The sequence below is a fragment of the Cygnus olor genome, chromosome 1, assembly GCF_009769625.2.
Source record: "Cygnus olor isolate bCygOlo1 chromosome 1, bCygOlo1.pri.v2, whole genome shotgun sequence".
In the NCBI taxonomy this organism is placed as follows: domain Eukaryota; kingdom Metazoa; phylum Chordata; class Aves; order Anseriformes; family Anatidae; genus Cygnus; species Cygnus olor.
In genome coordinates, this window is record NC_049169.1 from 198,514,114 (window position 1) to 198,586,202 (window position 72,089).

Below are 72,089 nucleotides of genomic sequence, written 5' to 3' on the forward strand. Positions count from 1 at the left end.
GAGTCCTATCCTCTGTCCCTCGGGGACTGTCCCTCAGAGGGTCCATGCTGGGACAACTACTATTTAATATAGAATCGTAGAATGGTTTGGGCTGAAAGGGACCTTAAAGACCATCCAGTTCCAGCCCCCTGCCATGGGCAGGGACACCTCCCACCAGACCAGGGTGCTTAAAGCCCCATCCAGCCTGGCCTTGAACACCTCCAGGGATGGGGCATCCACAGCTTCTCTGGGCAGCCTGTGCCAGGGCCTCACCACCCTCTGAGTAAAGAATTTCCTCCTTGTATCCAAATTAGATTTCCCCCTTAGCCATTCCCCCTTGTCCTATCACTGCACCCCCCTGAAAAAGAGTCCCTCCCCAGCTTTCCTGTAGCCCCCTTTAGGTACTAGCAGGCTGCTGTAAGGTCTTCCCGGAGCCTTCTCTTCTCCAGGCTGAACAACCCCAACCCTTTCTTCCTGCATTCATAGGAGAGGTGCTCCATCCCTTTGATCATCCTTGTGGCCCTACTCTGGACCTGCTCTAACAGGTCCATATCATCACGTTGGGGGCCCCAGAGATGAACACAGTACTCTAGGTGGAGTCTCATGAGAGCAGAGCAGAGGGGGAGACTCACCTCCCTCAACTGATTAGCTGTACTTCTTTTCATGCAGCCCAAGATACGCTTGGCTTTCAGGGCTGCAAGGATACATTGCCAGTATGTTCAGCCACCACCATCCCCAGGTCCTTATCTGCAGGTCTGTTCTCCATCCACTCATCCCCCAGACTGTATTCATGTTTGGGATTGCCCAAGTCCAGGTGCAGGACCTTGCACTTGGCCTTGTTGAACCTCATGAGGTTCGCACAGGCCCACCTCTCAGACCTGCCCAGGTCCCTCTGGATGGCATCCCTTTCCTCCAGTGTATCGACCGCACCACACAGCTTGGTGTCATCGTCAAACTTGCTGAGGATGCACTCAATTTCACTTTCTGTGTCACCATCAAAGATGTTACACAGTGCTGGTCCCAGTACTGACCCCTGAGGAACACCACTCATCACTGGTCTCCACCTGGACATGGAGCCTTTGACTGCATCTATTTGAATGTGACCATCCAGCCAATTTCTTACCCACCAAGTGGTCCATGCATTAAATCCATGTCTCTCCACTGTGTTTAAATCATAAGTGTATGCAAGGGAGGCTGACTAATATTAAATAAAAGGTTAACGAAAATAGTACCTTTACAGGACATTTCCAACAGCTTTTCTAGAAAATGAAAGAGTAAAAATTACATGAGAAGGATCTTCTTTATGTACATGTGAGTGTGTGTTTAATTTTTAAAGTCCCTTATTCTGTCACCTCAAAACTAAATAAGCATCTTGTGGCTTTAATACATATAATAAAGAAGAAATAAGTTATCCTTGGAGATCAAAGTATATTCTAACTCAACCTCAAACATATATTTTGTGTTATTTCTGCACCCAGAAATGGAAAGACCCTCTCTTTTTCCCAGGTGCTGTGTAGTGTTTCTGCAGCAGATGAGTACGCAAATCTGTTGTATCTTTCTTCTACCCAGAAGAGTGTGGGGAAGCTGTCCTGGCTTTGCAGCACAGTGAGAGCAGCCTGTGGGCAGGAGCTGCTGGCAGCAGCAAGAAGGGGGCCAAACTCTTCCTGGACAAGCTTTTCAGAAAGAGGCATCACGGTGGCTTGACGGTCTCAGCTGTATTCCTACGTATTCTTGAAAATGAAATATTACTTGACTCAGTCAATCTGTGAGGGCATCATCTAAGTGCTGGGGAGTCTTTGGGACTACAGAACACCTTACTGCTCTCCTGTGGGAAAAAGGAAAGTGCAACAACTAAAGAAACACAACCCCATCTGTATTCATGGGTTTCACAAGTGACCACGTCATACCAGTGGCCAGTCCTGTTGTGCCCTGTTCCCAAAGTGTGAAACTTGATGCCCCCCACTGGATTATTTGTAGGGCATGGAAATAATCCTTTAAGCCAGAAACATCACTTTTAGCTAGTGCAATAGCTTCTAAGAATGGAAATAATAGCCAACAGAGCACAGAGATTTGTCTCAAATTATAATTCCTGTGCCATGAGTTTGTGTGGATCTGCCTTTCCTTCTGAACAGCATGCAGAGTTCAGTCTCACTCTTCTAGTTCTGTGTCTTCACTATTCATAAAGCAGCTGTAAATATCTGCCTGCTGGATACTGCTAAGCAGTGACTGGAAGAATTATAGTAGAATAATCAGGCATCTCAAGTATTGCAGTATCCCCTTACTTTTGTTGAAAGATTATCACTCTTGATCTTGATGACAGAGATGTTGAGTAGACAGCGTGTAGATGTTGGAAAGCTGCTGTTAGCCCCCCCCCCCCCCCCCCCCCCAAGCTGTGTCTGCTTCAGGCTGAACAAACTAAAGTGCCTCAGCCTCTCCCTGCAAGGCAACTGTTCCAGCCCTGGTCATCTTGGTGGCCCTCTGCTGACCTTGCTCCTGTTTATTCATGTGTTTCCTGTACTGGTGTGGCCATCATAGGATGCAGGATCTAGAAGCGGTCTAATGAATCATCTCTTTACAAATTGCTCTCTTGAGGACTGAAGTGCTCTCTTGTATGTCTAATACTTAGTAACTGAGCTCAGCTCATACATCAGATATAGGAAATCTGTGAAAAAGTTGTAAATTTCACAGATAATCCCATTCTGATTACAGGCAATGTCATGGTGCCAGCAATCAGCTCCCACTCTACTTTTCAGGGTCCTGGTGACTGATCTTTCAGATGCTCTTTTTAGATTGAAAAAAAAAAAAAGGAACAGGAAGCTGCTGAGCTATGTGATATCACAGCTATGTGATATCTGGTATTTGAAAGTGGATGTAGTTTTTACTGTTATATCAAGTACAAAAACTACTTCTTATTACTTAGTAACAGAGGACCTAACTAAAAGACAGTGCCTTGCTTTTCAAATTTTATATTCACCTTGACAAGAGAGGGTGGATCCAGCTTTCAGGTAGTATCCTACAGCTTAGGAAATCCATGTTCAATTCCTAGTTTTTCAACAACTTTGCACAACTTTAGGCAAAACCCTTGTACCTTCCCAAACCCTGGTTCCCATTTATGAAAGGGGGTTTATAATCTTGTTTACCTTCCACCTGCTGTCAGCCTTTAGATGCTTGTTTTGCAGGTCACACAGTGCTGTGTGTGGATAGCATCTGAGCACAATGGGGGTCCAAGCTCCCTTGCAGTCACTAACCTCCAGTAACACAGGCTGTGAGTGAATTAAAAATGAAAAGCTCTATATCTCTGTAAATGCACAACACTCACAATATGGCTTTGGCTAATCCGAAAGCACTGGGAATGCTTTCCCCTGTACAGAAGAATCAAAAATCTTCTGTTTTTTTTTTCCTGTCTGACTTTCATAAAGTACTTACCTTGCCTTGGTTTTCAGAAGTGGATGTAGTATTTTCTGGCAGAACTGTTCAAAAGGGTTAACCCCTCTCTCTCCTTCCTTCCCCCCCCAAAAAAAAAAAAAAAAAAAACCACAACATTTTATGATTTCATGAATTGAAGTACTGGTTGCTGAAAGATCTGGGTTGCATTTTATTCTGAACCCAAGATTCTAGTGTTTAATTAATATCCATAAGTTCTTTTCTTCTGCACTGGTTTAGGGGACAGGTTGATGGTTTATTCTTCACAGAACCCCACCCAGAAGGATGCACACTTAGAATCATAGAGTGATTAAAGTTGGAAAAGACCTCCAAGATCATCTGGTCCAACCATCCCCTTACCACCAGTATCACCCACTAAACCATGTCCATAAGCACCAGGCTCAACCTTTCCTTGAACACCCCCAGGGACGGTGACTCCACCACCTCCCTGGGCAACACGTTCCAATGCCTGACTGCTCTTTCTGAGAAGAAATGTTTCCTCATTTCCAACCTAATCCTCCCCTGGCACAACTTGAGGCCATTTCCTCTAGTCCTATCACCTGTGAGAAGAGGCCGACCCCCCAGCTCCCCACAGCTTCCTTTCAGGTAGTTGTAGAGAGCCATAAGGTCTCCCCTGAGCCTCCTCTTCTCCAGATTAAACAACCCCAGTTCCCTCAGCTGCTCCTCACAGGACTTGTGTTCCAGTACAGTTCCACTTACAACCTGTGATGTGGTTATGTGGCTGTCCCTGTCTCCTCAGGTCGGTCAAGACAACACTGACAGCTGATTTAAAAAGGCTTTAGCTTCTTTCTATCACAAACCTTGTTCCCTCCATCCAGGCTTATACAAGCAAATCCTTGGTGTTCATCTCATGATCTTAGCAGATCACTTTCCTCCTTTACATGGATCATGAGTTGCATGCCTGGAAAGTTATACACTCAATACTTTTATTGGCTAGTTCATGAGCTTCTCTCTGCTATGTTACCTCTATGACCTGCTGGGGAGGTATAAAAGGTGTAAGAGTGGGCTTTTAAACCAAGTTTTTTGGGAACTTACATTTTTTGAAAATGTAAGACAGGCCTTGAGAAGATGTGGGAACTGCTCAGTGACTAGTTAAGGAAGAAGACAGGGAGAGCAGAATAAGGGAAAGAGAATCAAAGATAAGGGAAGTATACAGAGGATGTGGAAACTTCCCTTGTATTTCCCATTTAAAAAATAAAAAATGGTAACGGATTTCACAAATCCAAGAGGATGCTATGGAACTTGTATTCAAGTAAGTAAGAAGGCTGACATGGTTTGCTTTTCATTCCTTCACACAGAATCAGAGTAGAAGTGGTCTCAACTGAGAAAGATATAAACATGTAATTAGAAGCACCCTGTGTATTGCTAAATACTGTTTATTTTCAGAATTGGCATAACCAGTATATTTAAATACAACATTCACACCTTCTTCCAAAGGTTTGGTCTTTTAGTAACATTAATTTCTGGGGGAGGATAAACTACTACTTCACATTTTCCCTTTGAATTTATATTTTGTCCCTCTAAAGCTTTTTCTACAACAACAAATTCTTATCTTCTTCTGAATGTCTCCTTCGTATAGTTAAGTCTCTCTCATTCCCTTGGAGAGCAATTCCAACTCCATTTGGTTTGCGGGAAGGGGAGCTGGTGTCAATGGCTTGCAGGAGCTGTTTCAAGAAATGTAGGTCCCAGACTGAGAAATATTTAGTGTATATAAAATGGAGGATCAGAGACCCAGGCATAAGGTCTTCCTCCAAATTGGCTCGTAGATCACTTACTCTGCATAAGTCAGAATTTCCCCCCTATGCTCAATTTGTACTGCTCAGTCTTCTGCCAATGTCAAGAAGACCCAAGAAAGCAGATGGTCCTTCTGTCATAACTAAAAAATCAACAGCCACAGATCTTTTCAAATTCAGGGAAAAAGAATGAAAGTGGAGTAGAGGGGAGAGAGAACGAGAGGGAGAATTAAATTCGTATATAAAAAAGAAGTCTATTTAAAAGATACTGCTGTTTATTCTATTCCATATTTTTTTTTTCTGTTTTGTTTTGAAAGAAAAACAGAAAAAGAGAAGAAACAAAGTCTGTATGGATTTTAACTTTTCAGCACAATGCTATTACTGAGGAATAAATGTGCAAGATAGAGCAGAACAACTCCTGCTCCATAACTAACAGGCAAAGAACAATTACAGTGTGAAATTGAGCTTAAACAATCAGGAAACATCCGTAACAGATGTACCTAAGGAAATGAAGGTTATTAAGTTTTCCTAATAGTTTGCTAGATGATTTTACCACTTCGGTGTAGTCAGACTGTCATAAACTTGCAGACAGATTTTTAAAGTTGGAGACTGGGATTTTCAAAGAGACTTCCTTAACCCACTGGCTTCAGCTGGAGTAAGAGGAGTTATCCATTGGCTTCATCCAAATCAGAAATAGACTAAGACATCTGAGAATTTTCAAAAACCATAATGGTCTGCAAACTCTTTTTTCCAAATCTGCTGCTGATGCTACCAAAAAAAAAAGGTTAGAGATACTGAGTGTCATAGGGTCAGTATGGAAGGGCTTACCACCACCAGTGAAGCCAAGTTCTACAAAAGCCTCCAAATATGAGTCTTAGGGACAAACTTCCAAATCATTTTAAGACCACATATGTCTCTTTGAAATGTGTATGAGGAAGCATTTGGGATAATGAGGGACCACGTTGGTCCAGGCATGTCTTTTAGACATATATTCCCTAAGTCCTTTGAAAGATTACTGAATTAAGCCCCCAAGAATCTGATGTACATACTAGACAGTTTAATCTGGTTATTTAAATTTTACTTCCATATTTAGGCTCCTAAATAAATGTTTTGGTTATGAGACACAATGAACAACATTTATTCCCTTTGTGCTTAAATATCGAGATGCCTAAATTGCAGAGTCTGAAAAAAAATCCCTTTTTCTTGATACCTGAACAGTCATTCAGATTGGGACAGGAAATATTGTTTTTAGCAGTACAGTGCATGCAAAATACTTTAAGAGAGGAAGATGCTCTTATGCTAATTCACCCTGATTTCTGCAGCTGGAAATTTCATGAAAAGAATTATTCTCCAAATTTCAATCATTTCTCTCATTTTTTTGAATAGTTAGAAGTGAAAAGAGCATTCTTTGGATGTTCATAAGTATTTTTGTAGACATAAATGCAAGATAAAGGAACTGCTCTGAAATCAGACCTGTAAACAAGTACTGGAATTGCAATGTGAGAACAGTGAGCAATTTATAATGCTACCTACCCTCAGTACCTCATTTCTGTTGCTTACCAAGTGATAACAGAAGAGAAGCTTATGTTTCTAAAATTGAACTGGCATTTTATTGAACAGTGAGATGTTTATCAAGATAACGTGGCAGTTTCTTGTGTTCCCAGCTGTTCTTTGCATGTCTCTGGGTTCTACTCTAATTGTTACCTCCTTTTCCAGTATGGGTTCTGTTGCTTTGTGGAAGGGTTTTTTACCCAATCGTCGTAGACTTTTAGGTTAATTTCAAATTAATGCATTTCTCTGATAAATAGCTAATAAGAATAAAGCCACTGTCCCATTTTAATGACTTAAAAGCTCAAAGAGTAAAAAATGTAAGCATAATAAGTGGTTATTTGTTCACTTTCTCAAAACTTATGTTGACAGGGAGCTCTGTAGGACAAGACTCTCTTTTACTCTGTATTTGTACTACAGCACCTCACTCTCTTCTAGATGTGACTAGACCTCTTGACTGCTGCAACTGAAGAACAAATCCTTGTAAAGGCCAAGCAGTCACAAAAATAAGACAAGTTTCAAAGCTTGTCAGGGTGGTCATAACAGAAGGATGTAAATGCTGGACTAGAAATGCCATTTATTTTTGTGCTTTTTTTTTTTTTCCCCTCTGTAAAAACTCACAGCTTCTTCAATGTTGCTTCTATTTGAGATTCACCTATGAAACAATGATTTAGCAAGACCTTGTCCAAGAATCCCTGTGTGCATTTAATCATCATTTAATATACAGCCACCACTAATATCTTAAAAGAGAGACAGGCAAATAGCAGGACTCTCCCTCTGTTCTGGCATTTGAGTGGACAGGCTGAACTCTAAGAGTGCACATTTCAGTCCTCAGACTTTGATGTAGTATCACCACCTTTTCAGATCTGAGATTGTGGCTGGGCTTTAGAAACTGTTACTATTAGATTTCTGAAGTTATACTACTTCAAATGTTCAAAGGTTTTGGTTTAATCTGACAGAAAATATATGGCACTTACTGTGTACCAACAGCAGAGCTAGTTATTGATTAGACCTCTCAGAAGTGAAGGAGAAGAACAGTACATGTTCTGGTCCCTCCTAATTTTTCTAAGTAAACAGCAGAGAAATTCTGAAGAAGAATAAGTTATATCAGAGCTGTGGGCTGCACCCTAAGCTGTGTTTTTCTAAACTTGCATTAACCATTTTATTCAGCAGCACTTAGTGATATATTTTGTTCAGTTGCCTCTGCACCTCCTACCCTCAGGCAGGGATGCCTGGTTGGAAGACAGGTTGCCACCAAGCCCAAGCACTGTAACCTGCCTGGAAGGCACCAGGAAGGACATCAGTTCTTCCTGCTGCAATTTCAAACTCCAGTTTTCTCTTTTCAGGTTCCTCCTCTTGAAATAGGAGACTAAAAGCAGACTGTCCTGTGTAATGTCACACCACATCAGTTACCTGAATATAAAAAAAAGATTCTCCCATGTTGTCTGCCGTCTGAGGTCAGATGTCTCCAGAGCTTAGAAGAGCTTTGCTTGCATCATTCTTCAGTGAGCTACTGATGCTGAATTTAAACTTCAGTAAACACTCCTTAATAATTTCTAGTCTCAGTTTTCAAACAAGGCATGCCCTGTATATGCTGGAAACAAAATTTAGCTCATCTAGCCTTCATCAATGCTGACTTTTAATCCATTTCTGAAAATCTTCTGTGTGAGCTCGTCAGAGTAAAATACTTCCTTCACCTCTTATGGTTGCTTAGATTCACTCATCCAGGTGTGGCCACTGCTGAACTAAATAGAAGTGTTAACACCCTATAGCCTGCACTTACCTGCCCTTCACTATTCTCCATCTAAGATGATCATGTCTCAGATATACCACCATAAGTGTTTGTGAAATTGCTGTCTAATCCAATTCATTAGACGTGATCTAGCTTCTCTTATACTGTTTAAAGTAGGTCTCTGGTAACCCTAATTGTAGTGACTAAATTCTCTTAGGAAGAGATTATACATCCCAATGGATGGGAAGAGCAGTGACCAGCTGTTGGGCACAGGCCAGAGACAGAAAATCTTTCATCAAGGTCAGCCACATCCAAGGACAGGATTTGTGACATCAATCTCAGGATATTTTGCACACAGGTAATATATGTGGGTCATCAGGGAACAGGTCCTGCTATTGAATACACATCAAGGTGTCAAATTAACTTTGAGATACAAATTACCGAGAAATTAGCATTGAGTGGTTGTTGGGATTTAATCTAGCCTAACAGGTAGTTTAAATGGAGAGCAAGAACAATAGAAACCTCAGGCCCAACCTTAAGATAGTTCCCTTCCTGAAAAAGAGTGGAAGTATTTCACCTGGTTATTTTAGGAGCCATTCTTTCTTCCTTCTCAGAGAGCTGATAGTTTGCAGAATGATGTGTCAAGTCCTCCACAGATCAGCTCTATCCCCCACTGACAGGTGAGTTTAAATTTATTAAGCTTTCAGCCTATGCTGTGTTTCTTAACCCTAGGAATTGCTTTTGTTTTAGATGTGAGTTTTCAGCCTGAGGTCTCTGCACCGCTGGGGACTACAGATCTGTGGTCTGCAAAAGCAAGCCAGTTCTCAGGTAGCTTATTTGGTTTTGTAGGGATTCATGGAAAACTTCCTAGAGGTTTGGGGTTCTTTCATAAGAAAATGATTGAAAGCCCACTGACTTAGAGACTCAGAGGAATGCTTTGCTCTGCTTTTTTACATTAGACATAATTATTACTGTCAATTAGTTTTGATTGACTTTAATACATTAATTTATTTAATCATTTTAAGTCAATCTCTTGTTAAAAGTAGTTTCTGTACTGCTAGACATTAGTATTAAAGTTGTTTGTATGAAATGAAGCTGACAAATTACTCATTATTTGAGCTGTATTCTCTAGGAAAATTGGTGATTTAGGAATGTGGAGAAATTTGAAAATATCATGTGTTACCTGAGTCATGCAGAGTTTTTGTGGATGTGGATGCCATGCTCAGAACTGGTATGTTGTCCATCACTTTCCAAATTTCCCAAGCCCTACAAGACAGAAGTGTAAATTCAAGGTGCTCTTTGGTATCAGTTTTTCATCATTAACGTTGAAAGTTTTAAAATCTGAAAGATTTCCTTTTTTTTTGTTTGTTTGTTTGTTTGGTTGGTTGGTTTATTTTGTTTGCTATGTCAACTGCCTGCCTGATACCTTGCAAGATTCCCTGGTGAAAACCTTCCTTGCTCTGGGGGTGAGAAGCCCCCCCTGCCCCGAGGCAGCCAGGGAGAGGCAGCAGGGAGAGCTGCTGCCCACCTCCCTGCCCACACTGTGACTCAGACCTGTGTGGGAGAGTCTCTAAATGCTGTATGGAAGGCTCTTGCCTCCACCCTGCTGTCGTAATATGGGGTTTTAACTCACCTACTGTGGATGTGCTGTATTTGTTTCCAAATGAATAATGAACAAACTGCAGGTACTATAAATATTCTGTGTAGTTTAATAAAATACAAATGACTGTCAATAAAAAGGACCTTTCGGAATTAGTGAACTACTTGCCCCTCAATTACAACCACACAGGATGTCAAAAAACGTTTAATTACCTTCTCAAGGGCTCTGTAATTCTGCTTTTAATGACTACTCCTCCCTATTAGTCCTGTGCAAAAAATGCCCCTCTGATGAGTTTTTGTTTTGTTTGTGTTGCTGTTTTTGAATAAAGGAAACAAACAGCTCAAGAAGGGGTCTTGCTGCCTGCCCATCAGTCCCTCTTGCTCACCAGAAAATTTGCTGTCACTTGGGCACAACCTCTTGTTTTCAGGGCTGGGTATGGTGCTGACACTTTGGTGTGATCAGATCTGACAGCAACTGAAGTCACTAGCAATGAGACTCAATTCTAAACTACGACATCAAAATGAAAATTATTATGTGTGAGCCAAGTGTCTAAGCTCACATCTGAAGTCAGTGGAGATCCACTCATAAAATGTGTGGAGCACTGAAAGCAAATGGCTGACCAACTCTTAGGGGCTCAATTCACCTTCATATGCAGAGACATCTTAGGTGATTTGAAATGCCCTAGGGTTTCTGACATCTTAAGTGATTTGAAATGCCCTAGGGTTTCTCCAGAACGGTTCATGAGTCCCATAGGTCCTTCACCATAAATGCCTTAAGTGTAGCCTCAGATATCGCAGCTTACTGGAAACAGCATTAAATACCTTTTTTTTATTATTATTTTTTTATTTTTTTGGCAACCATAGAGTCACAGAATATCTTGAGTTGGAAGCAACCCTCAAGAATCAAGTTTAGTGGCTGCATGGGGGATTGCAATGGTCTTTTCCAAATGCTTTTCATGAGTGCTAAATGCAACCTGAGAGCTGCTGGCCTGTATTCTAAGTGTATCTTCTCAGTTAACAACTCAGCTGCAACCACAAGTATATTTTCTTCTGCTGAAGGGCATCTGAAAAATGTCTATGGTTTAGTTTACTCATCCTTTCAAAATAAGCTAGTTTAATACATGGGTGACCAGAGGATCCTCAATCATATCTGCAGCACTCATCTCTGAATGAAGAGAGAGATAGCCATTATCCTTCCTGTAGCTAATATCTCTGAAAAAACATAGGCAATGATTCAGCCCTTATTACTGTCACATCTCATACAGTAGAGAAGAAATATGAATGTTATGAAAAAAATTGATCCTGTGTTCCTAAAGATAACGTGGGGGTCTGCTTCTTCTCCTTTCCTGGTGCTTTGCACTGCAGATGAAGAGGTCTATCAGCAGATCTAGTACAGGCAAAAGGAAACACATAGTAGGTGTGAGGTAATAAAAAACTTGCTTCCCAAGCATTTTCTTTTAAGACATTTGCAAAAATAATTTTCTTTCATTTTTAAATGCTCTGTTACAATTTATCCAATTACCAATCTGAAGAAACTGCCTAAATGCAACAGCCATGTCAGCTGTCAGCCACTCGGAAACAAAGACTGCGTTAACTATTTACGACCTAATGAGTAAGGATTGCTCTTACACTCCAGGAGCATTCATCTCTTGTATAAAACAGAACTAAAGAATTAACTGATTTCTTAATACGTAAAGGTTTGTAAAATTTAAGGTCTGCATTGTTAAAACCTATACTTATTTTTTTTTTTTAATTTTAGTAGTCAGTGATGTATGAGGGGAAGAATGAAAGAAATTTCTTTTTTATACTGTTATAACTACAAAAGTACTTTGGTGTCTTGGTGTTTCCAGTGGGAAAAAAATATTTCCACATGCTTCTGTTGAAAAGTATCATTTGCATTGCAGAACTGTTTATCTTTTTATCCCATTTTTACCAGTCTAAGAGGTCACTTTACCATAAAATGGAGAAAACAGGGTAACAAGATGGAGCGTGAAATTTTAAGTGAGATTTCCACACACTGTAGGAAGAGTGGAAGACCTAAGATTAGACCTTTCAACAGCTAGTATGTCTTTATTTCCTAATTTCATCCCCCCTTTACCCCCAAAGGCTTATGGTGGCTTTGTAGATAGATAAATAAGAGTATTTTATGGCATAACAACACTAAGGATCTTGTATATATTTTATGGTATTATATGTTGACATATATCTGTAGTTAATTGTAAACTATGAAGTGTTTGCTGCCAAAATACCAAACTCTCAGAGCAGCTCTGCACACTGAATCTTCCTTCAAGCACAGGCAGCGCAGGGCTGGTGGGGAGGACAGCTCCCAAAAAGATTCAAGTGCCTTTGAGTCATGAGGAGTGACAAACTGCACATTGCAAAGCAAAGGTCCTCTCTTCAGCCTCATCAGTGCTGCCCAAAAGTGCCTGAGGTTGTGGAGTGCCCGTAGGGTTTGTGTGGGAACAGAGCCCAGGACCTCAGTGGAGCAAATCTGAGAAGCCAGAACTGAACGCTGGTGGAAGTGCTGGCTCTTTTCCTTACCACGGTCACAAGGAGGCCTTGTCTAAGCTGGGAAAGTAATACTTGTAAGTCGTTGAACCAATACCCCCTGCTTCAAGTTTTCCATGGAATCAAGAAAAATACAGAATGATTTAGCCTTGTGTCATTAACCTTTAAAGCATTCCACTCAAACTAATAAGAAATATTATCTGGGAAAAAAAAAAAAAAAAAAGACAAAACAAAAACAAACAAAACCCCCAAATCTTTTTTTTTCTTTTTTTTTCTTTTTTTTTTTTTTTTTTTTTTTTTCCTGTCTGTTTCTAACACTTCTGGTTGGTTTCATCTCTACAGTAATAACAGTTGTTTTCTTTACCATCTAGTCTCATGATACAAATGTTAGTGGCAGCACTGAGGCAGGAGGACAGTAAATTTTGCATCCATAGTCAATGAGGTCCCCTGGGACGCTGCGACCGTTTTCTGAGCAATCTGCCATGGTCTGTAAAATGTTTTTTGCAAGCATTAACCCATCTCCCATGGGAGGGTATGAGAAGTTCAGCAGAGTGTGAGGTGCTGTTATTTGTAAATGTGATGAGAACAGAGGCATTTTCCAGAATGGGAGTCTCATCACTCTGAGAACCAGAAACATGCTGTTTGCTTGATCATTTATCTCACGGCAGCTCACAATAAATTTGTCCTCATAAGCAGTAAAATTTGACCTCTTACTCAGCATTCTGCTCTCTACAGCAGTATGATTTGTAGTGCCAGCAGATTTATAGAGAGCAGTGAAAAGAGAAAAAAAAGGCAGAAAATCGTCTTACCTGGGTTTCATTTTCAGCCTGCCATGTAGGGATAGTTTCAGTAAGAGATTTCTACCGCTCTGGAGTGTATTCAGTATGTGTAAGTAATAGCATGTGCATGGTGCGTAAGGTCTAGGAGGTTCCCATGCCATGGAGATGCCTTTATGATTTTTTAGGAAGCCATGAATAAAAATTTTGAGACATTTCTTTCCATTAAAGACTGCTTTCCCAGAAGGGATCTGAGTACCAGAGATGTAGTATTTAACAGGAACAAAAAAGATAAATTCCCCGTCTTTTGTATAGTGTCCTGTTTGCTGCGTACTGACTAAAGACAGACAGGATGGATTGAATCACAGAAGTGATTACTGCACAACTATGGGGATTCTGAGGTATTATTGAGATCGAGAGGGAAAATTTACAGCTATTCATATACTGATTACCACAGAGATGTTAATGTTTCAAGCCAGAGGTAGTCTTTATTTTAAAGTCTCTTATTTTTTTTTCTTTTAATAATAACTGTCCAAAATATAGAAAAATTGCTAACACTAAAAGCAAGAGGCTGAGAGAGAGGTTGTCCTTCCTAGAAAGCTGCTTGTATCAGGCGTAGAGACAGCTTTTAAGGCCCCTCAGCCGTGTAAACAATGTGTCCTCCTCAAGGCTGAGGAAGCCAGGCTGGACCAAGTTATTCCTGACATGAAGAATGGAGCAGCATGAGAAAAAGGTATAAGTGCAGGGAAGAGCCCTGGAAAAGAGCCCTGCAGGATAAAGCCCTGGAAAATTGCTGCCAGTAGAGGATCCTCATCCTCATCTTTTGTGTTCACAGTAATCAGGCAAGCTCTCTTTTGAGGAGAAAATAAAAAGCAGTGAAATTCTCCATATCTCCATGGAGACTGTTGTGCGTCCTTGGGCAATCGTTCACATTTTGGTCTCATGTTAATTTCATGCATGTCTTCAGTGTTTTATGGGGACTTCTGAAGGTTAAAAATTCCAAAGTGCGGGTGTCTACGGTAGAGTACCTTCTGTCTTTCAGAAGGATTACATTATCTTATTGTCTGGACTTTTGCAAAACCTTTTGGATTTTTTTTCCGTGCTGAAATGGTTATGTTTACACTAAACGCATACAAACAGGTGATTTGCCACAGGATTTCTTTGTAAAGCAATTTAAAATTATGGTCACATGGCTTGTTTTCACATGCTTGGGTTTTGTTTTGTTTTGTTTTGTTCTGTATTTTATTTTTTGTAGGGGAAAAACACCAACGTTCACTAGTTTGTAATTAAAAAACACAGCTGGCATCAATGGATCTCACTTGTCACTACCTATAATTTCAGTTGTCATGCATTTAGTTAATTTTATCACGACTGTAGGTAGAGGGGAATGTCAGCAAGTTTACAGAAGAGTAAAATTAGTTGGTATATATTTCAGACATAAAATACAATTTTTTAAATGTTGTTTCTGTGGCAAGATCTTCCTTATTCTCGCAAAGAATAATTATTTATGCAGCAATTCCAGGATTTCCTTCTGCAGCCACTGAACAATTTGGAGTTTTGCCTACACAAGAACAAGAAATTAACTTTTTCTGTGAGTGGACACCAAAAATATTCCATGGGATGGTCCCAACTGTCATAAAGGACTAAAGTCCTCAGGACTGATCATGAGTCTCTGCAGTTAGAGTGTGAGAGTCCCACCTCTGTGACCAGGTCCAGAGAGACACAGTTGGTTGTGTTCTTCGTGGTTTCAACCTCCAAATCTAGTTGTTACTTTCTGAGTATCCTTTTTTTTTTTTTTGACAAAGCAGTTAATGTGGTTCTTATCCCAAAATACATTATTTACAAAATTATTTAGAATAAGATAGATTTAAAAAATATATATTTAGCTATTTTTCTTACTATGACTGAAGGTGTTACTAATAAGAGAATGAGCAGGAATCAGTTATACCTGCTACAACTGATATCCACAGCAGTCTCTATGCATGCTCATTATAACTTGATGCAAAATTTTGATTTATTATTATAGACCATGTGCAAGATACACATAAAATAGCAACATATCAACAGATGACTGAAAATAAATTGTCTTCCACAATTTCCATTAAGTCTGCAAATGTCTTTAAATGACAGAAATTGTTCAGATGATGAAAATTTTGTTATATACATATAAAGAAATACATACAATCTTCCATAGATATTCATTCATTGTGAAATTCCCAGACCTGTGCAGTTCTTTAAAAATAAGAGCAGGAAATAAAAGTAAACATTTTAAATCCAAATATGTACTTAAAAGAAGTAATGGAGAGACTGGAGTGCGTTTCTACCCCTGAGAAAGAGACAGATAGATTTGTTCTATTTAGCCAATAGTTTGGTGTGAAAACCTGATTTCACTGAAGTCAACACCACTATGATTGCATCCTTAGCCTTAGTTTTAATTCTTCCTTGAGCATGACATTTTCACTTGCACAGAGAGACAGCATAAAGCTATTGCATCTCTTCAATCTGATTTAGACTTCACCACATCTCCATTTCCCTCTTTACTGAAATAGGATTTAGGAGTGGTCTTCACCCACGTACATAAGGACAAGTTTTCTTCTAATAGAGCTCTATTGTAAGAAAAAAATCTAGAATACAAGTATTTATTTTAATAAACACAAAACACAGTGCTTTTTAATAAAGATAAAATAGTATTTGAAAACACACCACATTTTCTACAAACAGACTTTGTCCCTAAGGCCCTGGTTTTGCCTTCACTAGTTAGCTGTGCAGAACATAGGGTCTATGACTTTCTTCCTTCTTTTGCTTAATGTATCTATGTCTGCTGGTAGAAATACTTCTGAGTCTTTATAATTGAAATAACAACTTCCTCAAAGATGCATAAATCTGTACAAAGTTGATACATTTTTCCTGAGTATACTTTCAAGCCATGTTATAAGCTTACCACCTATATTGATGGTTAGTTATATTTTAAGTTGCATTTATAATTTTTTCTTCAAATATAAATTGAAGGAAAATGGATTTTGAATTGTAATAAGTGAAGGGAGAAAAATAATTTAAGGCATTTTATGTAGGTAAATGGATACATTACAGTATGAAAAAATACTGTTACATAAAGAGGTTTCAGCATGGAAGAGCTGTATTTAGTCATCTAAATTAATTTAAATTTTATAATTTTTTTTGATTTCCAGGTCAAATCAAATACGATTATTTGGAGTAATGCCTAGTATAAAAACTTACTTTTAAGAAGCATGAGTTATTGTCCACATGTCAGGACTCATTAGGTAGCAGTATCTGTCACATTGCATTTACATTTATTTTGTGGCCACCAGGCAGAGCAGGATCCCATTCAGGAAATGTCGTGGTGTAGAATCTACATGTAATAATTTAGAATTGTTTCAACAATATCCTATCGTTTGTGAAGAAGGATCAAATTTTCAAGCACTTCTTTCTCTGAACAATTATTTGTATAAGCTTCGTTTAGGATAGTTGAGGAAATACCAGCATAAGGGTCATAGAATCATAGAATCATAAAGTAGTTTGGGTCAGAAGGGACCTTAAAGCCCATCCAGTTCCAAACCCCTGCCATGGGCAGGGATACCACAGACTAGATTAGATTGCCCAGGGCCTCATCCAACTTGGCCTTGAACACCTCCAGGTATGGGGCATCCACAACTTTTCTGAGCAACCTGTTCCAGGGCTTCACCACCCTCTGAGTGAAGAATTTTCTCCTAATCACTAATCTAAATCACCCTTCTTTTAGTTTAAAACCATTCCCCCATGTCCTACCATTATCTGCCTAAGAAAAAAGTTGCTCTCCGTATTTTTATAAGTTCCCTTTAAGTACTGAAAAGCTGCTATGAGATTGCCCTGGAGTCTTCTCTTCTTCAAGCTGAAATTACCTGACAAATTGTCATAGGTCCTAATTAATAACTTCTTGTAGTGGATTCTAGATCTCTAGACCTTTAATCTAGAGAAAATAGTTACATTTCTTTATATATCTATTCACAGAGTTTGCATTACTCATCAGTCTACATTAGGTTACATTAGTTTAGACACCAAGGGTGGATTTTGTTCAAGATTACCTCTACATCTGAGACAAGTATCTAAGTTGCAGTTATAATCAAAAGGGTTTCCTCATTTGGCCGCACACTGGAGTCTAGTGTCATCTAGGGTATCCTGCTTGGCGTCCTGTTGCCATTCCAGATTATAATTTCCAGCATGTTGCAAATGTGTCAGGTATGTCAAAGTGCATCAGATGATATTAGTTGTATATTTTTAGGAAAAATAAATGGGGCAAAATGAAAATTAATTCTTCTCTAAAGGAAGAATTTTGCCTAAAGTATATGTGTAAGAAATCAAACACTTGTATTATATTCTCTCCCATAAAATAAACTACAGAAGATAAACAGTAAATACATTGAGATGGGGAATACAGTGTATGTAATTAAAACAAAGAAACAAACAAACAAAAAACTGTCAGGAAATGTTAATATTTGTGATCATACCAACATTCTTCTCTCCAAATCACAAGTTTGATTCAAAGATACAACTACTGCCACTAGTACATGCACAGAAATCTGATGTTTGGCTTACGCATGAAAATAGAGTATCTGTTTCACCCTTTCACAGAATCACAGAATGGCTGGGGTTGGAAGGGACCTCTGGGTTCATCTGGTCCAACCCTGGCTCAAGCAGGGACATCCAGAGCAGGCTGCCCAGCACCATGTCCTGGCAGCTTTTGAAGATCTTCAGCGAGGGAGATTCCACAACCTTTCTGGGGAACCTGTGCCTGTGCTCTGTCACCTACACAGTAGAGAAGTGCTTCCTGGTGGTCAGAGGGAATCTCCTGCATATCAGTTTGTGCCCATTGCCTCTTGTCCTGGCAACTGGCACCACTGAAAAGAGCCCGGCTCTGTTCAGTTAAAATAGTAAGGAGAATACTACTCTGCATCTTTGACAAGCTGGTATACCCATAGACAAGTACCTTCACTGCACCTTATAAGACCTGAATCCTGACCTTGGATAAAGCACACAAAGCTCCTGCTGGAGAAAAAAAATGCCTCATGTCTTGGAGCAGAATTCAGCTCTCAGAACTAAAACAGCTTGCACTCACTTGTTACTTTAATTTTGAAATGTATTTTCAATTGATATCTTGTATAAATTATGAGCTGAGAGCAATGTGCTTTATCAAGAAGACAATATTACAGTCACAAAGTGCTATCCAAATGGAAAGCCCCCAAGAAAGCAAGAATGATGAGAACATTACAACTATATTATTGGAGATCTCTATGACAGACTCTTGCATTGACTATCACACACTTACAAAGTATCAGTTTTCATTTGGTCATTGTTATTTAAAGCAGGAGAAGGCTTGCTCTTCTGACCATCAGTTCCTCCTTTGGATGTGTCCTGGAAGAAAAGCCTTGGCATCCACAGTGACATTAAAATTCGTTTGTATTCATTTCGAAAATTCTGGTTAAGAAGTCCATATATTATTGCATTAAGGCAGCTGTTGAAATAGGCCATGAAGTAGCTTATAATGAATAACCATTCAGGAACTTTTGGTGCCATTTCCAAAGGATCGATGGCTACAGCCAGTCCTATGAAGTTCAGAGGTGCCCAGCAAAAGGCAAAAATCACAAAAACCACAAACATGGTAAGAAAGTTTCTGAAGTCACTTGGCTTCAGTCTCAGCTTTGTTTCTGACTTGACTCGTCTTCTAACTTGAAGCACTAAAACCCAGATTCGAAGGTAGCAGAAACTCACAACGGTGATAGGGACGATGAAATGAATTACCACAACAGCTATTGTATAGTAGGAGCTTGCAGTCTGAACAAATGTGCATGAATAGATGCGTGGATCATACTTTAAAGAGCCAACAAAAAAATTTGGTACAGTTGCAATTACTGTTAATACCCAGACTAAGGAGACGTAGAGCATTGTGTTCCAACAGCTATACACTTTGTCATAGGCAAAGCTATGACATATATAGCAATATCGGTTTATTGCAATTGCAGTGATGTTGAAAATAGAGCCTATTACACTTAGTCCCATCACAAAACCACTCACTTTACAGTGCATTTCACCCAAAGTCCATCCATTGTGGAAAATAGCTAAGAGCACCAGAGGGTATGGATACAAGGCCACGACCAGATCAGCCAAAGCCAAGCTCACCACAAATGCGTTACCTAGAGGAAAAAGAAAAACATAGACATAAGTCTGTAAGCAAGCGTAGTTGTGAACAAGAAAAACATGTATTACTTTATTTTGGATATCTGCAATATTAAATTATTGATGATGTCAGCAAGCAGCAGCTATATAGCACCAATAGGTCTGTAGGGGAAATAATTTTGTCATTCAACTTAGACCACCACAGAAATAGCTACGGCAACAGGATGTCTCAGATCTTTTGGTGACTGGATTATACTCTCCTTTCTATTTCGATCTTCAATCACAGAATCACAGAATCGTCTAGGTTGGAAGAGACCTCCAAGATCACCTAGTCCAACCTCTGACCTAACACTAACAAGTCCTCCACTAAACCATATCACTAAGGACTAAGTCTAAACATCTCTTAAAGACCTCCAGGGATGGTGACTCAACCACTTCCCTGGGAAGCCCATTCCAATGCCTAACAACCCTTTCAGTAAAGAAGTTCTTCCTAATATCCAACCTAAACCTCCCCTGGCGCAACTTTAGCCCATTCCCCCTCGTCCTGTCACCAGGCACGTGGGAGAATAGACCAACCCCCACCTCGCTACAGCCTCCTTTAAGGTATCTATAGAGAGCGATAAGGTTGCCCCTGAGCCTCCTCTTCTCCAGGCTAAACAATCCCAGCTCCCTCAGCCGCTCCTCATAAGACTTGTTCTCCAGACCCCTCACCAGCTTCGTCGCCCTTCTCTGGACTCTCTCGAGCACCTCCATGTCCTTCTTGTAGCGAGGGGCCCAAAACTGAACACAGTACTCGAGGTGCAGCCTCACCAGAGCCGAGTACAGGGGGACAATCACTTCCCTAGACCTGCTGGCCACACTGCTTCTTAAACAATAAACATAACCATCAACGAGCCATTACATAAGCACATGCTGAGGTGCTTCAGTATCACTAACTTTGCAGCTGGATGGAAAAGGAGAAAAAGAAAAAAGTCTAAATTGCTCCAGGTGGGAAGGCTACTATGTTGTTCTAATCTATAACTGGAAAACTAACAGGCTTGACAGTTATCAAGGGCAAGGGTACATAAAGACGAGGCCTACAGGGATTAGAAGGATGCATTGTTTTAAGTATATCCTGAATTGCTACACAATAGACTGTAATACAGAAATTTTCTGCATGAATGTCCTACCCTGCAGTTATTTTGCCGGTGGATTGACTAAGGAAAAGTGAATTGCCTTCATTACCTTCTGTAGAAAGGCATATTTAATTATATGCACATGGTAAAAATGTGCAATTACAAGAGAAAGAAAGTATTCAAATGCATAGAAGGAACCTTCAGATCATTTTCTGCTGATTATGTTCAAAGAGATTTTAGTGATATGGTTGAAATTTACTGTCTCTCTTTAAATGGTGAGCTGTTAATCAGTTTGAAACTTCTGGATGCTGTACTTAAAGTAACTTTAATAAAACAGTGAGATATTAAACTATGTTCCTGAAAAATGAGGTTCTTACCATGCCAAGCAGTGTCCCCCTTGCTTTCTTGGAAAAATAGGAAATAACTCTCTAGGAACTTCCCAGGAGACAGAAAGGAGTGGTATGAACTTTAGATTCTTGGTAGCATTAAACATATTTCTGGTTCTCATACTCACTTTTTTGCTTCAAATCCTTCACAGTATGAAGTGCAAAAGACACAACACCTTTTAAAACTGTGTGGGCAACACTATTTTTCGAAAAGAGTAATTAGGTGATTAAACCTACAAATTCTGAGCTTTCTAGTCCTCATCAAACAAAATATTCTCCATACATTTAATTTTAAGTACAGAAATACTGTTGTGGATAAGGAGGCCATTAGATGGGAGACAGAAAACGCAGAACCCTATAGGATTGCTTTTTAAAAAATGGCAGAATTTCACTTGTATACTATTTTTTCCACTTGCTTGTGCATCTGTACATTGTTTAATCAAAATGCAAGAATAGGGAACCCTCTTTTCTCTCATACAGTTTAGGAAAGGGGTGAATTTCCACACCAGATAGGGAACTTAATAGAAAGCGGGATTATCAATGCATAGCCAGAAACTCAGCTCATCTCAAGACAGGTGTACAGTTTTAGAAGTTTCCTTGTTATACATTTGGCAGCCTGTCTCTCACTCTCTTTATACTTCCAAGGCCACACGAGTGTTTTCACAGCTACAATTCACTGACATGGTAAATCCTAATTAGAGCTAATTTAGAGCAAAGCAAATATCTATTAGTTTTATGATCTGTGAGGAAAGATTGAACAAACTAGAGAGAAAAATGAGGGGTAGATGATAACAAACTTCAAGTAAGTGAAAAAGGAAGGATGTAATATATTCCCGTATCTGCAGTGAGCACGATCTTCATTTACAACAAAGGCGCCTCAGTCTAGACATGGACAAAAACGTTTTAATGGCATGAAGAAGGCGGTGCTGGAACATCTTTCTTTATGCCTGCTGTTGGAAGTTGTAAGAAAAAGTTAAATAAACAGTTCTCAGTACTGGCCTACTGGCCCAGCTGACCCCTGTTTCGAGCACAGGAAGGATGAAACATGACTTTGAAGGTCTTTTCTATCCATATGAAAACTATGGTAAAATACAACACTAACAAAGGAACAGGGGTATCTTTATCAGCATCTACTTACATCACAGCAACGAGGATTACTCTTACCCTTTTTTCTTACTGTATCTGACAGTAGAAAATAGAGAAGTCAGGAGAAACAAACTTTCATTTTCTTTTCTGTTTTTTTACAAGAATGAGTGATTAAATGAATATATCAAATCTCTCAGGCCTCCTAGCATCAGCTAATAGTTAAAATATAAGTATTCAGTTAAAATCAACTGAGCAGGCAGCTCCTTCAACCATATTTGGAAGGCAAGTGACTTTCCAAATTATGTATGTAGTTTAGAACTTCTTGAAAATTCCATCTAGCATGAATAGGGGAAGTTAGCAATGAACTTGTCAAAAATATAATATACCACTTTGCAACATAGAAGAAAGATATTGCAATATGTATAAAGACCTCAAGCAATTTGTCACTTTTACAGCTGTTTACAGGTTTGGTTGTTCTCACTGTGCACCACAAAGTAAGGTCCAAAGTTTTTTTTATTTTTTTTCCATGTGTCTGACCGCAGAATGAAGTTTAATATTATATTACTGAAATGAATAATCTACAAAAAAAGAAAAATCTAATTCATAAAAAATGTGTCATCAACATTTTGGGAAATTAAAGGTCTTAGAGGCTTTTAAAGTGCTTAGAGAAAGTAAATGTTCCTTGATATACCTAAGAAGCAGCATTTGGAATGACTTCAGTGACATTGATAAGATAATCAGAGGAAATTTTTGGCTCTCTCTCATAAAATAGAAACCACAGAATGCTCATCTCAGAATGATTATCATTGTTTGTTAACTTACCCAATAGATTAAGCTCCTGGATTTCAGTTTCATCAGATAGAAGATTATATTCATTTATAAGAAACACATTTGCTCACTGGAATGGAAAGACCACTTAATTACAAGAACTAGCTACCAGAAGCCAAATATCTAGCCAGGGACTCAAAAAGACACAAAGTTCTGCAAGAGATATTCCACTTGCATACAAAATCCCTCCTCAGTTGTGACATCACCTCTTTCTAACGAAGATCCTGACAGGAGGCACGGTATGAAAGTTGCTGGTTGCTTACAATTTTTGTTTCTGACTACCAGAAATGGAAACAAAATGTTATTTTGATAATGTTGAACTCAATGTTATTTCCTTTACTTAAAATATGTTGGTATAAATTATCTGCCTTTTAAGTGTCCTTAATGACTGCTGAAGTTAATGGGAAAATTGCCATAGACTTAAAGGAGTCATTAATCAGACCATTAAAGATGTAATAAATAAAGACCTCTTATTAACGAGAATGTGAATCATTGAAACATTTGGTCCATATAACAAGAGGAATAGCAATAAAAACGCAATTCCTAGAATTATGTTTGGAGATAAAAGAAAAAAAAAATCAAAGTCTAACCCCCTTTCATAGCTCCTACAAGTTTTAAAGGAACAGATTTTACCATCAGACAAAGAGAAATAGGAGTGTGTTAATCCCAAGGCATGTTAGCCAGGATCCATTACAGCAAGTGGCTGATTTGATCTATTGTTTGAGTCTAAACCGACATGGATGGAGATCAACGAGGCCTATGCAAAAACCTGAAGAAAGCAAGCAGTCCTTCAGCCAAGATGACTGTCCCTCCTTAATCTCCCCTTGTCTGTAATTAATAATAGAAACTATGTAGCTCTATTGCATGGAATTTCTCTTGTGCATGGTCATCTTTTTAGGCCCAAGCCTAAATACCTTTTCCATGCCCCAATGTGGAAAGAAAAAACATGACTCTGGAGGGACTGAAGAACTGGCACCAGGTAAGTAGGCAGAACTAAGGATTGGATAGATTTTTGTTTCTGTTTCCAGAGTGTCCCCAGTAAATTTGGATCAAACAGCATGCCAGAAGATGTTAGCTGCTCCTGGAAACAGGCTGATGCTTCTTACATCCCAGATGAAGGAAAAGGGAACAGGGACTGAGTGTTAACCCTACACCATGATTTCATTCTCTGTTGTTCATGGGATACTGCAGATACTAACAGCCCTGGATTGGCATGTGCTAATCTGGGACATAACAAACCACGGAAGTCAGAGCATTACATAGTCAGTATCAAGCAAATTAAACTGAAACTTATAAACAGAATGTGGATGTCTCATCTTCCTCACTGATTTTTTTTCCCTCTACTTTTGGCTTATTTGATTAGTATTTTTAAATGTATTTAAGTTCTTGCAGTATATTTTTAAAAGCATTTAAGCACCAGCCTCTTAAACTGTTTAAAATCACCTGTGTCAACTTTTTTTATTTTTTTTTCTCACCATCTATTAGGAAGAATAAATCATAGAATCATAGAAACATTTAGGTTGGAAAAGATCTCCAAGATCACCAAGTCCAACCATCAACCCAACCTCACAAGTCCCACCACTAAACCATGTCCCTTAGTGCGACATCTGCATATCTCTTAAACACCTCCAGGGATGGGGACTCCACCACTTCCCTAGGCAGCCTGTTCCAATGCCTAAACACCTTTTCCATGAATAAATTCTTCCTAATATCCAGCCTAAACCTCCCCTGGTGCAACTTGAAGTCATTGCCTTGCGTCCTATCACTTGTCACCCGAGAAAAGAAACCAACACCCTACTCACTGCAGCCTCCTTTCAGGTAGTTGTAGAGAGTGATTAGGTCTCCCTTCAGCCTTCTTTTCTACAGGTTAAACAACCCCAATTCCCTCAGTCACTCCTCATAACTCTTGTTTTCTAGTCCTTTTACCAGCTTTGTTGCTTTTCTCTGCACATACTTAAGCAACTCAATATCTTTCTTGTAGTGAGGGGCCCAAAACCAAACACAGTACTCAAGATGAATACAAGTACCCATGCCATGTACAAGGGGACAGTCACCTCCCCAGTCCTGCTGGCCACACTAGTTCTGATGCAGGCCAGGATGCCGTTGGCCTTTTGCCCACCTGGCTCATGTTTAGTCGGCTGTCGACCAGCACCCCCAGGCCCTTTTCTGCCAGGCAGCTTTCCAGCCTCTCTTCCCCAAGCCCATACCACTGCATGGGGTTATTGTGCCTCAGGAGCAGGCCCCAGCGCTTACCCTTGTTGGATATCACACAACTGGGCTTGGACCATTGATTTAGCATATCCAGATCCTTCTGCAGAGCCTCCCTACACTCAAGCAAATCAACAGTGTTGGCTAACTTGGTATCATCCACAAACTTATGGAGGGTGCACTCAATTCCCTCATCCAGATCACTAATAAAAACATTAAACAAAACTGTCTCCAGTACTGAGCCCTTGGTAGCAACACTGGTGACTAGCTGCCAAGTGTACTTAACTCCATTCACAATGACACTTTGAGCCTGGCCATTCAGCCAGATCATAACCCAGTGAACTGTATAATCCTGACTGCCCAATGCAGATGAAACTCCACACATATCAGTGGGAATGAAGCCAGCAGAAGTGGACACCAGCAGCACGCAAAGTAGTAGATTAAGTCTTTCACAGACTGACATTTGAATTCCCTGTGACACTACAAGTCACTATGGTGATCTTTGATTTACTGAGAAGTGATAATGTAGTGCAGTGTTCAACAATGTGTTACTAACAGAAGGTTTACCATAATGCTCCAATAAAGTGTCAGACAGGTTTTTATTTTCTTTGAATATGACTTTTTGAAAGCAGTGACGCACTCCTTTGTAGTTTTGTTTCATGATTTCAGACATTTGTGGGATATACTTCAGATCTAAATGTAATGGGAAGGGACAGGTGATAAGTTTTCACTAGAACTGCAGTATTTTGGAGATTCTGGCAAAACAAACAAACAAACAAATAAAAAAACATAAACAGTGATTTGAGGCTGGACCTTTGACCTATGGAATGTTCAGCTTATTTCTTTTTAGGAAATGCATGTTCTCTGAAACAGTTTAAAACATTTGATGAGTTTGGAGCATTTGAGTTATTTTATGCTATGTGTAAGGAAATTTCTCTAACATTGCTAGGAGTACTATATGCAGAACAGAAGGAAAAAAATTACTGTAGGAGTTATCCTTTTCATGTGAAGCTACCTATGGGCTTTGAGAGAGCTTTCTTTTCAGAAGAAATTCAGGCTTAGATACCTTGAAAGTCAGAAGTCTGTGTTCCCCAGTAGTTTTCACAGAAAAGTCTGGAATCCAGACCAAATAGGGTTTAAATCCTAGTCATCCACTTTCTGGATGATGCTTTTTTCCAATCTGATTCCATGCTGTTATGCAGAAGATGAGAAAGGCACTCCTCATTTTTAGATAAATAAATATAAACACCTGACTTTATTTTATTTTAGTGAAGAATGCTCTGCACACTCCTTTTCAAGCTGTGGGCCAATGTAAAGAATACAGGATTCAGAGGATTAGAAGCTCAGAATGTAAAAAGTAGCTTAAGATTGTAGGTTAGTGACCAGCAGACTGCTGGACTGGGACAGTCTGGTCTTGGATCCACATTTGCAACTATGAGTTGAAGCTAGAAGCTACATTAGAAGGAGCTGAATTTTAGACCAGTAAGCTGTAGGTCTCAGTTGTCAACATGGTCATGATGAAAAGAGGCACATAAGTTGCACTGCTGATTAGTATGTCTTTGAGATCATGACTTTGGCATGCTTGGCAGCTACGTATTAATATAATTTAAGTGAGCAAAGCTTCAGTTTTTTCTGTGTGCCCAGACTTCTCCCTGTGGTTAAACATGGGATCACTAGTACCTGTTCTGAGTTTGCCATCTGCAGGTTCAAAAAAATGTTTATAATGCTGTGCTGTTAAAAACTTAGTAAGCGCTTGAGTTTTGTAACCCGTAGGTTTGTAATTTTGCTAATCTGTGCTTTCTCTGGTGCAATTATTCAGAACAAGTAGGGACGGTGATGACTCTCTATTGCCACCTACTGCACCAGAGCTAGCCAAACCAGAGACAAGAAATTGTACCCTTTAACACTGAAAAAAAAAATAAAAAAAAATGTGTTTGTTCTTCCAGAGCAAAAATACGATCGCTACTCAGACAGTACATTTATGGGGTGATAAATATTTTTCTGAATTTCTGATACTTTCTGAGACTGAATGAACTTTCCTGGTACTGTCTGTTTTTTTCTGAGAGAAAATGGGAAGCCAAAGATGCAAGACAGTCTCTTCTAGAGAATCCGCTATTACCTTAGTGGTTAGGACACTTCTATGGTAGAAGACCCTTTCTTTGTAAAAGGGCTTGAGACTATGTCTCCCATAGTCCCAAGAGAGTGCTCTACCCACCAGCCCAGCTGCTCTTCTGGGGTTAGCCTGCATGTCTCTCTCTAGGTTATAATCAAGAATTCCACCCTGGAACCATAACACACAGGTTATCGCTTATACTGTGGAGTGCTCTTTATCACTCTGTGTGAAAGCAAAAAAAAAATTCTTATGATTTAACAGGTGGGAGACTGAGATGGACAGATGCAGGGACTCTCACAAAACAGAACTTTGGAGGAACACTCGAGGTTCATGAGCCTTTTTCTTCTCTACTGGATAATACCACATCTATTAGGCACACCTTGCAAAAAAATGTGTGCCTGTCCAGCACACTGCTCCAAAATGACACCACAGTGGGTTACCGGTACTGAGGAATGGGGTGACAGAAGAGTCAGAGCTATTAAGAAAAGTTAGTAGGATTCAAAGCAGACAGAAGGAGTGGTTGCTGCAATAGGTAGTAAACCTGTGGAACTCCTTAACAGAGGAACTTGCAGATGCAGAAAGTTTACTTAAATTCAAGGGAAGGCTGGAAAAGTACTTGAAAGAGATATAAATTGAAGGTCACTGAACAGATAGAACATACTAGGTTCAGTAAATCCTCTGAGCTGCAAGGAATCACAAACTGAGAGCATAGGGGGGGAAGTATTATTATGGTTGTTTTGTTCTTATTTTTTCCCTGAGTATTTGATTACATCTACAATTAAAGAAAACGTACAAGGCTAGCTACAACCCTGGTCTGTAGCAATAGCCCTGCTTTTATGATGAGAACACCAGGTTTCAGTGACACTATTCAGAAGCACAGCTCCTTTTAAGCCTCCATGTTTTGCCGATCTCAGTTGTATGGTGCAACATTCTCATTCAGATCCTTACCAGCCACTCCTCTACACAACCAGCCCATTTTTGTTGACAAAATATTAGAAGGGGCAATACCCTTTTTTTTGTATCTCATCCACCTGCAATTGAGCTGCATTTTGCAGTGATCATAGGGGTGAAGTTCCCTTACACAACTGCCCTCACACTGCAGTCAGGATCTTGCCTTCATTGTAGTCTGAGAAGGTGAAAGGCCTTTCCTGTTACCAAGAGAATTTCTCTACCTAGGGGTACAGTTGCTTTTCAGGTAGGGGATGAAGGGAAGACATTTGCACTGAGTGCATACCACTGTGGGCACCCATGATAGGCCCAACTTAAAAACCTCCAGTTGCTGAGTGCAGTAACTGAACAACAACAACAGAGTGTTTTTTTTTTTCACTAATACATGAAAGAAGTTGTGTTTCCTGCATCTGTAAGTACATATCAGCTTAATTTTCTTCACTTGAAGTAATCACAGCTGTTGATTGCTTCAACTGAGGAAGAATAGGAAACCTACAGGAAGAACAGCAAGTACAAAAACTCATTTGCTGCTGACAAAGAGTCCAATATGGAAAGCTGTAAAACACTATGGGTGCAATCTAGTCAGACCCTATAAATTTCTAGATAACCTATTTTTGTTAATAATGTACATTTTTTTTAGTCTTCCAACTCTATGTTGTATTTCATATACAAAAAGTGAAATGCGTAGCATTTTGTAGTGTGTTATTTTGTTAAAAAAATAAAACAAACAAAAACCCTGAAGCCTAAAACTTGATTCAGATCAAGACTTTTTGTGGTAATTTCCACAAAGATTTAGTCAATTGCTCTGCGGGACTCTTAATAAAGATCAGGTTGTATGGGACTTCGAGAAACCTGGTCTAGTGGAAAGTGTCCATGCCCATGGCAAGGTGGTGGAACTGGATGATTTTTAAGGTCCCTTCCAAACCAAACCATTCTAGGATTCTATAACTTGCAGTATGTGGCAGACACACAACCAGTAACAAACACATGCAAGCCAGTTACAGCTGCAAAAAGAAATCAAATCTAAACTAGTTATTGCTGCTACATATTTTAGGGGTTTCCAGACATGGTGGGGGATTCTAAGGCAGTCTTGGAATTATTAAAAATGGTATCTGATACACTGCAGTCAATATGGTGTCTAGAAACATCTAATATTAGGATCATGCAGATTGAAAAGGTCCCAACGCTTCTAACATTCTCTGGAGTCCCTTCATTATGATCTTGTTTTCCAATTTTTTTTTTAAATCCCCCCCCTTTTTTTTTTCTCTCCTGTTTCCTATTTTGCCAACGAAGAAAATCACAGAATCATAGAATCATTCAGGTTGGCAAAGACCTCTGAGATCATCTAGTCCAACCTTGAATAGATGACTCTTGATTAAAAGAGCCATTATAAACCTTTCAGTAAGGAAAACTCTTACCCTTTTCGTTCTTAGCTTTTAGAAGGCCTCATCATTGCACATGCATATGGAGTTGAATATCTTCAGAAGCTGTTGTCAGTCTGTGCCATCTGCTTCTTTTGGAAACAAGGTCTTAAAGTAAAGTACGCTGACATGATTCATCTTATAATGATACTCATAGGTTTGTAAACAACATTTAAACTGATGAGTAAATAAAATGCTTTTATAAAAAGTGATCATATATTCTCTTCTAAAGCATTGGGTGGTTCGTGTTTCAACTCATTTTAAACAAAGTGTGTAATGATCACTTCCTCAATTAAGGTCTTTCCTCTGAGACGCTAAAAGTGTTGCAAAAAGACTGGAAATACACTCAGTTTGTTCTGAGCCCATGACTCATGATATTGGTGAGCTAGTTAAATGAAGGGTGGTAGACATCAGCGTATAACCAGAGAATCACTAAAGTTGGAAGAGATCTCTGGAGATCATCTAGTCCAAGCCACCTTCTCAAAGAAGGGTTCCTACAGCAGGTTGTTCAGGGCTCTGTCCTGTCAGGTTTTCACTGTCCCCAGTCATGGATACTCAGCAGGCTCTCTGGGTAACCTGCTCCAATAAGGTACCTGCTCCAGGTAGAAGTAGGTATACAGCGCATTTAGTGTTCTCACTAGGGAATAAGGGGAAGACAAAAAGACTTGACCCACTAAATAGCAGAGGACGCCTAAGAATCTACCAGTTACTATATAGGTAGAAAAAGGACATACTAAAAAAGAGATAGAGTTCCTTGGTCAGAACAACAGGTCCTAGTGCAGATTAGAACAGGTAGGACTTTGTTTTGACTGTGCTTCTTTCCTCACATTCCTTATGACAGCAAAATCCGAACAGTCTCTGTCTGGATATAATGGTCTGAGCCAAACAGAGAATCTGTACCAAGAAAAATTTACAGACCTGGGAGGCTGGGGGTGGGGTGTGGTGAGGGTTGCACAGAAAGAGGGAAGAAGCACCAGATCCAAGCTAAAAGACTTTTGAAAACCAATTCCCACTGGCTTGGGCAGGGCCAGAATTTCCCACCTCATCTAGATATTCAAATGCTAGGTTCAGCTTACCCAGTTTGCAGAACCCTTTCCCATATGCTACTTTGGTCATCTTTGTGCACTGTGAACTTGCTGAGGGTACACTCTGCCTCATTTTCTAGGTCTTTAATAAAGATATTAAAGAGTGAACCCCTGGACACACCACTAGTGACTTGTCTCCAACTGGATTTTTTGCCAATGATCATGACCCTCTGGGTTCAGTCATTCAGCCAGTTTTCAATCCACCTCACTGTCCACTTACCTAACCCCAGCTAGTCTTAAGAATATGTTATCGAAGAATGTCAAAATCCTTACTAAAGTCAAGATAGACAACATCTAGTGCTCTCTCTTCATCCACCAAGCTAATCATGTATTTGTAGAAGGCTATGAGGATTGGATAAGCATAATTAGGCACTTGTAAATCCAAGCTGGTTATTACCAATCATCTTCTTGCCCATCATATGTTTGGAAATGTTTTCCAGGATTAGTTAATTTACTATTCATTACCTTAACGCTGAATCGAAAGTGTTACCTTCTTACAGCATCCTGTAATTTTATTGACTGCTTGTCTTCCAAGAATTAATTAAGTCAAACTTTGCTTAGGTTATGATATAATTAACCTAAAAAATGACATCCAAGAACAGGAAAATAATTAGAAATGTCACGTGTTCTCATAGGCTGATGCTACCCACAGATATGTCTTGTAAATTATTATTACAAATAAAATTTCTGGAAGTGATATGGAAGCCATTTCAACTCTTCAAATAAATTCTGTTGGCCTCAGTGGTACTGGCAGTATTTGGTGGTAAAAGAGAATACACAGTTGCATTTCTTAGAGTTTCTGAAGTATTTCTCTCTCAATTCTTTGCAGATGATTTTTATTTACATTTCATGAAAGAAGCACAAAGAATCCAAGAGTACAGCATTTTACTGAAAACAGAATGTATGATAAACTTTGATGGAGCTACTACATATTGGATAGTGTAATTATCTAGTTTCTGTAGGAAGGCTTTGGAAAAAGTAATCTGCTTCAGAATATATACAAGTATTCCTTTGTAAGGAGATTAACATCTGGGTTTTGTGAATTCTAAGTCTGTATATAATGGAGTTAAGCAATCTTGCACATAGCTGTAAAGCGGGGGCTACAGTTTCTGAACAGCTTGACATCCAACATTGGGAAATCTATTACATCATTTCATACTTATCCAGAAGTTGTTGTGTACTGCTGACTCCTTGTGCAAACCTCTGTATTTGATATGGTGGGTAACACATGCCATTCTTAGCTCTTGGCTGTGTGAGATGAAGTCCTCAAGCCAGAACCCAGAACTGATAAGTCTCAATGAATGAGACTAAAAACACCTGCAGTGATGAGTGGCTTTATTTCAGAGCAGTGTAGTAGCACATTTTATTACATCAGAACGGATTTGCTGAGATGCTTTTAAAAAAATATAGGAATTAACTATACCTGAGAATCTAAAAAAGATGGCCATTTATTTTTAAAGGACAACATGGAAGAATGTACAAAGGTGTGTTAAAGTTGCATGCTGTTTTGCATTCGCAGACTCAGTCACAGATGGTTTGTCTAAGTGGAGACAGAAATTCCAGTTTAGGTGCTGTGTGAAACTTTTCTTCTCTAACAATCCAAAGTTTGCACTCTGTGCATTCCAGTGGGTAACACCCGACTTCAAATGAATTTGCCGGAACACTCAATCTTCAACTTAGATTCCCAAGAGTGTTTCAGAACCACAAGTTGTAGTTCACGTAAATAACTCCCAGTCGGCACGTAGTGACTTCACCACCTATATATCTTGTCTGATCTTGAAGTGAAGTGAAGCATCATGTCCTAATAGAACATTCTCTTATTTGTCAGTAGGAAAGCTGAATAGAGTTGGCTACTTATAAGAACATCCTAAAAAAGAGCCCTAAAGACTACATTGCTGATGAACCTCACCACAGGCAGGATCACAGTGTGAGTAGATTAAATAGCCACATTTTTTTTAAACTATGCAGATAACATTCAGTAAAGTAGATTATTTTTACTTTAATGAAAAGGACTGTCCAAGCTATGAGTCAGAAGGAAATAAAAATGCCTAGATTGATCAGATAACAATATTCATAGGTGATAACCCTAAGGTCCTTTTCACTATTTGAACTCAAATTAAATATTGTGTATACTGATATAATTGGAAAAAAATAACTGTTTTTAGTATGAGAGGACACTGAGAATTTCAGGCAGGCTTTAAGCAACCTTGGAGATATGAGGATGTCCTTTATAGGTCCCTGTCTTTTATACAGGGATATATTTTACTCTTTAACGTTAGCTCTGAATTTATACTTTGTTAACACAATGATATTTACAAGGCCGATGTATTAAGCAGATATTTTTTCTTATTAGCTAGACTGCTAACTCCAGTGGCTGCATGTGATTTCCTGACAGCAGGTGTTGCCCTCACTGTGCAAATACAGCAGTCTGACAGAACAGATGAACAGATGTTGTACTATAGCAGAAAGAATACGATGCCTGTGGAAGTGATGCACTATTGGCATAGACTTCATATGGGTATTTAAACACTGAAAATTAGCCCAGTTAAAGTCCATAAATAGTGGCTGAATAAAATTAGTATCTTTGTGAGAATTGGTATGTTTTTCTCTAGACATAGTGTAAGCAGAATTTATTAGACAGTATAATCAAACATCTCTATAATTAATAAATAATTAAGAAAGAATCCCAGCAATCCAGATACCAGCGATCAATAATGCCATTCAATGAATGTGTTTAGGCTAACATCATCGCTTGTCATACCAAGACATGACTGTCCCATACTCAGCTGCAATGTCAGGAAAACATTGACGATACAGCTCACTTGCTACCAGTATCGAGACCAGCAGGACTCCAGAGCTACCAAAGCAGCTACTCGTGTTAAAGAGCCCAATGGAGCTACACCCACAGTGATTTAGACATATTTTTGTTAGCTTTTGCTGGAAATTTGTTTCATGTCCCTATGAAGGTGGAAGTTTAAAGGCCAGAGCAACCGCTCAGACTGATTTTTAGGAAGATGTATGCTACCATAGCCTTTCTTCCTCTCCACAAAGGAGAAAAATGGTTTTGTTTTATCAGCCCAGGATAATATGGCTGTTCTCATAGGTATTCTTGGGAACAAGGTAATGTATTTGACACTCTAAATCTAGGTACCAGTATTTGCTTCTAAATGATAATTTAGAAGAAGCTAAAATCTGGAGCATATCTAAAGATAATGTTACTCAGAATAAGTCTGAGTTGGAGTAGGAGTAGGATTTACTCCTAGAGGCAGAGCATGGTTTGTCACTGATTTAATGAATTGACTATAGTCTCCCATAGCAACCTCAATATAATGGTTCAAGCCACCTGGTAAATATATGTCTCCTAAGAATACTTGAAAAATTACGGCCTTTTAAAATGAGCTGTGCTGGCTCTCTGTGAGTAGATTTGGTCTCTTAGCTCATTGGCTGGTTGTGTCAAAGAGCACCATAAATCCTTGAAGATCTTCTGCTGGTCCATCCAAGAATAGAGCTTTATTGCAGAGAGGTCACGCCTCATGCAGTCAGTGAGTCTTGAGAAGGAAAAGCCTGTCCAGAGTCCGGGAGAGAGCAGGGAGTGCTGCTAAGAGACATAGGAATTTGCATTCTCAGCTGCCAAGAGGTCTTTCTAATTTCTTAACCCTGAGGGTATGTTTGTACTGTATGTTTCAGGGGGATTAAAGCAAGCTTACTCATACTGAGCTGATATTCAAAAAAAAAAAAAAAAAAAAGGCTGTGTGACTGTGTTAGAGCTGGATCTATGGAGAGCCTGGTTATGGCACTGCATGCAAAGCATCACGCTTACATCATCATTTGGCTTTCCTTTAGCTCAGAGTATGATCAGCGTAAACTTGTGCCAACTGAAATACACAGTGTAAATATATCCTTAGATTCTTCTCTTACAGGTTCAAGTAAACCCTTATACCTCTCCAGTCCAACCAAATGCTTATCATTCTGTTTCCTCTAGGGATAAGAACACCAATAGCTCCATTTACCCAGTAGAATAGAATGTGACATTTTTTTCTAAAATAGAAGTATCTTGGAGTTGATCTTGGTGATATGTTTCCTATTCATTTATCAATAAATAGATCACTTCCTGTAAAGGATTAAAAAAAAAAAAAAAGATTTGGAGCTGTCATCTAATATGGTATTGCCAGGTGCTTTGAAGGAAGATACAAAGCACACTACAGTTGTACAATAATCTGCTTCAGATTAGAATTTTATCCCAATCCTTAGGTGCTAGAATTTGGTTTACACATTTTGTACTTTCTCTGTTGTTTTTGGTAGCATTAGCTGCTTTAACTTTGAACACTCAAAATATCCAACAAAACTCCTTTTTAGTTATCTCTGTTAAAAACAAACAAACAAACAAACAAACAACACATTTGGATAAATAAGCTATTTAAGAAAGAGAAGTCAAGTATTTTGAGGAGCTTAGGGACTTGAATGCGAAGGAAGCTTCTTGGCATTTCTTCATATTGAAGATACAAATGAATAAATATCCGGAACTTGCATCCAAAAGAAGGAAAAAAAAAATATAAGGAAAAGTTCCATGTCTAGATGCAGGAAAAGTTTTCTCAACAGAGATATCATGGGCAAGAAAAGAGGATAGATGGAACAGAAGAAGATTTCCACCAAAGAAAACTGCTAGAGAGAGTAATATGGATAAAGTGGGAACTGGCAAAAACCTAAACTGAATTGGCTTTGCAAAGACTTGTAGAACAAATAAAGTGCCCTCTCACCACATTCATAAAAGGAAGGAGGATGGAGGAGTTACTGGGGGAGGGGGAACCTGAACAGAGACTTAAAATCAACTCAGACCAGCTGCTGGTCTGAAGAGAAATTTTGCTACAGTTTATAAAAGGACAGTAATGGTGGGCTTAGGGACAAGGCACTCCGTCAGGTGAGGAATTATCATATCTGCAATAAAGCAAAAGTGTCTGCAGGTCAGAAAGATTGATTATACTTGATAGCAAGAATTTTTTCACGTCTGTTATCTCAGAGATGGTGTCATGGGCTCTGACAGGACAGAGCTACTTGTGGGATGTTTGAAACAGGGCTGAATGTGCTCTCTTGTTCTCCCTCCTGGTCAGGAAGTGCTGATTTCTGCCAGCCTGTGGCAGAGAGCTTTGCTCTGCATGCACCCTGACAGCAGCTTTGCCATGGCTCCCCTGCAGCTGTGGTGCTTTAGTGTCCATCTGTGTCCAGTGGACACTTAACTGGACACTTTAGTGTCCATCTCCCCCTTCCTTCCTTGGTGCTGGTACCGTTGCCGTTTCGTTTTGCATGAATGGTGCTTGCAATGAGTTGGGAAAACAATTATCAGGGAGTAATGAGAAAACTAAAATACTATTAATCCCCCTAGAAGATCCATTTGTCGATCATATCCTATGTGGTAACAGGGCACCTGAATTAGGTGGGGAATTAGCTGGAGAGAAAGAACGGATTGAGAAATCTTTGGGCTTTTTAATCTCACTTTAACTGCAGACAAGGCTATAGAAACATTTGGAAGGAAGAAACAAAGATGCAGGTAAAGGCAAATGGTATAAAATTCAATGTAAGTTTATACAAGGAGGCTCTACTTACTAACCTGATCATCTTTACTTAATAAAAGCTGGACTTTCTGTACCTGGAAAATTGCTCTAAACTGATCTAGCTTTGGAAGCATATTTGCTATGTTACCACACATTCTGCTGCTACCACTGCCTGGACAGCGATGAAAGAAAATTGTTGGACCAGAGGGAGATAACCTACATTGCAATAACTGATTCAGAAGGGTTAGGTCACAGAACACAGAGAGAACCAATGAATTTTTGTTTTAACACAAAGTTTGGACCCCACATTGCTATAGGGAATTGTCAAGATCTCTGTTTTTTTTTTTTTTTCTTGAGGATTAAAAGAGTAGAAAGTGGATAGAGTATAATAGTATGGGGTATGAGGTCAGATAAGAAATAATGATTGTGGAGACTGAAAATGCATAAGAAAAAGAAGACCTGTATTAGCAAGTTACTGCACCAGGAAGAGCCATCTATATGATATCATCACATAAAAGTGGTCTCAAGACATATCAGGTCTATTCCGTCCATTCAGGGAAGGACAGAACAGAATGGGATGTCAATATTATTTTGGTGAAAGTATTGGTGGTACTTCATCTTTGTTATTTTTATCGGTTCTGTCTTCTCTTGTTCAATAAAGATAAATTCAGCTTGTATAGGCAAATTGAAATGTATAAGACAATCAGGGAAATGAAGAGTCTGTTTAATTAAAGGAAAATAAAAGCATTTGGCTAGTTTACTGTGGAAAAACAAAGGTTGAGAGGGAAATAGTTGCTTGTTTTCTATTAACACGGCGTAAGTGTTCTCAATAGGGAGAGAAATGATATATCCAAGTTAAATGACAATTTTAGTTCTACAAATAAAGCCCACTATAAATTAGCAACTAATAAGCGAAAACTTAAAATTATATTAAAAAAAAAAAAGCTTGAACCACAGAATTATTATAATGTGATAAGATGATAAGAGAGCTTTATTTTAAGTGTTGGGTTCAACGAACTTTTGTGAATATTGAAGTCATGTTCCCATGAATTCCTCAGTATAGAGTAGCTTCAAGGCTAGAGATCCTGAATCTGAGAAAGAATGTGAAGGCTGGCTGACCACACACACAGTCCCAGGGAAAAGAAGTCTACAAATCCAGGGTCCAAGAAGTCAGGAGTACAAAAGTTCTGCTTAGCATGGTCCAACCTGAAACCATTGTAAGTTGATTTTATTTCACCTAAAGGTAGATGTCCACACTGAGATAGTCTCTCTTGATTCTCTTTGTATTTAATGGAGAGAAATGAACAATATTGTGAGTTGAATCACGTTGTTCAAATGTAGATGTCAAAAAATAAGATGCCTGAACTGTGCACTAAAAATTCTGTTTCCTCTCCCCTGATTATAAGGGGATGCTAAAGGAAGAAGCTCAGAAACAGGTATCTCCACTGTAGTTTCTAAAGTTAGATAAATTCCTCCCCAGCAGACAGCTGTCCTCTACCCCATTGCACAGGAATAATAATAGGGAAGGCATACAGGAGGGAAAGAGAACTGGTGTAGTCAAAGATATGAAGAATAACTGGAAACAGGATATAACAGTGGATAAAACTATATTACAGACAGAAATGTGGAGTGAAGACTACAGAGAGGGAAACAGACAGGAAAAAGAGTACAAGACTCGGTTATATTACTAAACATTTTTATTTAGTATAAAGACAAGTACAAAATTACAATTCTGTATGCAAAAATGTTTCATTTCATGCAGATGTCTATGCATATGAGTAGTGTGTCCATCTCTAACAGCCACACACACATGCACAGTCATTATTTAATTAAACATGCAAATGCAGCTGTGTTCATATGGGTGGGAACAAAACCCCATTAATTTTAATTTATTTTCTATGGTAAGAGCATCTTGCCATTGAAAAGATATCAGCCTTATTTCGCTGTGTTAGTTATTATATATAGAAAGGAAAATAGTGGAGGAAGAGAGTAAAAAGGGTTGACACAACGCACTAGAAATATCACTTTCCACTAATGCATTCTTTGGCAGTGCACCAAGGTTAATAAATATTGGTTCCCAGGTCTGCACAATTCTGTGAAATTATATTGGTGAATGTGCCTAATTCTCACCTCACCGTTTTCTTCTGGCATTAAGGCCAATGAAATACAAACGGTTTGCTCTATCGCCCTCCCACAGGAGATGCCTGGTCAGTTCCTACTTTCTGAATTACATCCTATTAGGCTGTTCCCCCAGCCCGTAATGTTCTATAGCTATGCTATACAATATATGCTACATGCATGTCCTGAAAGTCTTAAAATCATCTAGTGATTTTGAACTTGATACACCTTCAGGACACTTGACCATCCAGCGGTGATTGTTTAGCACAGGTGAACTTTAGCACTTGAAAAGTTTAGCACTTTAAAAGCTGCCTCCAATTAGGCATACTTAAATGAAGACACACAAAATCAATAGTCTCTTTTGAAAATTCAGTACACAACGCCAAATAGAAAGACAGGTTAATTTATCTCGTCATTCTGATATACAAAGTTTTATTTAATTTTCTACTGTATTGGACCAAGTTACTTTCCCTCTAAAATTAGAAGTGATAAAAGCATTACTTTATGTAAATTTGGTCACTTTTAGAGATCAGAAATTGCTCAGCCTCTCACAAGCAGGCTGGGTGCAGTTATGTAAGACAAGCATGTTGATTCATACCAATTATGCTGTGTGTTACTTAGAAAAGCCTGCACAAGTTCTCCCCTCCCCCTCCAAAAACATTGAAATGTGGGAAAGAGGCTTCCGTATGCTATGAAATGATCTTCCTGTTGTAAGGCTGGCAAAATTCCCACTGCTTAAGGAGTGAATGAGCAATCTCTACCAACATCAATCCTACCCATTCTCCATTTCTCACCTACTGAGCGTAATACTTACCAACAGAAAGGGTAGCGGGTCATTTTATTTCACTCCATTCTTGTGTCCCATATTATATAACAGCATTAAAATAGATTAGCTTTTGACCATGCTTTGATTTTAAGGAGAGTGATGTATAATTAAATTGTTTGTAATTATCAGGTTTCTTTGGAAATCCTAGGAGAGAATAGCATTGGTAAGTCCTAGAAGTATGATAAAGCCCTAATTTGCTTTCTGAAGGGAAGGTTACTATTTGTACTACGGAAGTTGGCAGAGCTGCTTAATTTATTTCTTATAGAACATAGGCTTAATTGAAGTTCCATACTCTCATACCTATCCAAAAATCTCTGTCATTAACTTCTTCAAAGAGAATCAAGTGTTCATGGTGCCCCTCCTTGTTTCTGCAGTCATCCAGACCCTCTCTCTCACAATCACTCCACTTGGCTTCACCTAGTCTCTGTCTGACACTGCTTCCACCAAGTCTAACCCCTTGTGTGTCATTTTCCCATCACCATTTCATCTTCTCCCACATACCCTTCTCTTGCTAGTACTAACACATTGTTTCTGGTCTGCTCAGAAAGAAGCACCTCCAAGACCACCTGTGGGCCCATCTTCTTTCCTTGTCTGAGGCTAAGGGCTCCCAAGCACTGCCTTAGATTTCCACCACCTCCCCATTCCCCCATCACTCCACCCACAGCCCTTAAAACAATTCTCTACCACTCTGCTCCCTCCTTACGAATTTCTCTCTGGAAAGATCTCTGAACATTTACCAAACTATCCTCTTTCAGCTTTATCCCCAAGACCCATCTCTCCCTGATGGCAAGCTAAAAACCAGCAATTTATTTAAGGTATTTAACTTTATGAAGATTACACAAAAGGGATTCCCTGATATTTTTCATGATACTTATCAAAGACAAAGAGATGGTCGTGATAGGGTCAGTGACATCACGTGAGGGATGACCCCAGAAGCAGTTCAATTAGTGTATATTTGAATTACATAAGAAGACCATGTCTTATTTCAGGAGTCTTAGGATGCCATGGAGCACGTTGATCAATCTTGAACCTTATTGCCCCAGGCAAACACTCCCAGCCCAACCGTCCCTCTGCTGTCAGTTCAAATGAAGGAAACTGCTCCAAAAGTCCCTCTTCTGCTCCCCCTCAGCCAGGATTTGATGCTGGGGACCAGTCTCCCTCTCCAGCAAGAGCATGAGCACACAGTCCTATTTAGCAGGAGCTCTAGTCACGCTGCACATGGAATGCTGGAGAAATTGGAACCCACTAAAAAAAGAACTGGGAAATTCAAACCCCCCATGCCTCCTCCCCCTCTGTAAGGGAGCACCTGGCTGTTTAATTAGGCATGAAGTTGAACAGACGTAATGCAGAGCCCCCGTGCACCTGACTTTCCTCAGGCAAGGTTTTGTTACCCAGACCTGCATGCCCATCACAAAGCAAGGTCTCCAGGACCTGAAGCAGCAAGCAGACAGCAACTGCTTGGTGCAGGGAGACCTTGGGCAGGGACAGGGCTTTATTAGGGCACTGCACTTCGGGGAAAACATCCTCACCCCACCAGCGCCTGGCAAGTCAGTAAACCTGACAAGATAAGGTGGTGGAGGGCAAGGAAAATCCGAGAATTTGCGACTATCTACAGAGTTTGGTCATCCGAGGCACGTGTAGCTAGCCCAACAAGGACGGGAAGCAAAAAGTTCAGCAAATGAAACACACAGAGCCACATTTCAGAGCACACACACACAAATTATAGACACAAGTGAGAAAAAAAACACTTTATTTCTGATTGTAGGGCATTGGGTGAGCAGCCGATAGAGGATGGTGTCCTGAGGAGCGCTGTGAGCTCCCACGGACTCGGGCTGACACCTCACAGGCACGCTTTGTGCAACTTCTTTCTTCCTCCGATACTTTCGGGCACTCTTTGCTTCTGGTATTTTGATTTAATACTTCAGCTCCACAAAGACTACATAAACGCCTCATTAAGAGGCGCTTAATGACCTGCAATCCCTCCTTAAGTGCCAGGGCACGGCACAGCTAGGCAGGGCTGAGCGCCTGCGGGTCCCTGCACATATTAGCCCCGATATAGGGGGGACTTTGGGGGCCCCTGGGCTCCCGCTACCCCCTTCCGGGGGCTCGACCCCTTACCTGAGTTCCTGAGCTTGCGGTTCTTGAAGACGGAGACAATGACCAGCAGGTTGCCCAAGATGTCCACCACTGTGGTGAAGATCAGCACGCTGGAGAGAGCCGACACCACCCAGGCGGGCCGCGGGGAGCCCGCCGCATCCTCCTCCCGCTCGGCCGAACCGAAGCGACCCCTCCCGCCCGGGTCGCAGCAGTTCCTCAGGGAGCCATTCTCCAGCATCGCCGCACGGCGCGCAACAACCCACCCAGTCCCGCGCCGCCCTCCCTCCGCTGACTGGGTGGGCGGCGGGGCGGCAAAGCTTTTAACGGCCGCGCCGCGCTCGCGGCCCCGCCCCGCCCCTCCCCTCACGGGGCTCGGGGCAGGCGGGGGGCGGGCACTTCGCTAGGCCACGCCCCCGGCTGCTGAGGGAGGAGGCGGAGAGGAGACAGATATTGGGATGGGTCACCCAGGGAGATGGTGGAGTTGCCATTTCTGGGGGTGTTTGAGGAAAGGTTGGACCAGATGATCTTAGAATCGCAGAATCACTAGGGTTGGAAATGATCTGCAAGATCATCTGGTCCAACCATCCCCCTACCACCAATGTCACCCACTAAACCACGTCCCTAAGCACCACATCCAACCTTTCCTTGAACACCCCCAGGGACGGTGACCCCACCACCTCCCTGGGCAACACGTTCCAATGCCTGACTGCTCTTTCTGAGAAGAAATGTTTCCTCATTTCCAACCTAATCCTCCCCTGGCACAACTTGAGGCCATTCCCTCTAGTCCTATCACCTGTGAGAAGAGGCCGACCCCCAGCTCCCCACGCCTTCCTTTCAGGTAGCTGTAGAGAGCCATAAGGTCTCCCCTGAGCCTCCTCTTCTCCAGACTAAACAACCCCAGTTCCCTCAGCTGCTCCTCACAGGACTTGTGTTACGGAGGTCTTCTCCAACCTTCATGATTCTCTGAGACAACTACAAAAGTCACAGACAGGACATGCTATGTAACAGCTCCAAATGTATCAGCTTTGAAAAATACATGCATTTCAGTTTTTCCTTTCAAGCTGCAGGGATAGACAGTGAAGTGTGAATGAACTTTTTTCAGAAATTAAGTTTGAGATGTACAGCTTGGTTTGAGATCATGCACTGGCAGGTGCCATGTGCTTATTTTCATCAAATAAGACCTCTGGAGGTCCTTTCCAACCTCAACCATTCTGTGACTCTGTGCGGTTCTGTAATACAAGGAAGATGCGTGGGACAGAGAAGGACAGGCCCTGCATGTCCCTGTGGCTGGCTTCCAGCACGGCAAGCACAGTTACCAGGTGCCACTGATGGTGTATCAGTGGGTTCACATGGCACATGCTGACAATTAGGGCTGCTCACAGCAGACATAACTCCGATGGGTCTTGTGCCCCACTTTGTATTGCTTTTAGGGCCAGGCTAACCAGACTACATTGGGTCCTTCTCCTGCTTCAAGGTTTTGCCCCACTTTTGAAAATGATGTTGAAGCTACATCTTCAGAAGAGGTTACCGTGAAGCTACATTCTTCCTTTCCATGTTTCCTCAACTCAGAGGGAGGAGTATGCCCCATAGTTTTTCAGGAATTAGGTCTTGAGTTAACCTGCCTATGTTAAGTTAGTCTGCAAAAATTGTGGAGCAAGTTTCTGTCTATTCTAGCAGTACATATATGGCATATTGCTGCTTTGAGACTTACCTCTACGCAGATGCGCACTGGTTTATTTAAAATACTATAAATTATTCTGGGGACTTCTTTTTCCAGTTTAAAATAGTTTATAGATGTCCAATTTAAATGTATTCCTAATCAATTTTAGCTACACTAAAGTAATTTTGGTTGGAACCTTCATAAAAGTGCACATGTAGATTTTTGCACCAGTCTTATCTGCACCAGTTAAAAAAAAAAAAAATCATACCTCAGATACTTTTTTTAATGTAGAAAAGTATGTAAGGTATGTGAGGTATCCTGTTTCTTTTCAAACTACAGATGATTCATGTCTTGAACCAAAGAAGGACTGTCTTCTGAGAAGTATCACTTCTGAATAGTTATTTTGCAGTTCTGTCATTGCCATAGGAAAGTATTTCACATTTGCAGAGCAGGCTCTTTCTTGATGTAGGCAGAAGTTTACTTGATTTTTCTTTTCCTTCGTCCAGAAATTTAAAGGAAGTTTATCCAAGGAAATGCCCATTTTCTGTACACATCAGTGCAAAAACAAGTTTGTTTGTTTGTTTGTTTGTTTTTTCCCAGTGAATAATAATCCACCTGTAAGAAGAGTTTTTGCATTATAGTGTCTTCCTTTATCTGCCTGTGTTCCAATTTCCCTTTTCAGAAAGTTGTTATCCTCAGTGCCCATTATCTATGTACTGCTCTAGTCTTATTAATGAGACAGTACAGGCACTGTCTTATTTTGAAGAACATATAAATATTACCATTGGTTTACATGCCTCGGGCTCTTTCTGGGCATCTTTGCAGGGTCTACATAAGTGCTTTTAGGAAAAATGTACCATTTTTGTTGTCTTTGTGTTATTACTACAGGATTTATCTTTAACTGTTTGTTAAAGGCTTAAACTGTCCCTGAGCATAAATGTGACTTTTGAAGATAGGCTGTACTCCTGGCAATCTCCAGGTTTTTAGTTTATCCACCCAAGAGGAGTGCTGTACATTTTTGCCTGCCACACACAATTGTTACATATCATCACTCTTTTTGTTTTATAGCTCCCCAAGGTGTGACAAGTGATTTAGAGAAAAATTAGAAAGCTAAAACCTGAACTTGGCCTGAAGTACAAGCCTGTTGCAAAATATGAGATGAAGTAAGTGTTGCTGGCTTTGTAACAGCAGCCTGTCTTCCGTGGTTGCCCTGTCATTTGACAGTGATAAAGCGAGTAGATTGGAACCAAAATGGTAACCCTTCTGCCTCAGCAACCTGTAAAGAGCAGGTTCTTCATCTCATATGAATTCTCACTCTGTTCATTTGTATCAGTAGCATAAGTCGGAATTCTTATTTAGGGTTATCTATACATGGATATGTTATAAAAGTTAATTGGATTTGCTTTTTTAAATGATTGATTAAACTGCATTAAACACTGTGAATGTTCTTAGTCAGCATTTTAGTAACCTTATTTCAAATTAGTTAAGTTCTCTTCAAAAGTGAAATGTGTGTTTAAACATATTGATTATTACAGCTAATATCATCATAGAATCATAGAATGGCCTGGGTTGAAAAGGACCTTAAAGATCATCTAGTTTCACCCCCCCCTGCCCTGAGCAGGGTTGCCGACCACTAGAGCAGGCTGCCCAGAGCCGCATCCAGCCTGGCCTTGAATGCCTTCAGGAATGGGGCATCCACAGCCTCACTGGACATCCTGTGCCAGTGCCTCACAACCCAATATGATTTATTTCATTGCAGAAAGCACTCCATGTTAAAGAAAGGGGTAGAATTTTAAGACCCTTCTAAGTTTTGGGAGATTTTCATATAATTCTTTTTCTAGGAAAAGTAACTGTGTTTTGTGTTTATTTCTGAAAGCAATCCCAAAAGTTTTCTAAAGCAAACTGTACTTGTGCTGTAGGCTAAGACCAGGAATTACCTAGATGGTGGAACAATCAACTATTCCATACTTCACTCTGTGGCCAGAGGCTGTGCTCTCATTTGCCTTTTTTTTTTTTCCCATTCTGAACACAAGTGGCTGCTTCCTAGAGATACATTCATGCTCTTTGTTTTCTGGGTTTTGTTGATTTGATTTTTTGAAGAGACTTGTCTTTAATTAGTTGCAGAAGACAAAACTCTTCGTGAACATGAATGAAATTTCAGAAGACAGAAGTGCCTATCGGCAACATCTCTTGAATTTTGAGCAGCAGAAGAAATTACGTCTCTGCTATGCTTATGTCATCACACATTTCAAGAAAACCAAAGGGCACTCGGAGCTAAAAAGCACATTCTAAACAGTGTTCCTACTTTTTAATTTTATCAGCTTGAATTAACTAATTTTGTAGTGTACACCATGGCTGAGGCTGGAGTCTGGGCTCCTGCACTACTTTCATTTCTATCCATTTTTTTTTAATAGTTCTATGTAGATGTTTGAGTGAATTCAAGCCAAAGTACCATTGTTTAAACAAAAGCCTGTTTCCTGTCCATTGCTGGTTTACTGATCGTGAGCCTGAACAGAAAATTTGTATCTCCTTTAAGAAAGGAGTGGCTGTCTTTGTAGAAACAGAAGATTCACTTGACAACATTTTCCACTCTGAGCTTAATTTTTTTCACTGTGCAATGTTAATATTTTTAGGTAGAAATCTAAATCTTAGTGGGGGAAGCCTTATTTTGTTGTCCATAAATTTCCATCCCTTTTTTTCCTGCTAGAAATTTCCTGCCATAAAATGAGATCTGTTATCTAATTCTCAATAATTTGTTGGTATTTTAGTCAGATTGATTTTCCATTGCCCATATCAGGATCCTTTTGCAGTGAAATGTCAATAGAGTCTCCTAGTTTTGAAACTTTCATCTAAATAGTTTGGGCAAAAGAAAGATGGGGAGAGTGAAGGGGTTCAGGATGGGTATATCTCATTTAGCCATTTAGTAGTAAATTTGTCATCTGTCTTGTCTGTAAGTCAGCTTGAGAGAGTTGTGGGGGTGAGGAGAGAGTAGGAGAGAGAGAGTTGGGGGAATGAGAGAGAGAGGTGAGGGGGCTAGTCAGAGGGACGGGGAGAGAGTGGGGGAGAGAGAAAAAGAGACTTCCAAAGGGAAGTGCATGTCTGTCACTGCTGGATAAGTGTTGAAGGCAGTTGGAATGGAGCGTTGGAGGCACAACCTTGTGCCTGCCTTTCTGCAGAAACTGAAGAGGAGCTCTGATGACCATCTTTGACTAGATACCTTGCTGTTGGGTGTTTAGAGATAAGTCTTTCTTTCTGAAGATTAAGGAGTCTTATCAGGGCTAAAACAAAAACGTGGTCTCCTGATTCTGATCCAGTGTCAACATTTCAAATATGCTCATCTATTCTGCCTTGCCTATTCTTTAGTGTAACCATATATATATATATATATATACACACATCCTCTGTATACTTGTATACAAGCTACTGTTGCTATTCCACTCCCAGGACTCTTCTGCCAGATTGTGTGGTGCTTTTCCAACGTGCAAGCATTAGGCTTGGAATGAAAGAAACTGATTTTAATTTCTGACCCAACCTCATATTCAAGTTTATATTTTGTGGGGGTGAAAGGCTGATTCCATAATCCCGCATAACCCTTTGGCTAATCCCATTTAAGATGGAAAATAGAGGCAGAAGAAATTAATTGGTTTATATTATTAAAGTGAGCTACCACAATCCCTTGTTTGTATAGCATTCAGGAGTTGTTATCTCTATCCTTCAGCTTATTTTGCAAGCAGCTGCTAGTTTTTCACAGCCAGCAGGCCAAGATGGGCTGGAGAGAGCTTTGCACCAGCAGCCAGGAGGTTCTGAAGTCCTAGCGGTGAGTGTCCCACGGATTTGCCACAGCAGTGGGGCTTACTGTTTTCATTTCTTTGTCTCTTTTGTTGCATTAAAATGAGGCTAAGGAAACACTGTAATGTATGTCTCAGAAGGGAATTGAGAGTTAATTAGTTAATTACTTAAAATGTACTTAATTTTGCTATGCAGTGTATTGTATTTTGCTTAAGTTAATGCAGAGCAGTCATGAATGACCTACACTGCGTTAAAAATAGGTCATCTTTCTCTGCCAGTACGAGGAGGAACAGATGATTTGCTTCACAAGTTTGACCGTGAGTTCAACAGCAGCTGAAATTTCCAACCAGGGAAGAACTGGGTTTGGTGAATCAAACTAGGTCACAAATAATAAAACTTTTTTTATAAGGAGGTGGGTCAACTTTCATCCTTCACAACCTGTTTCCGTCAGTGTTGTCCCAAAGACAGTATGAACTGTGCTGTCTTGAGCTCTGCAATGGTGGCAAGGTATCAGCTGAGAGAATGGAATGAAGCGCTCATCCATCTGGGTGTGTGTGAGACTCCTTTTTATTGGGCAGTGAGTTTACCCCTTCAATTCATGCTGTTGAATATGGGAGAAATAACCATCAGCTAAGGATTAAATGTAGATATGACCTCAGGAGTTATAATAGTAATCAAGCTGGACAATGCTTCAGTCAGGTATTTGATCCCAGATCTCCCTAACAGGAACAAAGAAGAGTAAGAGAAATTTCATGCAAAGTCTTTATCAAGTACAGGCTTGGGGAAAACAATAGCAAGTAACCGTATTCAAGATTTTATTCAACACTAAAGATGTATTGTTTAGAACACAGAGTGAGCATTTGAATTGTATACTGATGACAGCAAGAAGGACTGAGGTGCAGGAAATTTCCTGGGGCTTAAGGGTCCCTAGGGCTGAATGGATTCAGTTGCAGCCTGGGGCCATTGATTCCAAGGACTTTTTAATCCCCCCAAAATACTCTGCCTATCATTTCTTATTGCTTTTGTTAACATGCAGGCTGAAAGTTTCATCTTCATTCTTAAGAATAAAATGTTTTTTTAAAAAAAGAAAAACAAAACACAAAAACGTGACATGTTGAGTTTTATCATTGTGTCAGAAAGCAGGGGTGCAGATTTCTTTCATTTGAAGAATATGGGAAGTATCTATGGAACTACTATTCTGTATATTTCCTTGTCAGGACCCTTAATGTCATCTTCCAGTATTTTAAAATGGAACTGTTATGCATTGTGAAGCATCAGTTAAGAAATTCAGCAAAAGATTAGCTGCAGTATCCATAGAAAAAGTCATCCACATCACACTTTCTATTGTTAAAATTCAGGATAAAATGAAATGGGGAGAGGCAAGAATAGGATTACAGGTCCCTCTCCTTCTAACCAAGTTTTAATGCAAAACTCCAAGGCTGTTCCACAATCTACTTTTTTACTGTGTCTATCGTATGTGTTTTTTTATCCCATGGTTTTCTGTTCCATATCCCCTAATCTAAGGATAGCTCCTTCTTATATCCACAAATCCTTTTCCTGTTCCCTCTCCACTTGTCATGGCAAACAGGACTTTCTATAGGCTTTGTATGTTCAGGTTGGTCTGGCAGTGTGCAATGTAGACTGACCAGGTGACTGATGCAACAAAAACAAGGCATAGAGGTATAACTCCCTTTTTCTCAAAGGAGTGGAATTCTGTCTCTTTCACTTCTAGCCAGCTCCTGATCTTCACAAAACTGCTTGGAATATAATAACCTTGAGTCCTTAAACCATGACTCAAATCTGGTGTACTTTAGCTAATGTTTAAAAGTGACTGGGAAAGACTAACAATAGAACAGATGTGTTAATAGAAGGCTTGATTATCATAAATCCCATTTCCTTAGGAAGTTCAGGTTACATGTGATCTGTTACTTAGAGTACTTCTATGCAGATTACCGGGTGCTGTATCAACTTGGTTCTTGTATGCCAGGGAAATAAGGACTGGAATTGGAGTGGGAACACAGTGGACTATTGGGAATAAAAAGTAAGCCAGACTTGTCGATTGCTTGATTAGAACAGATCATTATCTGACAACCAGCTTCACACTGACCAAATAACACGCTTAGCTGGGTTTGTATTTTTTTCACTGTTACCATATGAGTCAGAGGCAACAGTCTGCGCTTTCACTTTGATAAATAACTAGAGTACCAGTGAGTCAGCAATGGATGATGGGACGGTGCTATTCAGTTGAAGTAAAACATGACAACTTTCAGGGTTGGGAGACAGAACAACAGATTATGTAAATTGAAAATTATTGTCTGGATTAATTACTTTCCTTGAATAACAAAAGCTGACCCACTAAATTATCTGCCACTGTTTGTGGGAAATACATTGAGTCATGTGACACTTTCCAATGGAAGTTAACATAAAGTCTAAACACCACTTCAGTTACTATAATAGCGTTTCAGACAGAAAGAGAGACTACTAAGGTTTCTCTCTCAAGCACTATTATAGTGACTGAAGTGGTGTAGTGCTTTTGTGATGGCCTTCATTCCAGGTCAGTGTCATCTACTAAAGTGGTTGAGGTGGGGTGTGGTTTTATTTGTATGGAGTCATTCACTGCACTAGACTCTTTCTACTTACTGTTGAAATTATACATCTAATTTAGGATTTTAGTATGTCAGTTTCAGAAAGGATTGAACAGAATCTCAAACTTTTTTTTCATCTAGGGTGCAGAAATAATTATGCATTTCTTCTGGCACTCTCATAGCACAGAGGACAAAATCAAATTAGAGGACAAAGTTATATTCATGGTAGATGTTAACTATTTATGCATTGACTGGAATTCATTAACTGGACAAAAGGCCTGGAGGCATGTTTGTGGAAGTGGTTCAGAATTGTTTTTTTAACTCAGAATGATTATTAATTCAATAAGAAATGAAGTACTTCCAGACTTGGTATTCCTGACATGGAGGGTATGATTGAAAGTAAAATATCAAATGAAGATAGAATCATAGAATGCAGAATCCATTTGGAACATGGTATAATGGCACTATGTTTAAAACTAACAAAAAGGAAAAAGTCAGAATAGTGAGCTTTATAATGTGAAGCTTGGCTGGCAGAACATGAGGGTTGAATGGGTTACAGAGAAATGGTACAGGATGTGGATGAAAGACAAGAAAGGAACAGATGATAAAACTACTTTTCCAGTTTTAAAATTTAATTAGTACATTATTGAAAGCAGGATACTTGAAAAATCATAGGATCATAAAGTGGTTTGGGTTGGAAGAGACCTTTAAAGATCACCCTGTTCCATCTGGGAGTGGGACTGTATCAAAGGCTTTGCACAAATCAAGGTGTCTGACTTAACTTGCTCTTCCCTTATCCACCAATGCTGTCACTCTGTCATAGCAGTCCACCAGGTCAGTCAGGCACAATTTGCTCTTAGTGAAGTTATGTTGGCTTTCCCCAGCCACCTTTCAGTCTTCCATATGCCTTAACACAATTTCCAGGAGAGTCTTCTCCATGATCTTACCAGGCACAGAGGTAAAGCTGGCAGGTCCGTAGTTCCCCAGGTTCTCTTCTTAACCTTTAAAAAAAAGTGTGTGTTAAGTCTCTCGTTTTGCAGGCACTGGGGACTAAGATAAACTCTTATTCATCAAAATAGGATCTTCTTGTCTTCAGTGAGACTGGAAAGACCTCAAAAGGAAAAGTAGCCCTGCACTGCTGTGTCATGGGACTTTCCAATTTTTGTAACTCCTGCAGAAATACTGAAAGATCACTGCACCCTTACTATTGTTGTGATGAGTTTTCAGTGCTTAGAGTGCAATAGTGCCCGTGACCCATAACTTGCGCTTTGCTGTGTGCTGCCTGCTTGAACTTCTGGTATTTAAAACTGGATTGTTACAAGCTTTATCTATCTGGAAAAAAAAATCAAATATAGTACTGAAATAAAGTATATCTGTCTAAAATTTGTGTTTAAGCCAGCAAAGCCTTTCTGAAATTCATGTTTATATAAAACAAAGTTTTTTTGAGAAGATTCTGCTAATAATTTAAAAGTAGTAGTTCTGTAGCTTGAACTATTTTTTTTCCATGTTAATTTTACTTCACTTGTCCAGCTTGTTCTTCAGTTTTAAATGCTTTACCTCTTCTTAGTTTAGGTATTCTCCTTTTCTTCCCAAACCTTCTGGAATGCATATTAGAGGGGCCTCAAAACTGATGCTGCCCTTTTCTCCCTTTTTTCTCATACTTAAACCCTGCTTTACTCTTATCCCTCTTTCTCAGGTCTGATTGCTGCAACTAATTATCACTGTTAGTAACAGTTAAAACCTGCACTCATTCCCGTGTCTATTATCCTTCTGAGTCCTGTTCATCTCTCAGAATTATCCTTGCTTGCTGGAACCTCTGTGCTAAGTCAACCAAAGAAATGGTTACCAATCTGATTCAGTGGTTGCTGCTCAATCTAGGTTCCCATACTGTTGCCTCAAGTTTTTTTTTTCTAGTTTAACCTGTCACTCCATAGAGGTATCCCTGTTTAAGAGCACTGTCATTTTTGTTACTGCTTTAATTTGTCTGGGACTTCAGTCCTTTGTGATGATGATTTGCTTTTACATTTCTAGCCCTTCCATTTTTACTACAGTCTTGATAAGTCAAGGAGCTATTGGTTTTCTCTGCATGGCTGTCTGTATTGCAGAACTATTTTTTCAATACTGCATATTGTGGTTCAACACTCTTCTGTTCCAGATTCCCCAGCACAATCATCATTATCAGTACCCAGTGTGGATGGGTCTGGATCATTCTAAGATGTTGATAAGTTTCAGGCAGCTCTATTCAGTCCTGCCTGCACTTAGTCTCACAGTCAGAACAAGCAAATGCTACTTTCTTGCACTTGCAGCCTCTCAAATATTTAGATTTCAGTTTTGCCTCTTAAAAGTACATTCCAACAGAAATGGCTATGTGGAGTAACACAAGGTGTGCAAAAACGAGCTAGCATTTGGTCTAAGAGAAATGATGTAAATGTGAGCAAAGTGCTGTTTCTGTCTCCATCAGGTTTCTGACTTGCTTCTTTCCAGTCAGTGAGGTCAGCAGTGGACTGTCAGGATGTGAGTGGGGGGAGAGATTGCCAAGTTTTGTCAACTGATTATAAATGGAATGCTTTCACACATTAATATTAATGCACCACAAATAGCAAAGGAAGGTTAATTTTAGATGACTAAGTCCTATTCAGTGGAATACAAATCTGAAGAGGTGTTGTATGACTTAAGCAGCACAACAGATATGAAAAAATGAGTTTTGTGTCTGACCAATAAGCCAGGATGTTTTATCATATTAAACCTGTAGGTTTTCATGAATGGCTAAAGGTACATGAATTCCTTCATCAGTTTCACAGCAGTTTCATATTCCTTCCTAATGAATTCCCTCATCAGTTTCACAGCAGTTTCAAATCTGTTGCAGACAGATTTTAGTGAAGCTGGTTACTTTGCTATTAATTATTAAATGAGACTATATTATCCCTAATGGGCTACTGAGCCACAGTTTCATCACCAAAAAATGTTTTGGCTTCCATTTTGACCATGCTAATAATAGGCTCACCTATCTTGTTGCGTGCTACAATTACTGTAGTGTTTTACTTGCTGATTACTCTAGAGGCAACAAAACTTATTTCGGTAACATTGTGGTAGAATATATACAGTAGCAGCACAATTTTGTTCTTTATTGCCTTTTCAATGCCATCACATGAAACCTATTAAGTACTTACAGTGGAAAAAAATAAGTAGTGGCATATTCATATGTCTCAGTGACTCAGCGGCAGGTGTATTGATTTCACTGAAAAAATCTAATTTTTAATCCTGCAAACTCAGTTTTGATTGTGATCATTAACTGTGTTCTTGACTTCCCTATTATCTCCATAATTAATAAAGAAAACATTTTGAAGTGAACACACTATGCTTTGTTCTTTTTGTCATCTACGAAATTGTTCTGACAGCCTCCTATCTTCCCCACGAAGGTATTTCTGAATTGATTGTGAGACTATAATTACAAGAGACAAACCTTACATTGATTTCCAGAACCCCTGCTGAATAAACAGGATTTACAATTAAACAAACAACCACCACCAACAACAAAACAACTATGCTTTTTAAAATTTGAAACTAAACAAATTTGATACTGAAATCAGTGAAAGAGTAAACAGAGAACTCCAAATCACCTTGTAGAGTTTTAGAATACTTTAGTTGTTTTAGCACCAATTCTGTTCCAGAAAAGAAGTATTTAAGTTTGAATGTGCTTTAGTTTGACTGTGTGACTGACTACCTTGACAAAAGGCAAGTGGTAATCTTGGTAGTGATCTGAATTAGTCAAAGCAGAAACAAGAACTCCAAGAGCTCTCCCTTCATGAAGTTGTTTCATGCTAAGCTTCAAATCATGTATTCTGAATTGGTCTCATATATTTCAATAAATTAAAAGGATTTTTTTCTTTAATAAGCTAATTACCTTTAAGCAAGGGATCAATCAATATTGTTAATAGTAGAATCCTTGCAATACATCTACTTAATCATACCCATTTTCACGTAACGATGCATCTACATGCAGTTGGTTTAATAAGACCTTTTCCCTGTCTGCTAGCTATCTGCTAGATTAAACAGTAGCTGAGTAACAGCTGTGTCAGAGGAAAAGCGCTTTTCAATCGCTATTTCTTCAGAAGCTTCCCTTCCACTAAAGATTAGGAGGCTGAACTCTGAATGGCAATGAATTAGATAAAAACTTGGAAAGGGCACTGCATGGTGGTAGGGTTTGCTACTGCATGTGGATTCCTTTCTAGTTTTAATTTTCTTAACAAAGAACATAAAGATCACAAGGGTATCATAAGGACTGTGTTGAATTCTCTGTGAATGGGTGAATTACTCTATTTGCTATTCTGTTATTAGAATTTGCTAATCTGTACGTAGTCATGATGTAGAAGAAATTGCTCCCACAGGGCATTCACAAAATACAGATTAATTTTAATTTTACGCAGCCAACTCACCTTGATAAAACATTCTTCTTCTTCTGGTGATTTCATCAGAGAGAGTAAAGTCATTAAGGGTAACAAGCAGCACTTTTTCAGGATTTTAAAAATTCTTCCTCAACTAGTCAAAAAGAGAAAAAAGGAAGCTTTTAATTGACCATAAGTTTAGGTGCATCATAATTAAGATTAGAGGACCTGTTATGCTTTTTGAAGATTGTGCACAGCTTCCATTAGAGTGACTACGAGAATATCCTACAGTTGTGGTTGCCAAAGTCTTAGCTCAGAAGATGTCAGACTTTCTCGTGACCTCCCCGCATTGCAACATGCATCAGATCCATAAACCCTACTCTTTTATACAGTTTGCAGGGTTACTTAGACGACACGCTACAGCTTCAAGGTTTTTAAAAAAACTGGGAATCCAAGTTGATAGCAATTTCCCCTCCATAGGATTATAGATTGTAAAACTAGTCCCATGGTCATATGAATATTGATAGGTTATAGCTGTGCTCTCATTGTGAAGGGTTCAAAAAACTGTTAGTTCTGCTCTATAACCATGTGATATAGCACACAGTTACAGCCATATATTTTTATTGTCAGCACCATGTGCAGTGTTCCTGTGACATAATCTCAGACAGATTCAAAGATGTTTCTCCAGGTAGTGAGCTTTTTTTATTATTTTATTTTTATGCCAGCAAGCTGGAATATAATAAATTGGTGTAATTTACACAACAGAGCAAGTGTGATGAGAGATGGTTAAAGCAGGAAAACTAGTCAACAGGAAAGTACATACAAAATAATTCAAGACAGCAACAAGACACAAAAAATGACTTTACAAATGTTCCTTTCATCACCCACCATTTCTAATTTTTGGCCAGTTTCTTTCTTCACTGGTAGCAAATAAGCAACTTTTCCTCCAGTTAAGCTGTATTGGCTCTTTGGTACTTTGGATGAATGAGCTGGGTCATCTTGCTATGTCAATGGGAAAACAATGAGATTTTAATTGTTGAATCTTCATTGTTGATAATAAGGAAAGAAGAATAAAGAGCACGTGTGTTTTTCAGATTCCAGATCTGTAGTTGTTGACCGTTACACAAGTCATATTCTAACTTCTAAAGTATAACTGCATAGTTATCTGTGAAATCCTGATTTATCTTTCTTCCTTTTTATTACATTAAGGCCGTTCCTATTTATACCTTGAAGATCCTGCATCATAATGTCACTTCTTTTTATTTCCTCTCTTCAGCTGTTAAATTTTGCTTTTTCTGTTCACAAAGCAGACCTGGTTGTGAAATATTACTTCTCTCGACCTAGGAATGCTTTTCTGAGGTTATCTACCAACCTACAGTCTCTTCTCATTCAAATACATCTCTAAAAGCTACTTCCATTCTTACAGAAAGTCAACCAACAGTGAGTGGGAGACACTGAACAGTCACTCCATATAACAAAAAGATCTGAATAAGCAAAAAAATTGTTTTGGTCATTCCACACACACACACACACACACACACACACACACACCATTCCTTGTCCTTATTGTCATGCTTTTAGAGTAGTGATCACTATGAATTCTTTACAGAGATTACAGTGAGCAGCTGGACATCCCACCCCTTCACAAGGAAGCCTCAATAAGAATGGCTTCTTACAAAGGGAGTGGCATCTTACAAAGGGAGAAGTCACTGGAGGAGAAACATGAGGGCAAGGTGCAAACTATAGTCATCTTGAAGAAAGACTTTCAACACTCTCTTCCATCCTCATGGAGACGCTGATGAAGTATGGGCTGAATTGAAAACTGGCTGGTGGACTGAAAACTGGCTGAATGTCTGAACTCTGAGGGAAGCAATGATGGCAGGAAGTCTAGTTGGAGACCAGTAACTACTGGTGATACCCAGGGCTCAATACTGGATCCAGTCCTGCTCAGCATCTTCATTACTGATCTGGACCTGGGCAGAGTGTAACCCCAATTGAGTTTGCTCATGACACAAAACCGGGAGAAGTGGTTGATATGCCATGCTGCCATCCAGAGGAACCTCAGAAGTCTGGGGAAATGGACTGACAGGAACCTCATGAAGTTCAACTGGGAGAAGTAAAAAGTCCAGCACCTGAGGAGGAACAACCCTAGGGACTAGGACATTCTGTGAGCCACCTGGATGGAAAGCAGCTCAGCAGAAAAGGACCTGGTTGTCCTGATGGACACCAAGTTGAACATGAGTCTGTAAAGTGCCCTTGATTCTAAGAAGATTAACAGTATTCTTGACTGCTGTAGGCAAAGTATTGACAGCAGGTCAAGGGAAGTGATCCTCCCCTCTGTTCAGCACTGGTGGAGGCCACACCTGGAGTGGTGTGTCCAGGTCTGGGCTCCTCAGTACAAGAGAGACCTGGGCATACTGAAGAGAGTCCAGCTTAGGGCCACCAAGATGATGAAGGGACTGGAGCACCTCTTTTATGATGGAAGGCTTAGACAGCTGGGACTGTTAAACAGGACAAGAGGATGTTTGTGGGAAGCACATCAATGTGTATAAATATCTGAATGAAGGGTGCAAAGAGGATGGATCATGTCCTTTACGGAAATGCCTGGTGCCAGGATAAGAGGCAATGGGCACAGACTGGAACACAGGAGGCTTTTTCTGAACATAAGGAAATACTGCACTGGAACAGGCCACCCTGAGAAATTGTGGAAACCAAGGATGGGGTTTGTTGGAAGTTTTCAGGATTCAGTGGGATAAAGGTCTAAACAACCTAGTCTAATCTTGTAGGTGATGCTGTTTTGAGCAGGAGGGTGGACTAGAAACCTACTGAGGTCTCTTCCAGTCTGGATTCTGTGATTCTCTAAGGCTCTCTGGTCTTTGAATTTCTCAGAGAGAATTCTTGGATTTGTTGTTCTAGCCTAGGGTTACTTTCCATGTTATGAATATTTTTCAAGTACAAAAATTCACCCATAATTCATTGAAGAACCAGGACAGCAATTAGCATAAAACCCCAAACATATGAAATGATATTTTCAGGCTGTTCCATATTTCTTCTACATTTTCAAGATTTCAAAAGATTTATCTGCCAGCTACAAACCCAAAATCTATGAAAGGAAAAATAAGGCTGTGCTCTTTTTAACCATTTAATTATCTTCATTAAAAGAAAGAGAGAGAGAGAGAGAGAGAGAAAGAGAAAGAAAAAAAAAGAAAGAAAGAAAAAACAACAACAACAAACCCAAACCAACCAACCAACCAAACAAACAAAATAAAACCAAACCACCAAAACAAACAAACAAACAAACAAACAAATCCACCAAGATTTTTTCATTAGAATGTTGGAATATTGCTTACAATCCAGGAGAGCTGAGTGTGGCTCCCTGCTCCTTAGCACACCAGAGCCAATGTAACTTGATTAGAAGAGGAACTTGTTTTGCTTAGTTAAGTACTCCGCCATCTCAGAAACATGGGGGGAACAACTCTGAAAAAAAGAAAGCGACATAATAACATATCTGCTTGTCTGATGTTGGTTGCATTTTAAGCATGCTAGAGATGAGATATATGTTTTAGCTGGTTACTGTTTCATTGTGATAACAGAGCTAAATTTCATTTTAAAAGCCTGAGAGTGATGCTCTGAGTGTGTCCTTGTTATCTGTATTGGTATTTTCCACAGAGTAACAGTGAATTAAAGGACCAATGAAGAGGCACATATAATTGATACTGCAAAATGACTGAGGTACATAGTGCTTTGAGTCAATTAAAAAATAAAAATAAATAAAAAAAAGGAATGTTAACTGTGACCAGATTCTTAGATGAATTTTAATGAAGAGATAGAGGTGCAGAACAAGATAGAGCAGGGAGGCATTTAAGACCATTTAGATAAATTAGATGGATTCGATTTCTTGAGATCTGCTGAATTTCATTCTGAAGTCAAAAAGAATTCAACTATTAAAAACTACCTCCAAGGATTTCCATAAGGGAAGAAATCTGGACAGGCTGCAGAAAGCAAAATTTAAAATCAACAAGACAAAATTCAATAGAGACTCTTAGGAAGAGGAAATTTAAAAAGGTGAATAACTCAGTTGAAGAGCTGCAGAAAGTGGTACAATAATTCAGAGAAAAAACCAACAAGTTAACATGTCAGAGAAACTGAGGTACGGTGCAACGTTGTTTCCAGAAATATAAGTTCTGTGATGCATTAGGAAGGCCAGATTGTATTGGTCTTTGAGCAACCTAAGAGGAGATGCCCCTGCCTACGGCAGGGGTGTTGGAACTAGTTGATCTTTAACAGTTCCTTCCAATACAAACCATTCTATGATTCTATGAACAGAAGAAGACTGCATAAAATAAATATAATTTTTACAGTCTACTAAGGACTTAACTAAGCCTTCCTGAAATACTGTGTCCAGTCTGAACATCATATTTAAAGTAAAATATAGACAAATTCTTATTGCTCTCAGAGCTCCCTCCGAGAATAACAAAAGGATTGGATAACATGATGTAAGAGAAAGGTCTAAAGGAACTGAGTATATTTAGTCAAGTAAAGAAAGCAGGAAAACAAGTATAAAAATAGCATTTTGGAATGTAACAAGTTGTTATAAACAATGAGCAATTGTTCCCCACATTCACCATGATTCTGGGAGACAAGAAGAAGAATTCTGATTAATTGCAATAAAGAAAATTGAGTTTCTAATTTAAGAAAAAAATTTAACTGGAGGTTGGAAGTAGCTTTTTGTGGGGAGATAATGAAACATCTAGTTTAAGAGAGGAAAACCAAGCTCAGAGAAGAGGCTTAAGGTTTGTTGCCAGAGAACTAGGTCCTAGGAACAAGGTGAATGTGGACTCTAATGCAGAATTTGTGGAATTTCTTGAACATAAATTAAAGAAAGTCGTAACTTATTCATGTCCTCCCATAGACAGACCTGTGAAATAGGTAATTAATTATTGAAGTGCCATGCAATGCTGTTATTATAGAGTGTCTGTACAAGACATGACATACTGTGTGAAATGTGCAGTCTTGATATGGAGCAGAGTACGTCTTAACCAATGAATGAAAATAGTGAATGCAAGACACTACATCACTTCTGAAAGACAATAAAGATATTTTAACATCACTGCTTCTCATTTCTGCATTGTAACTGTGTTCCCATTTTTTCTATTACCAGTTTACACCAGGAGTAGGAAGGAGAAAAAGGTGGAGAAGCAGGAAGAGAAACTATTGGAGAATTTGACATTGTATTTAAGGCTACTTTCAATGGCAGTGTGTATGCCTGTGAAGGGAGGAAGGACTACAAAGCCATTACAGTGTTTTTTAATTGGAAGCGATAATAATGCAGTTGCTATCAAACTGAACACCCAACCCACCCCTTGTGCCTGTGTATGAATGCCAGTAGGGATGAAATATTACTAATGATGAGGTTTGTGTGACAAAAGATGCCTGCTTTTATCAAGGAATGCAGGGATGTAGGAGCAAAGAAGAAAGGAATAGGCTCTATGTCTTAACAGCTGGCCACATTTCTGTTCTTTAAGGATGGATTATGCTCTACTTAGGTGAAAAATGTTAAGGGAGGGGATGGGTGGGGTGGGATTATTATCATCTGAAGACGAGGCCTTGTGATCTCTGTGGAGGTTTACAATAGGCCACTGTGTCCGTATGTCCCAAAGTCTGTATTCCAATGTCAAGCTGCTTGAATGCCCATACATCTAGAATGGATGACCAGTACATCTGAGGTCAGTGTAAGTAATCTCTTTCCCTTAATGAACTTTAAGGTTATGAACTCAGAGTTAAGATGAGGAGCAGAATAATTCTTCAATTACATTACAGGTGGATGAACTTTCTCATTCTTTTCTTCTTTTCTTTCTTTCCTTTTTTTTTTTTTTTTCTTTTTTTCTCATCTGCTTTTACCTTTTACCAATACAGGCAGCAGGTTTTACATGGCATGGTGTACATAAACACAGAGAATAAGCCAGGAGGCATTTTTGTTAATTCATCACTCCTGCTCAAGATAATTCTTTGATGCCTTTAGTGGCTGTTATTCCAGAATATCTGCAATGTGATGTAGTATTTATGAATATTTGCAGAAGTTATCTTGCTCACTGTAATTATTCTTATACTAAACAGCTGAGAGAAGCAGATTAGTCTTCAGTATCATCACTGTGCTGATGAGTCACTCAACTATTATTCCAAAGGAGACTGGGCAGTTTTTTTGTTGTCCCATTGTCTTCCAAAGGCTATCAATATTACATGGTGTCTGTTGAGCATTGATAGTATTTAGTGTTTTTTAAGATATAGAACACAGTTCCTCCTGTTAGAAGTTAAAATCCTACAGGAATCTGGTATTTGGTATGCAATCTCACTGTGAACCTGCAAAATAAAATTGATCACAATTTTTAATCATTAATTGTTATAGATTTAATTGACCCTTTTCTTAAGGGCAGTTTGGAGAAATATAATGAAGCTAGGATAAAGCTTAAGTGAACTGTATAATTCCATATATATATATATACATTTTTAAAAGGTCATTCTTAAGCATGGCAGGTAAGTGTCTTCCACAATGAAAACAATGTGTCAGGGAAATAGGGCTGATTCTTCTGAATGAGTGTGGGATATTTTCAACTACTTGTTCATAATCCCATTAACTTTAAATTAACGAAGTGAGAATTTATTTGGTAAAATTTCTTTTTTGCTGAAAGAGATATTTAAAATAGCTCATAAGAGCCACATTTCAAGAGTTCTTCCACCATAAATATCTGCAGTTGAGCTGAATTAGGTCCTTGATCAGTTTCTCATGATGACTGCTTGCTTGCTCAGCCTGGGCCAAGAAGAGGTTTTCTGGCCAGACCTTCAATGAAGCAGATAAATGTGAAAACTGGGAAACAGACTGGCTTTTTAACAATAGTTACATATGGGATATTGCTAAAATCAATGATATACATTTAATTACTTTCAAACTCTGTTATGGAGGTACTATATAAGAAGCCAAGAATCTGATAGCCAAGTCTCTGATAGGGCAGCAATATAGTTTGAAGAACATTTTGCCTAGATTAGCATCTGCCATTGAAAATTCACTTTGACTCTTAAAAGGAAACCTAACCTCACTAGCTCAGAGGTGGATATCTAAAGTTAGGCAAGACGAGTGGCTCAGGGTGCACTAAGAGATTACTGCAAATTTGTAAGTTTGTAAATTACAAATTTGTAAATATTGCATGACTGCAATGATTAAATTCAAGTTAGATAAGGCAGGACTGAAGTGGAAGCGGTGAGAAAGGCAGCATCTGGACAAGTCAAGGGGGAAGCAAACCTCCACTGAGTGGAAAAAAATGCACCTATCTTTGCTAGGTCAGTCCAGTGTTCTAGTTGCAGCCCGTCTTGTGTGATCTGAGGACACAGGATCAACCACCAAGGAGTTTTTTTCTTTCTTTTTTCTTAATGCTTCTTCTTTCTGGAAGCAAAGATTGTCTATTGCCCCAGACATTTCTTGCTCCAGCATAAGAAGCACTTTTTTTTTTTTTTCCCTCACATAACACAGCATGCAACAAATTATCAGTCTCCACTTTTTTGTTTGTTTGTTTGTTTGTTTTCTGGAGTGTAGAATAAAACAGTGGCACAACTCTGTGCAGTTCCCCTCTTCCTGTAAAGACTACAGCCATGGTCTGGAGGTGGATAATTCTCAACCTTAGAGCATCTTAGCCAGACTGATGGCATGCACTCTTGCCTTCAGGCATGCTCACACAGCGGCTGTTTTTACTTCTCAACTCTCTCCAGTGGGGTTGAGAATTTTTGGTGCTCTACCTCATAGACATAGAGCAGAAATTAAAAATATATATTATGGTCAGAGCCCAAACATTGATCAGTAGATATGCTCAGGCTCTACCGTTGTGTAGGAACACAGAACTGGGGTAATGAAATCCCATCCACTTGTAACTGAGGGCAACCATGTACAGAAGTTAACCTCAGAAGTTGCCACAACATTGGTTTGTCCCACAGCGTTCCCCTCTCACACTGCAAAGATCTGATAGTAGATTGAATTCCCAGAATAAATACAGTGTGTCCAGAATGATTCACTAGAACAGGAACAGTTTGCCAATATACACCTGACACAAATCAGTAAGTGTTTTCACCATGGTCCATGTGATTTGGCAGTTAGAGCTCCAGTAACACTTCCTCCTTGAAACAATGATGAGAAAAGCCTCTCACACAACATAACTTGCTTTATCATAAATATGCATGAATTGAAGTCCATTCTGTCAAATTATAATTATAATTCAAGCTATGTGGAAGACGAAAAATTATTTTCTTTCATGAATTACTAATTAACTAAGCTGACAGATATGTACTACAGTGAAGAGGGTATCTGACTCGCAATTTATTCTTGTCAAATAGAAATGTTTCTCACTCTCTTCTTTCTTTTTCTTTTCATATCTTTTAGTAGAAATGAATTTTCTAGTCAGAACAACAGCTAAACAACGCAGTTTGCAGTAGATAGGAGATAAAGCTCATGTACTGTCTTCACCAAGGTCTAATGACTCATACAGGTGTTAACGATGAGTGAGACATGACTCTTATTGCAAGATCACTAGGTCATTGGGTTCATTTATTTCACATTGTCTTCCTCAGCCTGTCAGCAAGAGCTTGGCCACGAAGTGCAGTCACCACTGCTCATTCCACGGAGTGTCATTGCTCCTCATTATACCATATAATGGGTATGAGTGTAACTCATTGTCTCCCTTGTACAGCTGTTACTTTTACTTTCTTTAAGCATCATTGACTGTTTTGGGTCACTCCACAGTTTTCTGAAGTTGGCTGATCTCATTTGTGGCATTTGAATATACCAGGCTTGGTAAAATACACACCAGAATTACCACAAAACTGTGACAGATTCGGTTTGAAATTAAGATCTTTAAATCAGGGTGTCTCCTGTAACATATGTACTATGTTTATTCGTCTCCATTTCTTAGGAAAAATTGATTCCGTGATGATGTGCTCCTTATAATTTCTGGTGTGAACTCCACCAGGTCTCGCTGACTCAAATTCATTATTTGATGTGTCCTTTTTGTGTTCCAGCCTGCATTTGTAACTCCCTGTTAAAGTTCATGTGAATCATTAATAAGCTTTTTTTTTCCAAATAAAAATCTAAGAAGCTACTGAATACTTGACTATTCTCTATATTATCTCTCATTTGCTCTGCAAATAATATCAGGTGTTACTAGACCTGTCCTATCCTTTGTTCTTCTAATTTTCAAACATTATTTGAAGGAATATTTTCTTATTGCTTTTATGTTACCCACTAAGTAAAACTCATTTTTAACCCTGTTATTATTACTATTATTCACATAAGTTTATGGCATTCTTTATATCTTTCCATAGTCATGCTCACTATGTCCCATGTGGTATGATTCTCTGTTTATTTTCAAGTCTTTAAAGACCTCTGATGCAGTCACAACAGCCTCTAGCTATATTTTTCTTCTTCAGTAGGATGGTTTGCTATGTTACATCTATTTCAATAACCTTCAGATCTTCTGGTCTCATAATTCTCTAGAATTATCCCAGAAAGTTTTCCTAGTTTCCAGCTAGTTGTACAAATTTCTCGCTCTTTGAATTTGACAAAGCGTGATTTTCTGAAGTTGATTGTTGATTGCAAGAAAACATGACAGAAACATTCTGTTTTGGAGGAACGTAAGGAAATATCCAACCTCCTGGTAAAGCAGGGTCAGCTATGAGATCAGACCAAGTAATTCAGAGTTTTGTCCAGCTGGGTCTTGAAAACCTTCAAGGACAGAGACTCCACAACCTTTATGGACCATTAAAATATGATAAGCCCCATATTGAAAAAGCATGTCTGAGAGCTTCACTGCCTGGCAGGAAAACAGTAATGCAAAACCACTGAGAATTAGGGTGTCATGTTGTCTGATGGAGTCATGTCCACATCACAGATGTCACCTTGAGGGAACTTTTCCAGAACAATAGCTATAAGAACTATATTATTGCAATTCAAATGCATCCAGAATGGGAGGGAAGGGAACTGGAAAGTCATCTTGAGTGATCTTTGATCTTTCTTCTTTCACAGCTCCTTCAAATGCAAGAGTTGGGCACACCCAAGGAGGGATCCATGACTTCCAGCAAGGTTTAATTGGTGGAAAGTGACATTAATGACTGAAGAAGCATGAATTAAAAATGAGAGAAGCTTTAATGCTAACTACTGGGACCTACAATAGCAGATAGAGAGATCCCAATTTTAGGTGCAAAATTAACCCAGTTTTCCTATGTCAAACAACACTGTGCTTCTCTTTAAAACAGCTCTTTAGATTCTTACAAAATATGTTTTCTCATTTACAAAAAGAAATAAGAAATGATGTATCAAAGGGAGCATAAAAAGGATAAACTCTTTTTTTCCCAAATGAGACTCTATAAAAAATGCAACGATCATGACTGAATTTAAACTTTCCACTCACCTCTTCCTTAGTGTAGTTGATGCTAAAAAACAGAGTTGGGAAATGGTAATAGGGCACTGAGAAAAGGCAGAGGCATAATACTTCCAAGTGACATTGGGAAGGAAGCAGCTCAGTAGATAGGGAATGCGAAGGTGAACTGGGATATATACATTCGCCTATATATCACTGTCAGTGAGAATACAAGTTTTGTGGAAAGATTATGGGAGACAGACTGTATCTGAACAATGAACAAGGCAATCTGATGGAGACAGTGTGAGTTTCAAACCCAAGGGAGAAACTTCCATTTTGAGGTTCCTACCCAAGTGAATAAACACAGCTTGCAAGATACATACTTCACATAATTTGCAGCAAACAGCTCCACAGTAGCAAGCATTCTTAAATCTGTGTGTCTCTGTATTTGATAGGTGTTTCATCAAGCCAGACTGATTTTGAATAGAAAATAAAAATACATTTTGATAAAACCTGTTCACGTGTTGTTGCTGGAACATGTAGACAATGGGACTGGTGTTAAATCTGAGTTAAGAAAAACACATGTAACTTCAGACATGTAGAGGTCCACAAAACCACAGAGATGCTCCCATACTGGGTAAGACCCAAATTTGTTTGAGATGCAAAAGTGTTCAGTTAGTTCGTCCATGAACATGGACAACAAGGCAAATAGTCCTTCTGAATTATTTTGTGATATTTTGATCAAAGCAGAGGCTGTGGCTTTAGCTGAGCTTTGATGTACATTGGTATTAGCAAAAAGAAAATTTGGCTGTTACTCTCATATGCAGTAATTTTGGTACACCATCATTTTTTTTTACATATAATTTACCGATTTGGGATTAGGATTACAAGGCTTTATTGGGTCACGTCTGTTGGAATGAATCAAAGTCTTAGAAACGTGCTTTCTTGGTGAAAGAAAGAGGAAATCAACTTTACAAAGCTCTGCAAATCCTAGATAAAAAAGAATGACTAAGAAGTTACAAAATACCATTTCTTAAAGAATCTTAAAATTTCTTACAGGATTCCTGAGACATGAAAAACCTGTTCCTGACCTTGCTGAACATGCTAAAGAACATGAGTGACAGATTTTTCATTGTACAGCCAGGAAGAACAAGAAGCATTGACAAGCTGATTTTGTCTGCTAAAACCTCACAGAACAGAGCAATGTTCTGCGCAAACAGGGAGACAGACAAGACATGTTAGCATCCTTACTCTTACCTGATGATCATAGAATTCACCGCAACAGTAGCCACAAATAGACTTGCACTCTGATGAATGAAAATACTAAAGCAAACTTTCAAACAAGGGATGGGTTTAACTTTATGTGGGTGTTATGTAGGTACACAATTTGAATACTCAAGACAAATGTTTGACCTGTTAGAAAAGCCTTCTAGAAATGTGAATATAGACTTTATCAGATGAGAAGTACAGTTTTGGGGAATAAATATAAATGAACAGAAATACTTCAATAAATAAATATATTTAAATTTATAAATTTAAAATAAATAAGCAAATAGATAAATACTCTGACAAAATCAGCATTTTTATAAGGTTTGGTGAGTCAAAATGTGATGATAGCTTCTAAATTCATTCTCTCCCTTTTTAGGTTGCCATTCTTCAGAATAAATGAATGAGCAATAAAGACTACTAGATTTATCTCTGAAAATGACTGGTTTTCAGTATGTATATAGTGTTGCTTTGCTTCTTTTGCTTCTTTTAAACCTCATATTAAAAAGAATCACTTAGTCTCCCATCTTCTTGTTTCTCTCAAGAAACACAAGAGTCATGCAGTCCTTGGTTATAATGTGTCGTGTCTGCCTTAACCTATTCCATAAAAGAGATGGATTCCTTCAAGAGTGTGCAATTCTAAAAGACTTACCTAAACAATTCCTGTACAATTCCTGTAACTGTAACTCTTGTTAATACATCTGCAGTATCTTACTCTGATGAAAAATAGAAGGAATTTTACTTTGTCTAGATCAAATGATACATGAATAGACAGACAGGTAGATAACCAAACAGATGTATGATCTTGAAGCCTCTGTTGTAATCAAGACTCTGATATTTTGATCTCTCCTGTCTTCAGTCACAACAATAATAAAAAAGAAAAAAGAAAAAAAGCGAAAAGTAACTAAGGTGTTAAAGGCATGTTAATACCAGACTTTGGTATGTTTAGCTGATGGTTCTTCCAAGACTTCCAAAACAGACCACCCTTGGTTTTGAACTCTGCACACTTACTTTATCACATGACCCTAGAAAACAAGGGCAGGACCATTCTGTTGTCACAGCAAAACCCACCCAGGGAAGTACCCCAGGGTGAACTGTTACCTAATGCAACTCAGGATAAGAATATGTCAAATGTGTCTGTACAAGGTATTTTGAGAAGAAATAACAGATTATAAATAAATACTGAGATTACTGAACCATTCAGTTGTACAAAACCTTTTATTCTCCTGCATAAGCACGTACTCAACAGTTGGACAAATTATATGCAATAGTCTATAGTTCAACTTAGTCAAAATACAGCAACTTGTTAAATCTCCAATTTCTGTGAGTTTGTCAGAAACAGTGAAATGAGGTCTGAGGTGAAAGAAACCTGGCATCCCTTCTTCACATGGGGTATAGCACATTGTCCACTGCACTGCAAGGTCATTCAGTTCTCCCAAAAGACCGGAGGACTCTAGACGGAAAGGGACTGCCAGATTTCAACAGCATTTGATTATTCAATTAATCCCTAGCACAGCCACTTCCTTTCCAGTATTTATTGATAGAATGGTTGGCAGCAATGGAAGAAACAACTGCAGCACATTTAACGTTCTCAAAGTCTTTATCAGATTAGGGTTTTTAGCTAAAAGGTGAGAAATAATCCGCTGCTGAGTGGATTGGTGCCCCTAAGCAAAATGCTGAGGTGCATGTATTGCTGCTCAAGATAGCATTTCCTTGATAGCTGCTCTGGACTTCTGCAGTTTCCTTGTTCTCCAGATGTTGTAGGCAATTTGGAATTCTCTTAATTGAAACCTTAAGGTATTGTGGGAAGATAGCAAACACATGAAGAACATTACCAGATATTTTTGTATCATCTTACCCTTAATGAAAGGCATAACACAAAATAATGTCAGTAAGAGAAAAGCTTTTTCATTACCTATGAAGTTTAGAAGCAATAAGTAATAGTTTCAGGCCTTTGTCCAATAGACTATAAACATTAATTTACATAAAGTTTTATAATTTATATACATTTTCTGTATAAGTATATTATGTATATGTAATAGTGTTTATTCTTTTTGTTGGATCTACCCACACTGTTCTCCAAAAATTTATTATTTGGAGAAGTATCCGATCAAAATCAAAAATCAAAATTAAAAATTCAGTCTTCTAATCTTTTCAACATATAGAATCTATGAATAATGATTCTATGATTCTAAAAGTAAAAAGAGTAGAAAATTGAATTTTTAAAGCTCACTCTCCTTGCATCTTGCTTTCCTCCTCCCTCTCTTGTTGTTTTTGGGCAAGGAAATTTTTTTTATGATACCTACAGTGTAGGGGACGTGACATAAATGGAGCTCCATGAGCTAGTTTATTGAGTGAAAGAATAGAGTGAAAACAAGTCTGACTCTCCTCCAAGCAAATGAAAAATTGGCTAGACATTCTACAACACAAAGATACTTCCTGAAAATTAAGACGGATCCAGAGGATAAGGATATATACGAAAATCCATATACAGCTTTCAAAAAGTGACCTGGCACTATATGCAGACATAATTATTTATTTGTTCCAGCATTACAAGGTACCAGATCCAGGAAATGTGAAATTCCAGGTTATGGAATAAAATAAATTTTATTTATCCCTATCAAGAAAGTGTTGGATACTAATGAGGCCCAGTGAAACCAGAGCAGAGATAATGCAAATCTCTGAATAAGTGATGTGTATATTCCTAACTCAATAAATATAGTTTAAAATGTGTGGGTATTAGCTACAGGATCAAAGAAGAGCTTAGTCTTGTTTGGCCTTTCTACAATCAAAATAAATAGTTCTCTTAAAGTTGTGTATATTACCAGTAAAAATATTACACGTTCCAGAAGAGTAACTAACAACAGTAATTATCTTGTCAGATATAAAGGTTTCAGAGAAATGAGTGCCAGTACATATTGATTCTGATGGAAAACATCCAAAATCTGCCATGCAATTGCTACAACAGGCAGTGCAGAAGCAAGGCACCATAAGCCTATGACTCATCTGTGCCCTTTAAGAGGTCAGAGTGTGTAGGACAGAACTGTCTGTGGGTTTCATTTCTTCTTAGCAGGAATGGAGCCACAGGACAAGATCAGCTGACACAACAATACAAATAATCTCCCAGACTTCATTAACAATTGCATACTCCAAAGAGACAGTGTCAGAATAGATGAGAACCCACCAAATCCTGGAAAAGACATATTGTCAAAGCTGGCACACAATTTCATGATGACTTTCTGTTTTAGATTAATTTGCTATATTCCATTGGTATTACAGCACTTTCAAAAAGGAACATGCCAATGAATAACTAGACTACAAAGCAATCTTTATGACCCTATGCTAATATAGGAAAGATATGCCAATGAAAGAATAAAAGTGGTACAATGAACATGTCTAAAAGTATGTGTACAGTCGAAATGTGTTGTAATGTAATTTACATGTAGCACATAATTTACACACTTTGCTAAGTGTGAGAACATGACTGGTTCTGTTAACTTGGTGACCAAACACTCTTCAGAACCTTTTGGCTTGAAATAAAAATTTTGTTAATGGTTTTCCTCAGTATCACTTTATTGAGATCAGTGAGTCTATCAGGAATCGTCCACTTGAACATGACCCCTTTCGTATTCTCTAACAGTCTTTCACACAATATCGCCTTGGAATGGGAAATCTGCAAATCAAGCATCGGTGACTTTCTCCTATTATTATTTGAATCACTATATAGTAGAGTCACATGAACATATTATAAGCCTGAGAAATCACCTTGAATGATTAATTTTACAGAGTGTTTTTGTAATTAGCATCTATGACCTTGTAATAAAGTCTATTGTGACTATGAGTCAAGCACAGTCTCAGATACAGACATTATTGGGTTGTGTCTATGGTCTCTGTTTCTCTGATGTTATTTGTTTGTTTGTTTGTTTTTCCTGACTCTGTGTATGATTATAAAGGAGGTAGTGACAAATTCCAGATCTCCTCATTTTTGTCCTATTACATTCTCCATTGGATGCTCTCTTCATCTTTCTTAGGTGGACCCCATTTCAGTTAAAATCTCTGCTAACTGCAACATTCTTACTGCAAGCCAGCAAGCTTAAATCTGAAAACAACATGCAGTCTGTATGAAACCATATGACTGCAGTCTGACATAGACTCATCTTTGTGTACATATGGCTTTGTTACTTGCTCACCCTTGTAATGTGAAAAGTTTTGTTCCCATTCAATGAAAAACAAAACAAAACAAAACACAATTTTCAGACTGTACGGTTCTTTCTGTGGTGATTTCTTTCTCCCTCTTTTTCTTATCATATCCAAGCAAAAAAAAAAAAAAAAAAAAAAGAGCTATGAAAATCTGAAGTAGATTGCCTGAGAACCAGTCTAATAAAACTGTCATGTTATTTTAATAATATAAGGAAATAACAAGAGTCTTTCAGCAGAAGATGATGGAAGTGCAATTAGGAGGGAAAGTGCTTAATCTCCCCATTATATCAAATTTTCATGTTCTATTTCCTCCTTTAGAGTAAGGACCTTAACCCTGATGTGGTGATAAAAGTAGAAAATCTTTCAGCAAGGAATCATATTGATTTTTTTCATTAACCGTGTGTCCTGAACGATATATATATCATATTGTAAGTATATATATATATATATTTATATATATATACTCCACGTCTTGAAAAATCAAGAAAAAATCTCCCGAACTGCGTGCTGTGATTGCATGGGAAACATTATCCAACTGATCACTGCTTAGGGTGGTGTCACAAGTTAGGGTGGTGCGACTGTGCACAGTTCCACAAGGCACCTGGCCAAGTCCTGGAAACTACAGGAAATTGGAAAGAGGAATTGGACAGTCAGGCAGACTGTCTGATCCATCCCCAATCCCATCTATTCCCAAGAAAGGGATTCCAGTGACTTTTGTATGTTACCGACATTTGTAGATCATCTCATCCTATAAAACCTATGAGCACTCCTGAACAGTGAATTTACTGAATACAAGATGCCTAAATTAATTTTGCTCTTCAGCTGCTCAGAGCACTCATGGTACCATGACACCACTACTTCTCATGTATTAACGAGCATATCCCACAGTGCCACTGATAACGGGCAACAATTACTATCTTCATCTATACTTGGGTAAATGCATCACACAGAAATGAAATAGGATGCAGATCCAGAGGCAGAGATCTAAATGTAGGTGTAGAGGTGAGCTAAGTGTCTGAACTCCTGCAGAAATTAAAGCCCAGAGAGCAGTGAAGCTCACCCTGCAGCAGGTATCACTAAATTGCAATGTAGCCTCCATTTACAGTACTGTTCATTCACTAATTATAACCATTGCTTAATTTCTTGATTATAATTGGAACTTAGACACTTAAGCCTGTTCACTTATTTCAACACAGATGTCTAGGGTCATCTGAGGTCCCCTTTGACTTCCAGCTACTTCAGCAGAAGCACATGGGCCTGATATGCTAACCCTGCGTAAATGTGTCAGTTCCCCCAGAAGATTCAGTTGGACAAGACTCCAGTCTAGGAGCAGAAGAACGAGGAGCCATGTTCTTCTATCGACACTCTGCGATTAGGTGCCCCAGTCTCCAGATTAATTCCCACATAACCTTCTTGTGATCATAAGGAAAATGAATCACAGCCAAGAATTAAACCCATCTATTGAAGAATTGAACCCACTTTAACACTTTGATCAAAAGACCATCTACCTCATTTCATCTACCTCACTGGAGTTTCCTGCAGCAACCACAACCTGGTTTCCCTGTGTGCTTTACCTGAATACTTAACTTGAGTGATGTCTATCCAGCTGTAGTTCATGTCATGTCCATAAAGCAGTTCTTCTTTCCCTGAGGAACACTGATAATAAGAAAGAATTGTTTTAAAACCCTGATACACTTTGCACTTTTGACTACTGCGTCATTACTCATGCCACTGCTTCTGATGAGACAAGTGAATCAAGCCAAAACTAGGTGCTTGGAAGTCACAGCTGCCCAACATGTGAGAGACACTGAGAGATAAGGAGGACCTCCTGTAGCACATGGGCTAATGCTTCACCGTCTTTTTTCCTAGCTATCCCCAAGTCTAACAGAGGGAGCCAGGGCACATCATTTGGGGTTTCTTTTCTGCTTTTAGCTGCCTGAAACTAAATCACTGCAATGTGATGTATTTGTAGGAGGAAGCTTCACTTATTAAGAATTAGTTTAGCTCTATAACAACAACTATAGTAGCATTTGAGGTGCTGTAAGATCTGCCTAACTTCTGGATGCAGGCATCTTTCAGGTTCTGTGCCAGCCTTGGGTGGCTGCACTGGGTGATGTCACAGGGTGACATCCTTAAATGACATCAGATGTCCCTATGGGGCATCTGAATCAAGCTCTTCTTGTTGACTAAGACATTAGTTTATTTTTATTGATAAACACTCTGGCAACCACATACTGTGTTTGCAAACCCCCAGATCCCTGAGGTTCTGCTCTACACTGCTTGCTCATTAAATACAATTTTATTTTTCGACTGTAAATATTAAATAAGAGCCCATTTGCATTGCTAGTGGTTTTAAGCTAATTCAGTCAGACGCAGAAACCCTGCACATTCTTTTGATTTTCTTTGGCTGATGCATTTATGCATAACTGAGCTGGCTGAGCAGAGCAAAATCAACTTCTTTTTGTTTCTGAAATGGCAATGTTGGTATGCTGGGCACTTGGTATTTGAGTCTTGAGAGAAGAAACTAAGAAAGTGAA

At 39.1% G+C, this 72,089-nt stretch overlaps 1 protein-coding gene across 1 annotated transcript; it reads right to left on the reverse strand.

The window, feature by feature from the left end:
- Positions 1 to 18,488: 18,488 nt before the first annotated feature.
- MTNR1B (melatonin receptor 1B) lies at positions 18,489 to 41,577 on the reverse strand. Its single transcript, XM_040544263.1, has 2 exons — positions 41,292 to 41,577; positions 18,489 to 19,507 (listed from the first exon to the last, which is right to left on the reverse strand). Exons 1-2 carry the CDS (start codon positions 41,506 to 41,508, stop codon positions 18,639 to 18,641), a joined length of 1,086 nt encoding a protein of 361 aa, XP_040400197.1. The 5' UTR covers positions 41,509 to 41,577; the 3' UTR covers positions 18,489 to 18,638.
- Positions 41,578 to 72,089: the final 30,512 nt, after the last annotated feature.

What these genes read in the sequence shown, in the direction of transcription:
- MTNR1B (XM_040544263.1), bottom strand. Translation starts at nt 41,508, where the DNA reads ATGCTGGAGAATGGCTCCCTGAGGAACTGCTGCGACCCGGGCGGGAGG. An exon ending in CCGCAAGCTCAGGAACTCAG is followed by an intron (nt 19,508 to 41,291) that starts GTAAGGGGTCGA and finishes TTTTTCCTCTAG; the next exon opens with GTAACGCATTTGTGGTGAGC.